Source organism: Carassius auratus, chromosome 42 (genome assembly GCF_003368295.1).
Source record: "Carassius auratus strain Wakin chromosome 42, ASM336829v1, whole genome shotgun sequence".
In the NCBI taxonomy this organism is placed as follows: domain Eukaryota; kingdom Metazoa; phylum Chordata; class Actinopteri; order Cypriniformes; family Cyprinidae; genus Carassius; species Carassius auratus.
Window position 1 is genome coordinate 15,286,082 of NC_039284.1, and position 72,089 is coordinate 15,358,170.

The 72,089-nt window shown below is 33.8% G+C and overlaps 2 protein-coding genes and 1 pseudogene across 3 annotated transcripts; 2 read left to right on the forward strand and 1 right to left on the reverse strand.

Annotated features, from left to right (window-relative positions):
• LOC113060807 (1-phosphatidylinositol 4,5-bisphosphate phosphodiesterase beta-1-like) overlaps positions 1 to 6,972 on the reverse strand; it is a 61,043-nt pseudogene extending 54,071 nt beyond the window's left edge.
• A 4,888-nt stretch (positions 6,973 to 11,860) lies between these two features.
• On the forward strand, positions 11,861 to 19,211 carry LOC113060808 (thioredoxin-related transmembrane protein 1-like). Its single transcript, XM_026230008.1, has 8 exons — positions 11,861 to 12,056; positions 12,512 to 12,627; positions 13,873 to 13,918; positions 14,070 to 14,198; positions 14,313 to 14,358; positions 15,552 to 15,653; positions 16,098 to 16,158; positions 17,338 to 19,211. The coding sequence occupies exons 1-8, from the start codon at positions 11,875 to 11,877 to the stop codon at positions 17,577 to 17,579; spliced, it is 924 nt and encodes a 307-aa protein (XP_026085793.1). The 5' UTR covers positions 11,861 to 11,874; the 3' UTR covers positions 17,580 to 19,211.
• Positions 19,212 to 24,695: 5,484 nt separating this feature from the next.
• On the forward strand, positions 24,696 to 38,971 carry LOC113060809 (hydroxyacid oxidase 1-like). 2 transcript variants are annotated; one of them, XM_026230009.1, is made up of 8 exons: positions 24,697 to 24,874; positions 27,682 to 27,833; positions 29,276 to 29,531; positions 33,290 to 33,465; positions 35,656 to 35,747; positions 38,224 to 38,382; positions 38,446 to 38,515; positions 38,788 to 38,971. In XM_026230009.1, exons 1-8 carry the CDS (start codon positions 24,738 to 24,740, stop codon positions 38,853 to 38,855), a joined length of 1,110 nt encoding a protein of 369 aa, XP_026085794.1. In that variant the 5' UTR covers positions 24,697 to 24,737; the 3' UTR covers positions 38,856 to 38,971. The 2 variants fall into 2 exon arrangements, 1 of the variants encoding a protein (XP_026085794.1); XR_003278297.1 differs by lacking the exon at positions 38,788 to 38,971 and having other exon boundaries at positions 24,696 to 24,874; positions 38,219 to 38,382.
• Positions 38,972 to 72,089: the final 33,118 nt, after the last annotated feature.

A 72,089-nucleotide genomic window follows, 5' to 3' on the forward strand; every position in this document is an offset into this window, starting at 1 on the left:
TAATATTGATCTGATAGTTGCAAGGCAACATTTCTCATAGAAAAGAAACACAACAAAATTATTAAAACATTACCTAAAATAGGAAATGACCCTAACCCTAACCCTAACCCTAACGGAAAATATACAAAATAAAAACAGATTCGAAATATGACAAAAATATTTAACATTATCTCAATGATACTAAATTAACACTGCTCACAACTTCAACTTCAAAATTGTATTTACGTTTAATTCAGTATGTAACTTGCCATACCTTTGCAAATATTTCTGAAATTTACAAGTAATATTTGTTTTTCCTCGCCCAGTTTAGCCCTTGAAAAAAAAAAAAAAAAAAATGTAAACAATATTTAAGACCAGTAACATGCATATAATTATGTCTGAAAATATATAAAAGGCATTTTAGGTTCATCAAAAGAGGTGAATTAATATAAAATGAAATGAACAAGTGCAAAGTATTTTTCAACATTCTTTTACTCCAATTCATTTTCACAGCAAGTGAGCACTTAATTTTCTGGTTTTATCAGCTCAGTGGCCTAAATTTTAAATAATAAGGAACGACTGTGCTTTCTGACACAGAACGGCAGAATGAACTGATGTTATCTTACCAAACGTGCTTGTGATTCTTGTGATTCATGTCATTGTCTGGCATCCTGTTCTGCAATGCTGTATGCTTTTAATACAACGTGACATCCTGTTCTCTTCACCCACACTTAACTCCATCAGATCATTTCAACACAATTACTATTGAGCACCATCTATTAGATGGTGTTTATCAGCTCAGCAGCTCCAGGTACCTCAGTTAAGATCAACACTGAACAGTATGGCTTTATTTTTATGTTAAAATTGTTAATTGAAATGCAAAAAAGTGAAGGACAGACTCTGGAACACTTAAAATGAAAAATCATCTATACTTGGATGAAAATCACTCATTTAAAGGGGGACATTTCTCTGAGCCAGGCTCTGAGGCGATGTGAGCATTTGGCTGTTGGTGCTCCATCTGGACATAAAGACTCAACCTCATTCCCTCCGGACAGACTTTGGAAAGTGACACCACACAAGATAAAACAAACTGTTTCATTCTGAAGAGATGTATATTTATAATGTATTGTTTTAGTGATCAGGATGCTGAAGCTTAAGTGTGACGTGTGTGATATTTAATGTTAAAATAATTTCTATGTCATTGGCAGGTTAGTCTAGCCCTTAAGAAAACCCAAAGACCAGTGTTGTTACCGTTAACAAAAACTAAAACTACGTTAAAAAAAGGTAGGTTAATTGAAATAAATGAAATGTTAAATTAAATAAAATGGAATATTAAAAATGTATTAGAGAAATATTTATTTGCAATTAGTTGCAATAACAAAATTTCTGTTTATTTAGTTTAAATACTAAATAAAGAAATAAAAATAGACAATAAAAACAACAAAAACACAACAAAATAACGAAAACTTTCTAACAAAAATAAAATAAAATAAATATATAAATAAACATTTTATTTAATGTTAATTTATATGACTTAAATCAAATAAAATATATACAATTTTACAGAGACATATGAAAAAACAAGAGCTCAACCGATATATCATTTAGCCGATATATCGGAATCGGCGAATGTGCCGCAGATACGCCGCCGATATGAATTTTCTTTTACAAAACATATAACTTAGTTATATTCTTAGTTTTGCATGACGATATGATGAATGGCTGGCTCATTTTTAACAGTAGATTCAGCGATGTTAGAGACAGCCGTCTGCGGCGCATTAAAGGCTGTGTTACAGCCACCGGAGACGATCGCGGACACTCAGTCAATGCTGGTGTTTAGCTGGTGTAGAGGCCCAGAACTCATGCTTATCACATCGGTCTATTGTATTTTGTCGCACCACACCACACTTAGGTGCAGTAAACTGATGCCTTGTTCTATTTATGACGTGCTGACACGAAGTTTAAATTATTTTCAGTGGTCGATTTGTCGCATCTGTTGTAGCGCAGACACTTTGTCAGCATATTTGGTCTGTGAATAGGCTATTAAACTGCAAAAAATAATAATAATAATAATACGAATGTACTGCATGTTCACTTGATTACCAGAAAATACACAACATAGAGTTTGTGATTTATTTTTAGTTTTATTAATTATTATTGTTTATTAATTTTAGATGTTTACATTTGGAAAAGCTGTGCTTCCTGCATAAACCTGCCCCTGATGCTTGCTTGCCCTACACAGTTACCTTGTTTAATTTCTTAATTCAAGTTATATAAATTTTTATATATTTCTGCTAAGTTATTTATAATAAGTGAAGTAAAGTTTACTGTTAAGTGCACTGATGTCAGACTCATTTTGAATAATAAAGTGTATTGTTAAATTGTTAAATACCCTGCCTCCACTGCATAGGCCTATGTTTGGAACATTATTATAAGTGTTGAACACCACATTTGTGTTATCAATGTTTAAAGATGGTTATATATATATATATATATATATATATATATTCTGTTATGTAAGCTATATACTGTATTCTATATATAGTACCAGTTAAAAGTTTAGACACATGAATGGGAGGTGTCCAAACATTTAACTATACTGTACTATAAAATAGCCTACACATAAAGAATATTGGCCGATATATCGGTAGCAATACATTTTTTTGCTCCCTAATATCGGTATATAAAAATAAAAACTAAACACTAATGAATACTAAGGTGGTATGTTGATAATGCTACAATAACACTACCATGCATGGTTCAGTTTTAGTTGCTTTGCAATGATTTTTATCCTAAAAAGCGCTATACAAATAAACTTGAATTGAAACTTGAATTGAAAGGTTCAGCAAAAATTGCACACAAATCTAAGAAGCACTTGTGAAAAAACAAAAAACAAATAATCACAAGCTTCAATAAAACTGCATTCTGGTTTGAGAATTGTACCTTATTCTGATCCGTCCAGTACAGGAAGTATCCCTGAGGATCGACTCGTAACGTCACTGGAGTCACTGTAGAAGAATCCTGAGCAGAAATAAAATGACATATTTAAGTATAAACACACAGCAGAAATAATATAAAAATGGCTATGGACAACATATTCACAATATGTTTTAAAACTTGTTTTATTTCTACTTGTTGCAAAGGCAATATTTTTTTTTTTAAGTCCGTTTAGTTTAACTTGAAGGTCTAAAGTAAATAAATGGGAAACACTTGCTGTTGTTAGATAACAATTTTGGACAATATCTAAATCCAAGATGTCCTTATTTTTGGTCTGTACCGCCATGAATTTTAAATGCATGTATCTGCATTTATAATTATGTATTATAATTATAATGAAATAAAATAATTAAACAAACAAACAAATAAATAAACAAATTAGTTTTAGGAGAAATAAAATAAAATATAAAAGAAATATATTAAATAAAATATTTATCATTTTCATCAAGTTTTATTTTATTTATTGTATACAGACTACACTCACAACAAAGTTACTTAAAATAACAAAAAAAATAAAACCAATTCAAAATATTAAGCTAATAGTATATACTAAAATAACAGTGGCTTAGAGCAAACAGATGGAATAAAATTAATAAATGAAATTTTTATATCATATACGGCAGAATATAATCCATAAAATTTAATAAAAATAATAATAATTATTATTATTTAGGACAAACTTAATCGCAATATATATATAAGGTTGAAGTACTAAACTGACTAAATAAATAAAACAACTACTAATAAATACAAATTTATATATAAAAAAACAAATTTATACAAATGACAAAAACACAACAAAATAACTAAAAATAAAATTCTAAACATTAACCAAAGCTAATAGTATAAACTAAAATAACAGTGGCTAAAGGTCTGATTTTGATATCATATGGTCTGCACAGTTAACTGCAGCAGTTATTTTAAGCGCTCAGAATAAAAAGCACAGCAGAATCAAAGTCTTCTGTAAGCCCACGTCATGTTTCAGAGGGAGGTAAAGACTAATCTTGCCTCGCACAAGAAAAACACTTGGGATTTCTGTGGCAATCCACTTGAAAACATGTTTCTCGATACGGTCTCGGGACGAACCGAAATTTGAGGTTTGACTCAGACGTTGCATAAGCGTTCTATATCTGTGTGATTCACGCTGGCTGGTAATAATTTCCCACCGGTGGAAGTCACTAAATTTAAGTCACAGAACATTTGAAAAGACTAGGGATCTGCTGAGGTCTGAGATCTGTAATTGATTGTGATATTTCGGCTCTTGCGTGGGTCTGCCCACAGTCTAACTGCACATCCAACTTGTGTCTTCGCTAATGTAAGGCAGACAAGAAAGACGAGGAATTTAAAGCATGAAAGTTGCCATAGCAACAGGCCAACATTTCCCATTTTATTTGCAGAGAAAAGCTTTTAAACGTCAACATTTTCAGCATAAGCTCATGTAAAGCTGCACGGCATTATTGTGCTGATGGCAGGCAGACTCCTCCAGAATACTCACACCTACTGCATTTACTTAGAGATAACAGCTTCTAAAAGAGCACGAACACATTGAAAAGACGGGGTTCTGTCTCCTTTTAAACTTTAAAATGTTAAAACTTAAAACAATATTTCAGATTCTTGGACATATCATTCAATCAGAGGCACAGACACTGGTTTCTTCTTCCTTATAACATCTCAAATCGTTCTGGAGAACATGATCATCAGGTTTTGTTCAACTGCAGTACATTTTCAAATCCATGTTAATTGTGTGAATTGTTCTTAGGATGTTGTTAATTTGTAACGAAAATGTGTTTAAATAATAAAAAAAGGTAGAGCATGCTATAAATGGTATCAAAAAATGTGTGATAAACAATGTTTTAAATGAGGAAATGTGTACTTAAGTGTACTACCTAAAACATGTTTTAATCAGAATTCATAAGAAGTTTCTAAAATTAATGTATTTAGCTTTAAAGCATTACATAAAAGACAAAAGTACTGATATTAATAACATCAACAAATGTTTTATTCTGGATAATGTGCATTAAAATGCTAAAATGCTAGAATTTATTTATTTAATTTTTTTATTTTATTTGTTTTTTAAATGTAAAAAAAAAGGGGTATCAGACTTAGTTACACAAAAATAATGAACCAGCTTTTTCATCATTTTTTATGGAAAAAAAAAAAGTTTCAAATAATTTTTTTTTTTTTTTTTTTTTTTTAAATTATATAAGACTTTAATGTACAGCTTTTTATTATTATTTTTTTATTATTTTATTTTTTTGGACATGAATGTAGCCTGTATGAATAAATCTAAATATAAAAGCCATTCTTTATTATTTTTAGAGCATTACATAACAGACCAATATACTGTTGCTAACAACATCAACAAATGTTTTACTAGAACAGAATCTCAAAATCTCTTATTATTATTATGATTTTTTATTAATGATGTAACCAATTATTCAAGATTTGTGTAAACTAAAAGTATAAAGAACAAGAATTGGACATTATAAAACATTGTTCAACCACTAAATGTATTATTACAGAGAATATGATAAATATTCAATGAAAGCCTCACTTCTTAAAATCTCTGGTAGCTTTTTGGGACAGAATAGCAGCAGTTTCAAAAATTAATGATTAAAAATGACCAAGAATGGCTTTTATACTTCACCTTAGAGCATTGCAAAACAGACAAAAGTACTGATGTTACAAACAACAACAAATGCTTTACTTGGATCATTTACAAAACCGCATTAAAATCCTTCCTATTTAGTTTTGGGAGTCTCCTACAATTGGATTTCATGCATGCAATAATTTTTTTTTATGCATTTAATGTCCAGCAATTCTCAAATGATTCATTCGAAGCAGTTCTAAGATTTAGTATAAACAAAATAAAGCATCTGCAATAGCAGAAACGAATAAAAAAATGTATATGCTTTGAAATACAGAAAATATTAGACATTTATCTTAAAGAATCTTATCTTTACATTGCTCCATCTGTAGCTGCAGTGAGTTTTTCTCGCAGAAAACTCTCTCATCCAACAGGTGAATGTGTGTGAGATCCTCAGCACTCCATCAATGCTCATGCAGCACGCGTGATATAATGCGACACACCACTGCACGCTTGTTTTTAAAGGTTTCGACCCATAGTGTAGTGAGGAATCTCAGGAGAGCTTGTTGCATTAGTGCAGTCAGGTTTCTAGTGACAGGTTGATGAAGTGAGACATTACTGCACACGAAGTAGCCTGATGTCATTCTCTTGAGGCTCTGCAGACTCTGACACTCGCCTGTGATGGACTTGAGAACTCGCCTTCCTCTATCAAACCTTATCTAACCTCAGGAAAGATCAATGGGGAGCTGATTGAGAGGGTCTGCGCCGTTTGCTGGGTTGATGTTGGGCGACAAACAATGCAACAAACCGCATTCACCGCAGAGGCATCATATGCACTCATTCTCTGACTTGAAGACGTCAAACACCCGCACACACACACACACACATAGACTGATGCTGGTGACTTACCTCATCCCATTTCATAAATCTGCTGCCTCGCTTCAGACTCTCGGACACGCGCAGCCGCTTGAGCTGAAGCGCATGAACGCCAGGTTGAGCTCCAGCCATTCAAGCTTCAACATTTACAGCCAAAGCAGCGGAAAAAAAAAAAAAACAAGAGTCTCTCTTTTTCTTCTCCGGGAAGAAGCAAAAGCGGAGCGCGGAACAGTTGTTGTGAATGGAAACGCTTTACGCGCACGGATGGTCATTTAGAAGCGCTTGGCGCGCGGACGCGTTAAACGCATGCTGTCTGATTGGACTGAACGATCTGTGATTGAGAACGAAAGAAGTGATCGAAGACGCGGAGCAAATGAGCTGCAGAGAGAAAGAGCGATCATAAATGATGGAGAGAGAGAGAGAGAGAGAGAGAGAGAGAGAGAGAGTCCTCCGCACATTGACTCATGTGCGCACTGAGATTCAGCGCCTCCTAGTGCGCATCGCATCCCTCCCCTGCAGGAGCAACCGGCACAATTAAACATTTCATAACACCTCTGCAAAGAGAATGCATGCAGGACACTCGTGGGGATTTTTGCCATCTTTAGAAAGCAGCATCATCATTTCATCTTTTACAATAATTACAAGTAAATCAAGATTTAAAAGCTCAATTATGTTGCAGAAGGAAATTAAATGAAAATCGATCATTATTTTTTTTTACGTTTATATATATATATATATATATATATATATATATATATATATATATATATATATATATATATATATATATATATATATATATACAGTCGTAAATAATAATAATAAAAAAATATAATAAATACATATATAAATAAAGAAGGAAAAGCCTATTTTTATTGACATTAAGATTTTTTTTTCATGACATTAAACTGTTTTTCTCTTTTGGTACAATATTGTTAATAATAATAATATATATATATATTACAAATACTTAAAGAAAGCAAAAAAAGACTATTTTATTGTCATTACATTTTTTATTTTTGTGACAATTTTTTATGACAATTAAGTGTCTGTTACCTTTTATTAACTTATTGTTATGTGACTAAAATGTGGGGGAAAACAGCAAAAAACTTTGTTAAATTACAAATAAAATAAATGACAAGTGACATTTTATATGAACAATAACAATATGCTGCAGAAGGAAATTACAAGAAAATATATTTTTTAAATACATTTATAAAGAATGAAAAAAAAACATATTTATTAGCATTCAGGGTTTGTTTTTGTTTTTTTGCTAAATTTTAAAAACTTGAAATAAACTTTTAAAAATAAGTATGTATACATCGGACAATATCATTGCCATTACTGTGATTGAAAGCTAGAGCAATAACATATCTATTTGTTATTGACAACATTTTAATTTTTTAATGTAATCATAATACAGCTCAAATCTAGAATATGTTTCATGCTTTATGCGCAAACAGACATCGAAACATTAAAATACACAGAAGGAAAGCTGAAACTGTGTAACCGGCGCAGAAAGAAGCACACTGAACAAACTGGACAAAATAATCCCTGATAAAATCTGCTTCCAGTATTGACCAATTCAGACAGAAGGTGATCATTAAAACACTAATGCACTAATATTGACTGACAAAGACAGCACTGGCATGTCTCACTTCAGAGTCTTCTTTTTCTCTCCCACATCTGAGAATCTAAATCCTTTACAGTTCAGCCCTGAATGCAAACGTGCATCTCATATATTATCTTCCCCTCATCTTTCATCTCGTACAAACTAATCTATGAGTTTATTTATCTAATGCAAAACGATAGAGCATGCCTAATTAGCTTCTAGAAAATGAAATGTAATTTATGTTTAGTTCATGAATCTTTTAGTTAGGCCTCATCCATATTAATTCAGACCAGTGATGATAATTAGAACTATAAAATGCTAATATTGGGAGATAGCAATAAGATCAATGTTTATATAAGCCACATTCACACATTTAGTTTCAGTTCCACTTCTGGGAAACCCACAAGAAAGAAAAACAGCTATTTTTATTTCCATTATTATTTTTGTTTTAATTTGGCTGTTATATATCGATCTGTAAGTGTCAGAGTGTGATCAAGTGTTATTTAGCAAAATATCAAAATGATCTTCGATTAGGACAAAACCTGATCTGCTCATCCTTGTTTTGTGTTATTTATGAAGCTGGCAGGTTTTTGTGAGTTATACTGTAATGTGTTATGTAAGACTGTTCCTGAACAGAGCACACGTATATGAGAAATAATGGAAATAACCTTCATAAAATCTACAATTAAATTCAAAATGTGTGGGACAGATTAGATAACAAACCCTAAAATAGACGGTTTCTTCCGGAGACTACTGTTTTTTTTTTTTTTAAAGACTTCTATATACACACAGTTGTAATAATATGTAATATCAAAATGTATCTATATCATATATTAAAATATATATATATATATATATATATATATATATATATATATATAATTTTTATTTATAATAAAACAATTAAAATATAATAAAGCTGTATATGTGTTTTATATTCTAAAATGTATTTTATTTTTTATTATTTTTATTGAATTGAATTTATTTTAGTTTTTTTAATTTAAATATACATTTAATTATAAGTTTTTAAATATATCTATTTACACATACAAATTTATTAAATTATATTCTATATACATTTTTTGACAATAATAATAATAATAATAATATATATATATATATATATATATATATATATATATATATATATATATATATATATATATATATATATATATATATATATGTGTGTGTGTGTGTGTGTGTGTGTGTGTATATATATATATATATTAACATATACATATAACATATACATTAACATCAACCAAAATTTGTTGAACCGTTTATTATTGCCAGGGGTGGTTCTAGGGTGAGTGGAGATCCGGGGCTTAGCCCAGAAAAATCCATGTATGTGACTTTTTGTTTTAATAAATCAGAAAGATTTACCTTGTTTAAAATATACAAAAACAATAAAAACAAAAACAAATGTAAAACATTTTATTTAAAGTATTGAGGAAAATACATTTGCTTTTTGCAAACAAAAATTAAGAATTGCAAAACAAATGAAACAGCGCGAAAGCAATGATTTTGCAATACAGATTTTCCATGGTCATATCTATTAATTTATTTGCAACGCTGCTTTTATTTTGCTCGTCAGTCTAGTTTGAGCTTGCGATACCATTTTTCCTTTGCGCTTCACTTTTCTGCACGTCTCTCTTTGTGGCACTGTTTTGACGCGGGGGCGGAGTCAATGGGGGAGCAACAATGCCTCCATGGAAGTGACGTCATCGGCTCGAGACGCAGCTCACTGATCCAGGTCCTGTCATGATGAGCAGAGACTTTCGATTGGATCGTTTATTTTTATTCAGTAGCATTAAAACATTCATGCTTTCATTTTATTTACTTTATTAACAAATGTATGTGTATTAGCAGCTTTTGCTCAAGTTAAAGAAGTTGTTAACATGAACATCTGCTGTTTATTTCTCTCGATGTGCACACTTTTATAGCATTATGTGTATTGGATCGCAAATCATTTGAGTCAGTTCGGGAGTTCGGAGCGGGATCGCGAATCATTTGAGTCAGTTTGGGGATCGCGAATCATTTGAATCAGTTCGGGAGTTCGTAGCGGGATCGCGAATCATTTGAGTCAATTTGGGGATCGCGAATCATTTGAATAAGTTCGGGAGTTCGTAGCGGGATCGCGAATCACTTGAGTCATCTGAATCCAGTTTGGGAGTTGGAGCGGGATCGCGAATCATTTGAGTCAGTTCGGGAGTTTGGAGCGGGATCGCGAATCATTTGAGTCAATTTGGGGATCGCGAATCATTTGAATCAGTTCGGGAGTTCGTAGCGGGATCGCGAATCATTTGAGTCAATTTGGGGATCGCGAATCATTTGAATAAGTTCGGGAGTTCGTAGCGGGATCGCGAATCACTTGAGTCATCTGAATCCAGTTTGGGAGTTGGAGCGGGATCGCGAATCATTTGAGTCAGTTCGGGAGTTTGGAGCGGGATCGCGAATCATTTGAGTCAATTTGGGGATCGCGAATCATTTGAATCAGTTCGGGAGTTCGTAGCGGGATCGCGAATCATTTGAGTCAATTTGGGGATCGCGAATCATTTGAATAAGTTCGGGAGTTCGTAGCGGGATCGCGAATCATTTGAGTCAATTTGGGGATCGCGAATCATTTGAATAAGTTCGGGAGTTCGTAGCGGGATCGCGAATCATTTGAGTCATCTGAATCCAGTTTGGGAGTTGGAGCGGGATCGCGAATCATTTGAGTCAGTTTGGGGTTCGCGAATCATAGCTGTGTATGGATAGGCATTTTTAACTAATTTAGCAGCCAGTTATAATTACGTTTTCCACGCTTGTTTAGGTGTGAAATGTGAACTGGTATTTTTTTGTTTTAATGATGTGCCTTTTAACAGTATCAAGTATATTCAAAAACTAAACAAATCGTAGCCTACCTAAAAAGTGCATGCATCTAGGCTAATGTAAAGTTACATGATGAAGTCATACTAGTGCGCGTGTGCATTTTGAGTGCGTTCTTTCACTGCATTATTCGGTGTATTCAAATGTGAATGATCACAAAATTCAAGATATGAACCCTTTGTGCCAAAGGGGTTCTTTCTTGTCATTATAGAACCTTTTTAGCATGAAAGGTTCTTTGGAGTTGAGTAAAGAACCCTATGGTTCTTTATAGAACCCCAATGAACCCTTTTTTCTAACAGTTTGTTGTCATTATTGCTAAAGTGCTCATTCCGTTGTTGGTGCGGCTCATATATATAAATACACACAAACACACAACCATAATTAATAAAATATAATTAAAATATGATACAACAAATGTATTACTAAAATTCATTTTTGTTCATTACTACTAATACTACAATTACTTATTGTATTTCCTGTATGTATGTATGCATGTGTATGTATATATTATTGTTGTTGTTGTTTCTATACACACAGTAATAGCAATACGTTTTTTTTATATATATATAAAAAAAACATATATATATATATATATATATATATATATATATATATATATATATATATATATATATATATATATAATAAACATCGACATGTATTTTAATATATGTTATAAAATAAAAATAGACACATAGTAATGTTCATTATTCATTATATTGAATTCATTATTTTCATTATAATGTTCATTATTTTGTATATGTTTACAAAATTTATTGACAATGTTTAACACACACAAGCATTTTCTTTTTATGTATTGTGTGTAAAATGAAATTAAGCTACCAGTATAACGTGTGCAGTATTCGGTGTGTGTAACTGCAGAAGTGCTGTATTCACATCTGTCGAGTTCAGCTTTAAGCGCCACCGCTGTATTTCCTGCTTGTGTTGAATCATGTGCTCCTGCAGCAGCAGCAATATGGCGGGACTGAAACACAGCAGAAGCTCCTGCTGGATCTGTGCTGTGTTCCTGATGCTTGCGGCTCGAGTCGTCGCTCAGACGGACGCCAGTAATGTGCAGACGGTGGCCGACGCGAACTGGACGCTCATCCTGCACGGCGAATGGATGATCAAATTGTGAGTACGGTGTGTGTGTGGATGTGTGTGTTAAGATATGATCTGATCTGATCCATACACTGCAGGATTCAAATGTGAATGGTCAGATTAATAGCGCTGGGATTCGATGATGCTTTGATCAGCCGCGCGCTGCGACAATGTAGCAATTTATACTGTAACAGTGTGTCTAAATAAAAACAATAACAAAGAATGTTGTGCAGTGACGGGTGTGCCGAGTTCTCACCGGAAGTGATTGTAAATCTCTTTTTTAGTATATATAAATGCATGCAAATCGTTTCAGATCGTCATGGTATGCAATAATAATCTATATGCTCATATATTGTGTAGGTTATTGTGTAAATAGTGGCCTACAGTGGACATGATCACATCATTAGGGTTACACCCACATTTACATACGATATGCAGCATTTATGCACGCGTGTAAATGAATCGATCTGTTTCATGTGTTTTATCAGTTATGCTCCGTGGTGTCCGGCCTGCCAACATTTACAAACAGACTGGGAGAGCCTTGGAAGACAAAGTGAAAGTCTGGGAATATCAGTGGGCAAGGTTGACGTTACACAACAACCAGGTTTGACCATTGCTTCTTCCTGTATGTGATGCTGTTTTGAAATTAAAATGTGAATCATTTAATGTCTTTAAAGGTATATCTCTCCACCTCTCTCTCTCTCTCTCTCTCTCTCTCTCTCTCTATATATATATATATATATATATATATATATATATATTTGTAGGTGTGTGTTTGTATATGTACAGTATACACACACACACACACACACACATACTTAATAAAATATAATTAAAATATAATACAAAAATGTTATTGTTGTTATTATTACTACTTAAACTACAATTACTTATTGTCTAATATGTGTGTGTGAAAATGTGTATATATGTTCTTAATAAGTATCATCATTAATATTTTTCATGCCACAAAATATTACAATATAGTTATTTTTTTATTGGTTTGTATATTACATTTTAAATAACAATGTTAATACATAGATCTTGTTTTATAAAGTGAATAAAATACTTGGATTGTTTGGAATACAGTTTTATATTTAAATACTTGGAAACTTTTGGATTTTAATTTTTTATTTTATTTGGAACTTGATGGGTACAATTAGTCTGACATCAGTGCGAAAACATCTTGACATTGTGCAACAGTTACATAAAACAGGATGAGCCACATTCAAAGCCGTTAAAAAGAAATCTATGCGTATGATACGATCATCAGTGTGAAGGCCTTGTTTGCGTCTGGCCTGATCTACAGCAGTGCGTCTGGCATTTACATTGAACACTGCTGGATTGTTTGCACACAGAGTCCCTTTACGTTTAGTCATGTGGCTCAAATGAACTACAGTGGGACTTTAAAGGAGCCCACTTTAACAGATCGCTAATTTGAATTCTTACTGCAGTTATTATCAGCGAGTGACATCACAAGCAGATGAAAGCCATTGTATCCAGAGCCGTTTAGATGATTCCCTTTGAACACTAATTGCATTTCAAATGCAAGCAAAGATTGCATTTAAGCGGCTAATGATGCAGTGGAAATGGAGTCTGTTGTTTTGTGCTTCCACCTGCAGCGAGGTTTGAATGACGTCTCTCATGTACGTTTCTGTGGAAGTCTCAGGTGGCGAGAAAACGCCTCTTACTGTCAGAAAGCTGTCATGCTTTACTCTTATTACTGTGCTGCTATAGACCATTCACCGCCTTCCCATGCCGAAGGGATTTCTTTGGCCAGTATAGGATGTGCTCGCTCTTCTATCTGCATTTCTGCATCAATATATCCGTCCTCTCTTCTTTTGTTCTGCAGGTCTGAGTGGGAGGTTTCTGGTTACAACACTGCCGACTATATTTCAGTAAGTCCTCAGATGACTGAATTTATATTCCCTCTGGTGTTATAACAAAAATGGACTAACATTTTTATTTTAGTTTTTTTTTATTTATTAAAAATGCCATACATTTAAATTATAATACCAAAAAAAAAAAAAAAACACATCTCATCCACAGTGCTAAAGATGGCAATTTCCGCAAATATGTTTCATCACGGACTATTGAGGATATCCAGGCGTATGTTGTGCAGAAGAAGTGGGAAATGGTTGAGCCGGTGCCAGGATGGAGGTCTCCATCCTCTCTTCTGTAAATACAACCTTTTCTGTCTGGAAAAAAAAAGTGCTGATGTGTTTGCCTCACATAAAATGAGTTGTTCGAATTGAATACATTTGATAAATAATTGCATTTATTCATTTACAGAATGTCAGGGATGGCTAATCTCTTTCGTCTCTCCGTGTGGATCAGAGTAAGAAATATTTAGCAATTTTTTCTGTAGTATTGTCTTAAAGCTGCAGTAGGTAACTTTTGTAAATATATATTTTTTTACATATTTGTTAAACCTGCCATTATGTCCTGACAGTAGAATATGAGACAGATAATCTGTGTAAAAATCAAGCTCCTCTGGCTCCTCCCAGTGTCCTATTGCCATTTGCAGAAATACATCGCTCCGGTAAGAAACAACCAATCAGAGCTGCGGTCCGTAACTTTGTTTGTGTTCAAAATGTAGAAAAATGTTTATAATAAGCGAGTAAACCATGAATCTATTTTCCAAACTGTGTTTTTAGCTTGTCCTGAATCACTAGGGGCACCTATAATAAGTGTTTATATTCAGACTATTTTAGATTGCTTCGGGGGTACCGCGGCGGAGTAACACAGTACCTTTGTGATTCTTCATAGACATAAACAGAGAGAAGTAGTTCCGGCTACGATGTTCTTCCGCAAGACGCAAACAGTTCTGTTTATTAACCGCTAGAGCGTCAAAAGTTACCGACTGCAGCTTTAAATAAAAAAAGTATAGATGACTCAAAAATGAAAATTTGGAGATTTGGATTTAGAGAAATGTAGCATTGCATCACTTGCTCTGCAGTGAATGGGTGCCGTCAGAATGAGAGTCCAAACAGCTGATAAAAACATCACAATAATCCACAGCACTCCAGTCAATCAGTTAACATCTGGAGAAGACAAAAGCTCAACAAATCCATCGTGAAGATCTTTTTAACTTCAAACCATTGCTTAAGTCCATAATAACGTTTCCTCCAGTGAAAAATCATCTGGTTGAATCGGGAGAGAAATCTGCACTGCGTTTAAACCGCTCCAAACAGATATGTGGCTGGATTTTGATGCGAGAAATTTTCATTTTTGGGTCAACTTTTCTATAATTACCATGTTTAAAGCTATACACTTTATTCATAGAGCAATTTGATAACACTTTAAAATTGCGTTCTGTTTGTCAACATTAGCTAACAACATAAGTTGATAAAGAAAAATACTGCAACAGCATTTATAACTCTTCTATTTTCTAATGTAATGTGTTACTGACGCTCTTTCGTTCTTTTGGGTAATTCATGCATTCGTTCACCAAATGAAGAAACCTGTCAAATCTGAATTTAATCTTGCCATTTGTTTTAAATACTTCTCTGTTCTGTCCATTCAACACAGCAAATCCACACGTACCTGACGAATACTCTCGGTATCCCTTCCTGGGGTTCTTATGTGATTTTTGCCATCATTACGCTCTTTATGGGACTGATGCTCGGCCTGGTGAGTTTAAAAACATCATTTTCAGAGTTTAGATGGGTTTATGTATTATTCATGCTTCAAACCTAAAGTTAAATGCTTTAGTCTTTGCATGAAAGTACCTCATGCATTTATATTCCTGCGGACGGAGCATCCGTGCTACAGATCTAAAAAGACCATTTACCAAAAGGGAAGCAACAAAGTGCACTTGACTTCATCTATGAAGCAGATCGCACATACTGTACTGATACATGATGGCTTGCACCAAAAGGAATTACATAATAAATGTTGAAAAAGAAGTTCCTGCATTATACAACGGTGAGTTGTGTAACACTGGTCGATTCTGCGGCTCTTTTTGAGGATACAGTGGGTGGTTCTCGCATGTAGTGGATCAAACTTTCAAAAGTGAACTTCAGCTGCTGGTTTTGGGATTATTACTCGGTCTAATGGTAAATATATCTCAATTAGATGTTGGTTTTGATCGCTGACTGCATTTGGCCGTCCAGACCCAAGCGCAGAGAAAAAACAGGTGAGCTTCGAATCACACTTATCATTTACCCTGCACTAATTATGTTTAAATGGTTTAATTTGACTTTTTAATATCTCATTGTAGCATAATGCGGTTTAAAAAGTGCATATTGCACACCATTTGTGGTATGAATCTACGATAAGTTCACATCAATTAACATTAGTTAAAACATGTATTTATTGAAAATACTTTTGTTAATTAAAATATAACTGTTCTTCATTAGTTCATGTCAGCTCAGATCAGTTACTGTTAACTTTTGATTTTAATTAAATATAAATGTTGCAATTAATAAGTTTTATAAGTGATTTAAAAAAAAAATGCTGACAATGTTAACAAATTATATCTAATTATAAAATGTTACTATTTGTCCATTTTATATAGTACACAGATTTTCTGTACTTTTACCATTTTCCAGTATAAATAGCTACATTTTTTTTAAATCACGATACTTTTAGTTAGGTATTAGGTAAAATGACATAAGATATGAAGTCTTGTTTTCTGAAAAAACATGAAAATGTAATGAGTTTAAGTTTAAAACAGGAACAAAATATCTGTCAATGGTGTAAGAAAAAAAAAAACTCAAACTCACTTAATTCAAGACTTAGTCCTTTTGATTCTCAAGTTTAATGTTTCTAGATTTAATAATGTTTAGATATTTATATTGGAAACCAAGAAATCATTTTTCAGAGATGCATCATTCAAACACATTTTATTGTTTATAAATAAATTATTTAAAAATATATTGTTGCTTATATTTTAAAACTTAAGTGAAATCATTCCAAATATATTGTGAATATTTAATGCCCAGTTTCAGTGTTATTTTGTATCATTGAGATACTATAATAGTTTATTAATATTTTAAATTATTTTTAATGTTATATTTCCCTTTTCCATTAGATTTTTTTTTTCAAGTTTGTTATTTTGTTTGTCTACATTTGTAAACTTTTTATTTTGAGCTGTTTTAGAACATGACGGTAATTAAATAAAAATTTGAAGTGTTGATTTTTTTTCTATTTTTCATTTTATTTCAGATTCATTTTCAGTTACACTTTTTAATAACAGTTTACTTGAGTAGTTTAATAACTCTACCCAGGTCAACTTTACTTGGTCGATACACCTTTGAGATGTTATTGAACCTTCCCTAATATAATGAATCATTTTAAATCTCTGTCTGCGCAGTTGTGATTGTGAAGGAGGAAGTCTCAGAGGAAGAGGTGGAGGACATCCTGACGGAGGAGAAACACGCATCTGACCTGGACAATGAGAGCGAGCGAGTGTCTGGTGACGAGTCGACCGAAGAGGAAGGAGCGATGAGCGATGGAGCCACCGCTGGCAGTGACCAGCCTCCGCCAGAGGGGGCAGCAGAGAGTTCAGTGAGGAAACGCAAACCACTGGAGAAGAACACTACCGATGGAACATAAAGTCACTGCAGTTGCCACCAAAACAAGAGGAATCTGCCATATCTGTAAGATATGCAAAGCAACGCCAGCTATCAGATGATTTCTGCTGATTTCATACATGCAGAACGTGGTTTGCCCATTCAGTGCTTTCCTCGCGTTTTACCTGCGGTTTAGTTTTTAAGAATAGTTGTTAATTGCTGAAAGATACCAAACATTGACAGTTTCATATTTTCTATAAATGCCAAAAATATGAATGTGCATAAATAGAATAATTTAATGCTGAGGTTGCAAAAATACCATGTTTACAGTGTATTAGGATGAATATCTAAAAAAGGCTCTTATTTAACTTTAAAAACAGAAGAAAAGTGCAACCTGTTAATGTATAATTAATAGTGGTTATTCTTTTTTTTTTACATTTTGACATTGTTGATGCTGATTAAGCACATACAGCATCACATGGTGCATATATTGTACATGTGACACTGAAGACTGGATTAATGATGATGAAAATTCAGCTCTGCATCAGTGGAATACATTACTTTAAAAAGATATTCATATAGAAAAAAAGCGATTTTAAATATTAATAATTTTTCACAATATTACTACTTTTAGTGTATCTTTAATCAAATAAATGCTGGCTTGGTGAGCAGAAGAGTCTTCTTTCAAAAATATTTTTAAAAAATCATAATTATTGCAAACTCTACACAGTGGTGTGATTAATGCATTTAAATATTAAAATATGTATCTTTTTTTCTTCACTTTTTTATTAATTGTGTAATTGTTATTTTTGACTTGACTTTTTTATACTGTAATGCAGTACACAAATATTGTGTTCGAGTAATATAAATAACCGAAAATTGCAGAACTCAAAAAAAAGGTACTGGTGTGTTACAATATTACAATTTTTAAGAAATGTGCTTAATTGTCATGAAAATGTTGCAATGCAAAACCTATTAAAACTTCTTATTATTTTGGTGTGAAATATAAAAGCCATGCTCTTAACGGGTTTAATGAGATGCATGCATTACACGGTTGTTTTACCACAATTCCTTAATTTGCTGTAATGATAAACGCTTCCTCGTTTGTTCATGTTTCACATTCTTGCATCACAACTCAGTCCTGACCGTTTCCAAAAGGAAAGGAGTATTTTTTGCACTATAGCTTTCACACACACCTGATGCATATAGTATTGAATTGCACAAACTGTCCATAATCATAGTTCCAAAAACACAGCGTATTATCAGACAGATGTTTTGCCTACCAGGTCTCAGGATAAATATTTCTCAATGATATGAAGATGTTGTTTTGTACAGTGTAGATTTGTTATGTATTCCCTGTAATTGCAAATTTAATTCATAAATTGCAAGATTAACTTTGACAACGTCTTTGGTATTAAAATCGGTGCAGTCTTTAACAATTGCCTTTCATTTTTATACTCTGGACAGACTGTTTAAATTCTGTGTAGCAAATAAATGTTAGTGATTTACCAGCACGGAAACACACCAGCACATCTGTTCAATGTTTCTGTGTCCTTTATCATATGCTGAACATCTATTGTCATTGTATTGTGTGAGAGATTGTTATATTGTTAAAATTGTGTAAGCTGTTCACAACTGTTGGGTTTGTGTTCATTAAACAGTTTGATATCAAGCATTTTGGATTTTAGTTTGTCGTGTCAGCATTTAAAAGCACAACAACCAAAATTATTTTTTTCATGCACTGGTAATTTTTTAGATTTTTGGCTGTTTTGACATTTTTCAGAATAGTGGAAAGAAAACATCCAAAATATGCTTTTAAGTGTTCGTTTTATTACACTTTAGCTATCTGCCTTTTTAATGATGATACATATTTTTTAAAGTGATGTTTTTTCAAAATAAAATACAAAAAAATCTGCATTTCAGCAATAAATACATAAATATATTTATGTAAATAAATACAACAATAAATAAAGAAAGAAAACGAGTCATAAAGTGTACAATAAAGCACAATCAAATCCTTATAATCACTTTGCACTTGAATCAAGGTATAGGTTTGATCTGCCGATTTCCGTGCAGGTGATTGTATAAATCTGTCTTATGCATTGCTCGAATTGAATCAAGTCTTATGGGGGGTCCAGGCATGTCCAGGAGATTCTCAAAAATCAATTCATTTATCGATAAAGGCTCTCAAGGTGATTTCAGGAACCAGTAGGTGAAGACATAAACCCATGTTGAAAACAGCTATACAAATTGTTTTCAGGATTGAGTAGAAAGTTAAAAAGAACAGCATTTACCTGAAAAAAATAATCTTTTGTAACATTTTACATTTATTCACTTTCCCTTTTGATCAATTTAATACATCCTTTCTGAATAAAAAATATTTATTTCCACCCAAAAAAGAAATACTTACCCCAAACTTTTTTTTACGGTAGTGTATAATGTTACAAATGGTATCTATTTCAGATGAATGTTGTTCTTTTGAACTTGCTATTAATCACAGAATACTGAAAAGAAAAAAAAAAAAGTACACAAGTGTTTTCAACATTGATAATAACCAGAAATGTTTCTTGAGCACCAAATCTGCATATTTGAATGATTTCTGAAGATCTTGTGACACTGAAGACTGATGCTGAAAATTGTTTACGATTGTATTATTATTTTAAATTGTAATAATATTACGGTTTTACTGTATTTTGGATCAAATCAATGCAGGCTTGGTAAACAGAAATTACTTTTGAACAGTAATGCACATCCAACAGAATAACTGTAGCATTGTTTACCAATGCAGTATTTATTGTTTTCCATAAAAACAACTGGATGATTGATACTTTGTGATAATAATGTTTGTTCCAAAAGGCGTGTTTAAATGCAAGAAACTAGTTTATTAGATATTAAAAATATAAACTGTGACAAGACTGGTTGTCAAACTGTGTGTTATTGTTGTGGGGATTTTCAAGGATTTCAGTACAGTGTTGGGCAAATTAATCTGAAAATGAAATCTGATTACTGATTACTCCTTTTTAAAGAAATCACTCAATTCATCGCAATCACACAAATCTCTGACACAATGAATATATCCATAATTAATATTTTACAATGTCTACAATTCATGTGTTATAATGAGAGGAAACGTGAGCATGCAAATTTCAGCACTGCATTGCTCAGCGCTGCAAACACTTGTTATAGCCAATAGAAACTCTGCATACACTTGCGCATCCGAGAAAACATCGGTCCGACAAATAGTGAAAGAGGCAATCTTTTGTTCGTTATCTGGCTCGGCTCGGTGTTCATCTTCAGCTCTCTCTTCACAGCAGTTCAGTCAGTGTACTGTTTGATTGCATGCATTACTCCGGGATATTGGTTTGTTTGAACTCAGAGGGAGTGTCAGCCACATTAAACAAGTTAACAGCTTAAATAATTTGTGGATTAATGCGTATTACAGACGCGAACCGTTTACAACGATTCAGTTCGATTTGGTGAACTGAATGATTCGTTCGCGAACCGGATATCCAGACTGCTTTGATTTGAACTCTCTCTCACACAGACACGGAAGAGAAGACAATGCTGAATAAAGTCGTCACTTTTGCTATTTCTGGACCAAAATGTATTTTCGATGCTTCAAAATATTCTACCTGACCCTCTGATGTCACATGGACTACTTTGATGATGTTTTTCTTACCTTTCTGGACATGGACAGTAGACCGTACACACAGCTTCAATGGAGGGACTGAGAGCTCTCGGACTAAATCTAAAATATCTTAAACTGTGTTCTGAAGATAAAGGAGGTCTTACTGGTTTGGAACGACATGAGGGTGAGTTATTAATGACATAATTATGATTTTTGGGTGAACTATCTAGGGATGCACGATATTGGATTTTGGCCGATATTCAATATGCCGATATTCTCAAAATTTTGCCCGATGCCGATACCGATATATATAAACATTTTCGCCTGATATATTTAAACTTTAATTTTACTGAAGAGAAATCCATGTATCTCTTCTGTACTGATTCTACCATAAATGTATTATTTTACAAATGTAGACAGACATTCACACCTGAAAAACAGGTCAATTATTTCACTTGGAGAATATCGGTTTGGCTCATCGGCAGAAATATTCATATCAGATATTCAAATATTCAGATGTTGTGCCGATATTATCGTGCATCCCTAGAACTATCCCTTTAATAGATTAAGTGGAAAAAGATGATGTTACACCCCAGTCCACTGATCCTATAAGCAAAATGTATCAAAAACTACTGCCTTTTTTTCATTGTTTTTATTTTACTAATCTGCCTTAATCCTTCCTCCAGGGTGTTATGTATTTACACACTCCCATCCTTTCTTTATCTTTGCTTTCTACATAAAAAATGACTACAGCATTGCATGTTGTATTGTATTAATTTTCTTTAAAAAAAAAAAGCCATTTGGATCTTTACATTGAGGAGGAGGTGCAGTGAAAGTGATATGAAGTTTAGTAAGTCGTGAAGTTGAGGTGTAAGCAACTGTTGTGAAGCACTGTAATGCTGTTACGTAAAGCTGCAGAGGAGGCTGAGAGGAGACGCACATCTCAACATCCTACACACGCTGAAGGAGAAAAACTGCCACGATTTACACTCGCAGTAGTAGTGTAAATCTCAAACCTGTCAGAAGTATGGCTGCAACATATACCACTCCTATATATATATATATATAAATCTACAGTCGAATATCCACGGGCTGTTATTATTATGCCATTCTGACTATATGTGAGCGCTCAAAAGTCTGAATTCACATAGAACTTGTGGTTTTCTCCCAATAAGTTAATAGGCAGCCTATTATGATAAAGCCGGGAATAAGAATCTGAAAATAAAGAAGCTTCAAATAAAAAAACTTTAAGTGCGTGAATAAATCCTACCACCCCTATAGATTAATATTTCACTTTCCATAATCCATGACCGACAGAAGAGCATCTTGGCGGCAGGGATTTATACCAAGACTCGAACTGACACGGGCAGAGACTGGATTTTTTTCGAACAGGTAGGGTACAAGTGATTTCAAAACATTTCAGCCGGTGTATATATATTGTGGATATATTATTTATCTGATATGAAATGTGTTTGGTTCAGTCAACGGTGCGGTGCTGTCTCTTCAGCCAACATGATGTCACGGGAATACGTAAATTTTTCACGACTACACTCGTACAAATTCATATGATTTTTGCCAAATCGTATGCATTTTACGAGTTGCACAATTCATATGAATTTGTACGAATGACCTACACCTAACCCTGCCCATAAACCTTACCGTCACTGGGGTTTAGACAAATCGTAGACAAATCGTTGTACAAATTTGTATGAATAAGCCACCTCGTAAAATACGTATCAATTGGTCGTGAGTTAGCGTTGCTTCAGCGCACAGCAAGAGCAAGTCAAACTACAATGCAGAATATTAATAGCTATGACTGGGACTGTTATATACATACTATTATGATGAGAAGACCATTATAATAAAACACTGTGAATTTGTAGTTTAGCTGCCGTGTTTCTGCACATTGTTTCGTGAAGAACGCGTCCACAAAATGAGTTCATTCAGAGCCACGCAGACACATTCATTTGCATTCAGGCTTTTTTTGATAGATATAAGAATGAGATACAGGTTACAATTGACATAAAATGTCAAAATTATTAGATAAATAAAAATATAGTCATGGTGGTGATGTGCTCAGTCATGACTATGAAAATGAGATAAAAATTAGACAAAAGTTGACATTATAACATGAATACATAATTATGACAAAAAAGTTGAAATTGACATACTAATCATAATTATGATATAAAAGTTTATAAGTCATAATTATGATGATTGAAACGAATACAAAACTAATACAAAAGTTGAAACTACTGTATGATGTAAAAAGCCATAACTGTGACAAAAAGTTATGACACTTTAAATGTATATATATATATATATATTTTTTTTTTGCAGATAGCCTATGAGTCTTAATATTAACGTTATGTTGTATAAATAACGAAGCGTATTGTACCTGAAATTACGAGTTTAATCCCATTGATTAAAAACTTGCTATCAAATGTGTCACTCTACTGGTCATCTTCAGCGCGCGCAGCTCAAAACAGAAATGCAGAACATTAATATCTACTGTCATATAGGGTAAATTTATAATGAGAGCACTATTGTAAAAACTATTATTTGTTAGGGTTTCGTTGATGTTTAGAGTTAAGTATCTTTTAAATCAAAACATCAAAACATTATTTACCCTGTTTGTATATACCTAATATATATATATCATCATCCACAACACAGACTCTCAGTACACCCTGGACTACATTTCCCATGCTTCATTCCACCAATCACAATCACCTGATAACAATCACACACAGCTGCCATTAATTACACACACATAGCACAATCATCCAACACAGTTTATAAGCATTGGACGTCCTTTCACACACAGCCGAGGATTGTTCTGCACGTATCCCTCCCCTAGCGATAACTGTGTAATAAAAGCTTGCACATGGATCCACACGTCTCAAGACTCATCAGTCCCATTACATAATCCTAAACCTAATTAATTTAATTAAAAATATATATAGAAATAAATAAAAAATATCTAAAATATGTATTAACAATAATAATAAATTATATAATAATTGGTCAAATTAATTACATCAAGATTTGCATGATGATAGAAATTCCTTTTTTTTTTCTTCTTCTTTCTTTTTTTTACAAACAAACATTTGGATGCATGATTATTACCTTTGTGAATAATTCATACAAACAAAACATACAAACAAATTCAAAAGTAAAACATCCCGATGCATGTCCATAATGAAATTATCAAGAAAATAATGTCATTATAATATTATAAATTAATCATTTGCTTTATGCTAAAAAAATTCTTTTGATTTTTACCCAATGACACATTGTTCCTGTCATATTAAATTGTTCATTTTAATTTAAATCTCTTACTTGACCATTATGTACAGACAGCATTGATTTTTACTCAGTTTTGTGTTGGTTGTTCACATATTAATGACAGAAGCCCCTATAGCTGTGACGGGGCAAAGGGTCCGATGCTGGATAAACATTAGTTGAAAGCATGCAGAAAGTTAACTTGAGAGAGTTAATAATTGATCAGTGTGTCTCTGATCCTGGTGAAATCCAGCTGGCTGAAGAGCTCTGAGTCTCATCAGTGGAAACATGTCAGACTCGTTGGTGTGTGTCAGTGACTATGAACGTCAAGCTCAAAGACTTTTACCAAAGGCAGTGTTTGATTATTATTTCTCAGGAGCAGACGAGCAGCAAACTCTGCGTGATAATGTAGCAGCGTTTGCCAGGTATGTGACCGTTCGTCATCATATAAACGTCTTCTGATTTGAAAACTTTCATTACAGAGAAGACATGAAGAAAGACATATACTGTAAGTGTGAATCTTTACAAAAACCTGTCGGGTTGACCACTGCACATTTAATGCAATGTGTATTTTCAGCTTTATTATTAGTATTTGTGAAATTTACTTGAAAATCCTTTACAAAAGTAAATCCTATAACAAATGTTAGTGTAGCTTACCTCCAAAAAAAAAAAAAAAAGGAAATTGTATTTTGCATTAAAAAATAAAGTACATTTTTAAAACATTAAGATGTTTTGCAAAGAGAGTATTTTCATTATAACTAAGTACAGTTTCCTTCTAGACATTTTTTATTTTATTTTTTACTTCGGATACTACCGAAGATAATTATATTACAGTTCAATTACAAATCATGCATCTGACATTACGTGCTATCAAACTGCTAATTTATGTATAAATCATATGATATATATATATATATATATATATATATATATATATATATATATATATATATATATATATATATATATATATATATATATATATATATATATCAAGAGGTCTATGACGTTTCTAACCATCTAAAATGAGTGGTGTGTCTTAGTGTAGTTAAAAATCTGGCCTTCTAACCCAAGAGTTAAAGGTTCAAAGATGATCTGATTCCGTTGAACACGTAAGCACACGTTTGTCCAGGCGTAAGACAATTTGATTAGAAATGAAAGTGTCTGCTAAATGAAAAACATATTGACAAGACAAAAGTATGAGCAAAAGAGCCAACTATTACCTGATAGCAACAAATATCTCTTACAGGGGCTAATTATCACATTCAAAATCTCACAGGGTTTAATTAAAGGCAAATTTATATTAAAAAAAAAAAAAAAAAAAATCTAAATCATGACATACTAAGAAATACTTATGACAAAAAAAAGAGAGAGAGAAATGAAGACGTGGTTCAAATTATGACATAAAAATTCAAAATTATGGCATACTAAGTCAAATATGAAATAATAGATATAAGAATGTGATAAAGGTTACAATTGACATAAAATGTCAAAATTATTAGATAAATAAAAATATAGTCATGGTTGTGATGTGCTCAGTCATGACTATGAAAATGAGATAAAATTAGACTAAAGTTGACATTATAACATGAATACATAATTATGACAAAAAGTTGAAATTGACATACTAATCATAATTATGATATAACAGTTTATAAGTCATAATTATGATGATTGAAACGAATACAAAACTACTCTATGATGTAAAAAGCCATAACTGTGACAAAAAGTTATGACACTTTAAATATACATATATATTTAAATATATTAAATATATATATATATATATATATATATATATATATATATATATATATATATATATATATATATATATATGTTTCACACATATTGTGACATATCATTATGTTGGCTCTTTGTGTCATACATTTGACTTTTTATTTCATAAATTTATGTTTTTCAATCGAATAATTTAAATTTTTTTGAATTTTTTCAAAGTATGATAAAAAAAATATATATATATTCGGCAGAAATTGGCTTCCATACTGTTACAGTAATGACATACACACACGCACATGCACATGCACACACACACACACACACACACACACACACACACAAAACTGTTAATTGAAAATATGTGATGCGGCATGTTGTCACACAATATGGGGAAATGTACTCACATTGAAAACCTGTTTATTGACATTTCTTTATCAAATTCAGAAAAGGACACTTTTTCCTGAAATATGATCTTCTGATTTATAATTGTCTATAAATCCTATTTAAAAGGTACTATATGTACAGTATATATAAACAAATATGTGAGAGAAATAAAACAACGTTAAAAATGACCAAACAGGTAATAACACAGAACTAAGTCATGAAGTAAATGGCATGAGTCAGTCTGTAATAGTTTGAGTCAGCCTATCACAATGTTGACTAGAATTACACTTCTTCTTAATGTTTCGACCTAATTTTAGACAGTCTCTCTGGGTTGTGTGGGGTCAGTTAAGGCCAGTTATAATTATGTGCGTTTATCTTGGCCTGGAGCGTTCGTGTGGGTGGGCAGACGGACCCTAGAGACCTAAACACGGCCTTACAGCAGTGTCAGCAAAGTCACTGTTCAGATGAGGAATGCCACTGTATTAGTCATACATATATATTAGTCATATATGCATATGTATAAAATGTGCAAACAAGACGTCCTTCCAGGTTACAAACACGCGTTGTGAAAGTTAAGTGAGCTGTGGTCAGACCCGATGAGTCATAGAATGAACACAAATATTAACACAAAATTGAGTGACCGTCAGGGCTGAAGTCATACACAACTCATGCAGGAAAAAAACAAACACTGAATCTATTAATAAACAGGGTTTCCAGAAGAAGTAGCTAGTTGCAATTGTGTTTCTTAATTCTTTTATTGAATATGTTTAGCTGGAAATGCTTTAAATCGTCTTTAATACAAATGCAGAATTATTATAATTTTTTAGTATAGGAACCAAATTTCGCAAATGATTGAGCCAAGACTTTTTTAAGAGATTTAACATTTAACTTTAGACTGTATTTCATGTATCAACATATAATCTATAATGGGACAACATGCCCCGCTGATCTCTTAAGGTCTCTTTAAGTAAAGACTTTAAGATTGTGTCTAAAAAATGACTATAATTAAATTACAAGTAAACTCTCCCATTCCCGGTTGCATCTATATTTAATTATTATATAAGGTTTTTATTTCTGAAATATGAATTTTGACTGCTGTGTCCTGCAGGTGGTGCATTTACCCTCGTGTGCTCAGAGACGTGTCCACAGTGGACATGTCCACCACAGTTTTGGGACAGAGAGTCAGTATGCCCATCTGTGTGGCAGCTACTGCTATGCAGCGAATGGCACATCCTGATGGAGAGACGGCCACTGCAAGAGGTCAGACACCAAGACACCATTAACTTCCTCTGACCACATGGTGGCGCCATTAGTCTTTCCTACATTCTACAGTATCTCCTGCCCCCAATCACACTTAAACAACCCTTACAAAAATGGATCACCGTTACCATAGTATGAGCTAATATACTATAGTTTCAGTGCGGCCGTAATATGGAAGTCCATTTGTGCCATAAAAAAAAAAAAAAAAAAAAAAAAAAAAAAAAAAATATCAAGTTATAATTATAAAATAAAAATCCAAAATATTTCTTGTCATGATTATGACATAAAAAGCTGCAATTATGACACGGTCGATTATGAGATAGAAATGAGAGATTATTACACGTATGACATAATTAAGTCATAATCAAGATGTGCTTTCATAATTATGAAATAAAATGAGATAAAAAGTCAAAATTATACCATAAAATTGTGAGAGAAAAAAAGAAGAAAATAAATGAGATAATGGTTGAAACTATTACTTAAAAAGCCAAAGTTATTAGTCACAAAGAAATAATTATGAGATAAGAAGTTGAAATTATGACACACTAAGTCATAATTATGATATAAAAGAGATAAAACTGATATGTTAATATTAAGATTTAATATATAAATTGAGATATTAAGTTATACTTCGTTATACTCACATGTTAAGTCATTATTATACAAAATAAAGTCAAAATTATTACAGAAGTCATCATTATGAGATAAAAAGTTGAAATTATGAAATTAAGTGATGATTATGAAATAAATGGTTAAAATGATGACATGAATTTTAATAATTATGAGATAAAACATCAAAATTAATGACATGCTGTACAAGTCAATCATGAGATAAAAAGTTTAAATGATCACATGCTAAATCACAATTATGAAATAAAAAGTAAAACTTAGGACATACTAAGTCATTATGAAATGAACAGTCACAATTAGGACATAATACTTAATATTTAATCTCATAATTTAGATTTTCTTAAATCTAATAATTTTTAGATTTTTTTTTATTTTAAAACATTGTATTTTTATTCTCTATATTTAACATTTTTTTATCATATATATATATATATATATATATATATATATATATATATATATATATATATATATATATATATATATATATATATATTTTTTTTTTTTTTTTTTTGCAGCAGAAATGGGCTTCCATACTATTCCTGTCAGTAATAGTGAATACAAAATGACCACAGTTTTATTGAAATTATTTAAATTCTAGTAGAGCTTAAGCAGAAACTTGTTAGCTTGGCACTTTGTGAAGTATCTGTTATCTCTGAGCAGATCCCACACACTTAAGGTCACACAGTTTAAGGATCACCCCTTTTTGAAAGTTGGAACCCATGACCATTCAGTATCTTGTGAGCCACCCCACCCCCCCCCCCTTATGACAATCACCCTGCTGTTCTGACTGGTCCTCTTCCCATCCACAGCCTGTCTGTCCTGTGACACGGGGATGATGCTGAGCTCATGGGCCACCTCCACCATAGAGGAAGTAGCGCAGGCCGCACCTGGAGCCGTGCGCTGGATGCAGCTGTACATTTATAAAGACAGAGCGCTGACTCAGTCTCTGGTCAGGAGGGCCGAGGAGGCCGGGTATAAGGGTATCTTTGTCACAGTGGACACACCTTATCTTGGCAGGCGACGTGATGACGTGCGCAACCGATTTAAGCTGCCCTCTCATTTGAGGTAAACGCTGAGACAACCACACGTCACGTGTGTGCGTGCCAGAAGCAAGCTTTACAGACATCGCTGGTTGTGTTTGTAAACTCACAAACACAGTGTGAATTGTTCATCTGATCTGAAATCAGAATACACAGAGTAACCCGATCTGAATCAACAACTGGTGATTTGAGTGTAACTTTTTCTGCTGCTCCGGAGGTTTTCTTTAGGGCCAAAGATTCACATGGTCAGATCTATAATTATATATTACAATTTTATGCTTTAGTTGCTGCATATCACTGGAAATATCAATGTTGTTGTTGTTTTTTTTACAATCAACGAGTGGTGAGTTCACTGCATCATCATTTTACAGCATCAAATTAAAGCCAAGACACATTGTTACAATTTATCCCAAGGAAACACCCTGACAACTGCTCAAAACTCCCTATATGCAATGTCATACATTTAGAAATGATGCTCTCTGAATTTTAATCACCTTAGCAATTGCATAACAAAGTCCTGGCAATATATATCAATCTATATTAAGAAATCTGCAACTTTACTCATCTTAGACACTGCATACCAATGCCCTGGCAACCACATAATGTGCTAACAGACTCTAGATGCTTTAATACTTACTTTTAACCCCTTAACTGCCACTCACATTTTTTTAACATAGACTTTATAGTGCACGATCCAAACGTACATTTGTATAACTGTAGAGCACTGTAGAGAATCAACGACTGGCAGACGATCTGAACGAGTTTTACTGCAGGTTTGAAAGAACACCCATCACCTGCCCTGAACGCCTCCCCACACAACCATTCACACCCTTCACAACTCCTGCAACCAGCCCTGAATGCCTCTCCAAACTACCGTTCACACCATTAACAGCTCCTGCAACCCATCCTGAACACCTCTCCAATCAAGCACTCTCACCATTCTCACCTCCTGCATCCCCCCTCTCCCCCACACCTGCAATTCAGATCAGCGAGGATGCGGTGCGCCAGGTCTTCCGGAAGCAGAAAAGGAAAAAAGCACCAGGCCCAGATTGTGTTACACCAGCCTGTCTGAAATCCTGTGCTGACCAGCTGGCCCCCATCTTCACACAGATCTTCAACAGATCGCTGGAGCTGTGCGAAGTCCCTTCATGCCTCAAACGTTCCACCATCATCCCCATCCCTAAGAAACCCAAAATTACAGGACTAAATGACTACAGGCCTGTGGCTCTAACGTCTGTAGTCATGAAGTCATTTGAAAAACTGGTGCTGGGCCACCTGAAGGACATCACTGGGCCCTTGCTGGATCCTCTTCAGTTTGCCTACAGAGCAAACAGGTCTGTGGACGATGCAGTAAACATTGGACTGCATTATGTTCTGCAACACCTAGACAGACCGGGGACTTATGTGAGGATCCTGTTTGTGGACTTCAGCTCGGCCTTCAACACGATCATCCCAAACCTCCTCCTGCCCAAACTAAATCAGCTCTCCGTGCCCACCTCCGTCTGTCAGTGGATCAACAGCTTCCTGACAGACAGGCAGCAGCTAGTGAGGCTGGGAAAATACACATCCAGCACCCGTACAATCAGCACCGGAGCTCCCCAGGGCTGTGTTCTCTCCCCACTGCTCTTCTCCCTGTACACTAATGATTGCACGTCTAAGGACCCCTCTGTCAAGCTCCTGAAGTTTGCAGATGACACCACACTCATCGGCCTCATTCAGGACGGTGACGAGTCTGCTTACAGACAGGAGGTAAAAGAGCTGGCTGTCTGGTGCAGTCTCAACAACCTGGAGCTTAACACCCTCAAAACAGTGGAGATGATCGTGGACTTCAGGAGAGACCCCCCTGCACTCCCCCCACTCACCATCATGAACAGCACTGTGACTGCAGTGGAGTCATTCAGGTTCCTGGGCACCTCTATCTCTCAGGACCTGAAGTGGGACATTCACATTGACTCCATTGTGAAAAAGGCCCAGCAGAGGTTGTACTTTCTCCGCCAGCTGAGGAAGTTTAACCTGCCACAGGAGCTGCTGAAACAGTTCTACTCCACCATCATTGAATCCATCCTCTGCACTTCAGTAACTGTCTGGTTCAGCTCAGCTTCTAAATCTGACCTCAGAAGACTACAGAGGGTAGTCCGGACTGCTGAGCGAATCATCGGTTCAACCCTCCCATCTATTCAAGAACTGTACTTATCCAGAGTGAGAAAAAGGGCTGTCAAAATCACTCTGGACCCCTCACATCCAGCACACTCCCTCTTTGAACTGTTGCCATCTGGTCGACGCTACAGAGCACTGAGCACTAGAACGACCAGACACAGGACCAGTTTCTTCCCTCAGGCAATCCATCTTATGAACAGCTTATAATAACGGCGGACACACTACACTTTATATTTATATACACACACACTTTATTTATCTAACACACATACTTAGTATACACTTAAATTTTGCACACAATATATATGTACATACATAACTTCATTTTGTAATATACTTTCCTACAATTGTCATTTGTATATTGTTATTCACTCTCTACTTATTTGTATTTTTTATTCTTTATTATGTGTTTTATGTTCTGTCGCTGTCATTCTGTTGTACTGCGGAGCTTCTGTCACGAAAACAAATTCCTCGTATGTGTACATACCTGGCAATAAAGCTCATTCTGATTCTGATTCTGATTCTGATAATTCATGAATGAAAACATTTTGTAACACGATACAGATGTAGCTTTTAAATGGTAATGCAATGTCTGATTTTAAAATGGGTTTTAAAGGATGAATTTTGAGATTTGAAGTTTTCAGTTGATATATATATAATTTCGGATGATTTCTAAAATATAATGAATGCAATGAAGATGTCTTTTTTTTTCCTGTTATAATGTAGATTTTTGAGGGTGCACATGAATCTATTACTTTTCCTACATCATTTAAAAAAAAAAAAAAAACATTGGTAAAATATATATTTGGGAGTCTTAGACCTTTCCAACAATATATAGTTTGTCAAGATTAGATTAGATTTAATTGTAATATAATGAAGTAAATGAAGGCGTCCCGTATACACCTATAAAGTGTAAATAATTGCAATATCTACAATATAGAAGCATCTTTATTAACACCTTTCTAGTCAAACAAATGCTGCATTGTAAACATTTCAGTTTTATTTAATGCATGTAAAAACTTTTACTTTTACAATTCTTGTGAGGTTTCTTCATAAACAAAACCTCAGTTTTCTCATCCTGTTGGACAGATTATTTTACAGGTTCGTCGTCCCTTGAAAACCAAAGCTTTATGTATTTATGGAAACAGAAATCTCTCTCTTGAACCGGGGAAGCGTACAGTAGATCACACCGCTCGTGGGGATTAATACTCCGTCAACACTCGCTATATTATGTTTCGTATGTGGGGAAACATTCAGATATCAGCGGTTCTACAGATATGCCAACAGCGGCCCACTATAAAAATGCCCTCATGAAAGTAAAGCCTTCCTGCTCCGGAGCCCACGAGGTGAATTACGGCAACTTGAAATCTAAAAAAGCATCACGGCCCCACCACTGTATATTTCAGCACAACTGCCTCCGTTTCCATCAGCGGTGACACAACATGAACTTCATCTCAACCCTCCGGGAGACTTTCTCTCGGCCGCACAAATCAGAGAGCAGCAGGGGCAACAAGGTGCCTTTGAGCGTGAGCTCTGCTGTTTGGATAAAACCCCGACCAAAAACAACACTCACAAGACTAATCCCATTTTGCATTCTCATTTTATTTTAATTTCTTTTTCCCCCAGAATGGCTAATTTCGAGACCCCTGATTTAGCGTTCTCCTCAAAAAAAGGTTACGGGGAGGACAGCGGCCTGGCGGTGTACGTAACTCAGGCCATAGATGCCACGGTGAAGTGGGACGACATCGCGTGGCTGAAGAGAATGACCTCGCTGCCTGTGGTGGTCAAAGGGGTTTTGACAGGTGAGCCATCCTGTTGTGTTTGGTGATTGGAGGAGCTGTCGTGTCATGTGAGCTTGTGAACGAAAGCGCTGACAGAATACTGGATTCAGACAGGCTTCAAATGCAGCAGAGCAACATAAATAACCTAACAAAGTAATAAAATAATAATAAACCTGCACTTACATCATCTGTGACTGTATCTGAAAGCTGTCCAGAAAACTGGATTCAGACAGACTTCTAATGCATCATGACATCATGTGTAATATCTAAAACAAATTAAAGTGAGGTTTAGAGACAGTCAAACAAAGATTTAGTGGCAATGTTTATTTTTACTTAAAATTAAATAAATTAAATTAAACCGCCTTTCCAAAACCCTAGGTCACAAATACATTAAATATGATAAAATATAATATGAATAAAATAAAATACAAATATAAACAAATATATAAAAACATAAAATATTTTAAAATAAAAACAAATATAAATAACATACTATAAATAAGATAAAATAAGTTAAATTAAATTAAGATATGTGTATCAATAAATGTACCCCTTTATTGAATTGAAAAATTTAAATTTATCTTAAAAGGTTTTTAAGATCAGTTTATTCATTTATGGATTCTTTAATGCACCAGTTTTCCAAAGAACTTCAGAATAAAAGTCCTAACTTTTTAGTTCTAACTGGAACTTTTATTTTTAAGCGTGTGAAATGCTCACAGAACAACCTATTTGCATAATCTTATCAGGACGACCCCCGTCTGTCAGCGAGGGGCCACTAATTAAAGATAATGTGTCATTTATCTCCCGTTAGGAAAAAGCAGTCAGTCTGTGAGCGCTGAGGTTATCTCAGAAATGTCTAGAAGCTTTACTTCAGTTATTGTGTCTTCAGATAAACTTTTATCTTCTCTTTGGCTCTGGAAATAGCACATTCTGTAAATATAAGAGAGCGAACACACACACACACACACACACACCAAATCTTTTTATTTCAGAGTAGAGCAAAGGATTTAAATCTGTTCCCTGACAAACTCAGAAATGTATGTTGAGGGGGGAAAAAGTAATTGGGGAACACCATTAGTTATTTTAGCTCATGTGTGGAACATAATTTTCCTTGAAAAGTGCATCCTTTCCTGTTGGCCTCGGCTGAAAGGAAAACGCTATTTAATCATTTTCGGGATTTTTCCGAACAGAACAGACCTTGGGAAATTAAATTACACTATGTAAAGTTAATTTTTCACATTTTCTGTAGCTGCTTTCCTTTGCAAAATAAATTGAGCAAGTCTTTGTAATGAGTAAATGCAATAGTAACAGTAATGCTTGAAATAAAGAAATAGTTCATCCAAAAAATTAAAACCTGCTTACAATGCTATCTGAACTGTAGATGAGTTTGTTTCTTCATCAGATTTGGAGAAATGTAGCATCGCATCACTTGCTCACCAATAAATGCTCTGCAGTGAATGGGTGCCGTCAGAATGGGAGTCCAAACAGCTGATAAAAACATCACAATAATCCACAGCACTCCAGTCCATCAGTGAATGTCTTGAAAAAGCTGAAAGAAATCCATCATTAAGATGTTTTTAACTTAAAACTGTTGCTTCCGGCTCAAATATGAGTTAATAATGCATAATAATGCTTCCTTCAGGGAAAATGTGGTCTGGACTGAATCAGGAGAGAAATCTGCACTGATCAAGCACCATTTACAAGCCAAAACACAAATATGTGGCTGCAAAAAGATGGACTGTTTCAGTGGAGGAAGCATTATTATGGATTATGGACTCAGTTTGAAGAAGAAAAAAAACCTGTTGATGGATTTGTTTCTTACAAACATGGACTGGAGAAGTGTGGATTACTTGTGGATTATTGTGATGTTTTTATCAGCTGTTTGGACTCTCATTCTGACGGCACCCATTCACCGCAGAGCATTTATTGCTGAGCAAGTGATGCAATGCTACCTTCCTCCAAATCTGTTGAAGGAACAAACCTATCTACATCTTGCATGACCCGAGGGTGAGCAGGTTTTTTTAATCCTTGGGTGAACTAGTCCTTTAAATACAGATAAATACAGTACTGCGTACCATAATTGCAATGTACCATAATTTCCCCCATGCAAAAGATTTTGCCTCCAAATTTAAGAATGAGAAAAAAAGCAAAACTGCTTGAGAAGAACCACAGTAATTAATGCTCTGCTCATGGTGAATCTTGCCATTTTAGCCGAAGATGCCAAAGAAGCTCTGAAGTATGGGGTGGATGGAATACTTGTGTCAAACCACGGAGCAAGACAACTTGATGGAGTTCCAGCCACCGTAAGTGTCTGTTGAAGAAATGAGGCATTATTGTTCTCCAGAGACCTCCAACCCACAAGTCCTCTTTGCAAACTATCCTCTGCGGCCTGTGAATTGCATCTTTGATAGTGTGAAATACGGTCCCTGGTTTACCAAACAAAGGTTTGGATACAACTGCAAGTTTTATGAGCACATAGTGGTCTTCAAAACTGAAGAACATCAACTGAGCGTGCAGAGCGTTCTGAATATAGATGCAGAGATGGTGTATCTGCTCCAGGTCATCCAACAATTGGGTTTTATCTTATGATCTATAATTAGTGCTGATGATGATTTATTGAAGCTCTATCCTTCTAGAACTTTCTGTGATAACCAATTATGGAGACACGATATATACTGTAAGACAAGAAACACAAGACAAAGTTTTGATAGTGAACATACTGAAAACGTTTTTTTTAAAAGAAGTCTTTTCTGCTCACCAAGGCTGCATTTATTTGATCAAGAAAACATTAAAACCTGTTAGCCTTTCGTCCTGAAAGCTTCTCAACTCGCACGTGTCAGTGTTTATGAATAGATTAAATGAAACGGGACAAATTTAATCTTGACAATCTATGTCATTATAAAGATCTACGACTCAAGCATCGACAACAGATCGCTGTTTTTCCAATGGAAAGCTTATAAAGACTGTATTTGCTACATTTGTGTAAGCAGTACACATAAAAAAACAAGCAATGAAAACGCTGTACATACCAGATCCGTCGTAATAACGAGTCATAAACACATCCACAGCTGTAAATCCAGGTTAAGTTAGAAAGGTAAGGGTCCACTCAATTACATCTCATGAAGCACGTTTAGTCCAACGAAGCAATAACGTTGTAATATGGATCATAATTCCTTTGTTTACGTTTAATTTCTTCAGCGACATATTTGTTTGTGTCCGTTATGGAATAACTCACGGTTGGAAACTGCGTCTTGGTAGTAAAAACACGGCCTGGTTTTGCAGCGTACAGTGTCACAAACAGAATAATAAGACGATCCACCGGAAAAAAGAATGAATGAAAAATAGGCGGAAGTCAGTTTATTTGAATTTGGCGCTCTATCCTGGGAGCTGGTGACGCGCTCTGACGCACCTGTCAGCTGATGGAGGCGGAGCTTACAGCGATCGCATTTTCCTTTGTTTTTTTATTTTTATTTTTAAACAGTTTTTATATGTGAGAGAGTGTGTTTTATGTTGAATGTGAATGTATCTGCATAATTACCATCTGTTTGAGTGCAAATCAGCACAAATCAGCTCACTATAACTGCATAATTGGCAAAGTTAAATCTTTTTTTATTGTTCTTATTATTCTTATTTTTATTACTCAAATTATTCTTATTGTATTTTTCTAGTGCTCAAATAAATCACTTATATGATGTCTAAGTTTCTGTCTAGTGTTTTATAATTGAAAAAAAAAAACTATGCAGTGGTATGTTTACTGACTAAATAGTTTGTAGAAGCTTTCAATATTATTGGGAAATATATTTTCTTATATTTGCAGGAGTCTCATTTTTCATTATATTTTATTCAGATTTTAAATAGAAACTCATGAGACATGTGGCTTTCAACCCATTATAAAGTAAAGCCCAAAGGGTCTTCTTTCCAAAGACACCAAAATTATGTTTGTAACACACTGAAGTGGGAAACTGTTACAATTATAAGTTTGGTAGAGCACTTTCAGCTGTGAGTCCCATAATGGGGGGTGCTGGCTAACAGGTTAAAAATAGTGAAATATTATTAGAATTTCAAATAATTGTTTTCTATGGGAATATTTTGTAAAATATAATTTATTGTTGTTACGCAAAGCTGAATTTTCAGTATCATTACTCCAGTCTTCAGTGTCAATGGCTTCATGAATCATTATAATATAGTGATGTGCTGCTCAATTAAGAAACATTTCTGATTATTATCAATGTTGAAAATAGTTTTTACTGCTATATATTGTTGTTGAATTGTTATAATTAATTACATTTTTTTAGGATTAATAAAAATCTTTGATTAATAAAAAATTCAAATGAACAGCATTTATTTGAAATAAATAATTTGAAACATCATAAATGTCCTCACTGTAATTTTTGATCAATTGAAAGCGTCCTTCATGTATAAAAGTTTTTTTTTTTTTTTACTTTTAATCTTACCCTACACTACTGAACGGTAATTTTTTACCAAAAAAGCAGCTGTAACTGCTTTCAACATTAATAATGATCAGAAATGTTTACTGAACAGCAAATCAGAATATTAGAATGATTTCTGAAAGATCACGTGACACTAAAGACTGAAGTAATGATGCCGAAAATTCAGCTTTGATCACTGAAATAAATTACATTTTACAATATATTCACATAGAAAACTGTTATTTGAAATTCTAATAATATTTCACTATTTTTAATGCATTTTTGATCAGATAAATGAGCAGAAGAGACTTAGTAACCTCCAGTAATGTGATGGTGTATGTCAGTGCAGATCGACGCTCTGCCTGAGGTCGTGGAGGCTGTTGAAGGAAAGGTGGAGGTCTTCATGGACGGTGGGGTTCGTAAGGGCACAGATGTGCTGAAGGCTCTGGCTTTGGGAGCAAAGGCTGTGTTTGTAGGGAGACCCGTCCTGTGGGCGCTCGCCTGCGAGGTAAAACACAGTAAATATTGAATTACTGGACATGCATTAGTTCTGATGTCTTTCTGTCCATAGGGTGACAAAGGAGTCAGTAATGTTCTCCAAATACTGCGTGAGGAACTTCACCTTGCATTGGCGCTTACAGGTAGATCGGTTTGAGCACTACTACTGTACATGAAAAGTATTATAAAAATAATAAAAAAAAAAAGTAAAAAATATAAAAAAAAAGTTACTAAATATATTAAATAAAATAATTAATTAAATTATTTTAATTGATTTAAAGTAAAAATAATTACAGTAAAATGTATAAACAGAACTACGTACTATATAAAAATATTGAAAAATACTACTTAAAAAAAATAAATAAATTAACAAGTGTATTTGATATTGTTTTTTCTGTTTGTTGTCTTCTGGCAGGATGTCTCTCACTGAAGGAAGTCAAAAGATCCCTTTTGAGAAGATCTGAACTCATTTCAAGGTTTTAATGCGCTGGGGGATTTCATGTATGTCTGTGACTGGACCGACTTGTGTAAATCAAATGAACCCAGAGGATTTGGGCACGACAGATTTAGCATCATGAATAAAACATTTGTGCAAGTCATTCGTGTAAAAGTTGGAATAAATGCATCAAAGGCGTGTGGTTTGTACAGACGTACCCTGCCTGACAGCAGTAATCCTTCCTGTTTACTGGAAGCAGGCAATGTTTAGTAACCCAAACCAGTTTTGTGACTCTTCCAGTTTTCTTCACTGTCCGGACACTGGGAACAAAACGAAAAGGAGATTTTAAGGCATAATTCACCTAAACATGAACCATGCAGGGTTATTACTGTTAACTAAAACTTATTTTATATATATAAAAAAAAATATATAAGCATATTTAAAAAGATATTTTGAAAAAGAAGACTAATAACAATGGCAAAAACACATTGCAAATTACTGAAATATGAACTAAAATAAAAAAAAAATTAAATGTAAAATATGAAAGTTAGAAAAGTTAGAATTATGAAATATGAAGTCTCAATTGCGAGAAAAAGGTCAGAATTGTGAGAGAAAAATTCTCAAAAAATTTTTATTCCATGGTGTAAACAAACAACTAATAAATAAATAAATAAAATAAAATAAATGACAATACTAAAAAAATAATAATATAATTGTTAGCAAAAAAATCGGAATTACGAGACAAAAGTCTGAATTATGAGATAAGTGACCTTTTACCTCACAATTACCTTTTTTATATTTTTATCCTGTGGTGGAAACAGGCTTCCACAAAAAATAAAAATTAATAAAAAATAAAAAAATAAATAATAATAATAATAATAATAAAAATAATAAATAAATAAATAACAATAATAATAATAATAATAATAATTGCTTAATAATTTCTATTAAAAATTATATAACACAAACATTTTGCCATTGTTTACTCATTGTCATTTCGCAGCTATTTTCCACACAAAGATGCATATGGTAAGAAAATTTTATACTTAAGAGCAAACTGTTTAATAAATGCAAGAGCATTTGTCGTACAGTAATACATTTCCTCTAAAAGAAACAACAGTAAATGACTACTTCATAATTGATGTTACTGTTGTTTTTCCTCCATGCATGATTTCCTCGTACAGTACTTGTCATTTGTATTTCTCTTTTTCATTACAGTAATGTGAACGGTTTCCCTGCCGTACAGTTGCTGCAGCAAGCTTCTCATGAATATTAATTTCCCCTCCACGGGGCCCTGAAGGCAAACAGGTTTGTGAGAGGTTCAGAAAGGTCACACACAAGGCACGGGGTTTCTTTACTAGCTCTTTCCATGGCTGAACCACAGGACCTGAATGAAGCCATTATATGCATTTACTCTCCACAGGAAAACAAACTTTGTCAGGGTCTGTTTATTAGCACCTAACACTTTGTTTGAACCACCTACTTGTGTGCAGGGGCCAGAAAGGGGAAGTGAGCTCCTGCTACTCTTTATGAGATTTCAAGAGGTTTCACATTGTTTACCTGCAACCTAAAAACTAAGATGATAAAAACAGTGGCTCCAAATGATTTTGCATTAGATACAAATGTTTAAAATCAATTGCATATGCATACAGATGATCTCTTGCTTTGCTGCTTTGTTATCCAATGCAATTATATTTACAGTGGCTATATGAAAAATAATCACCCTTGTTGATCTCCAGCCGTCATATCACTAGTGAAGACACACCAGGTCACCAGTTATCTCAATATAACCTCGCCTGCAGGCCGCTGAAATAGAGCTGCATTGAAGGATATCATTTAGAAACACTGTGTGGCCATGAAGAATCTGAGCGAAAAGCGCCCGCATCACACAGCTGTTATTCTAATTTGTTTGAGCGTTTGCAAATAGCACAGAGACCGCATCACCCATAAAAGTTAGCAGAGGTTTCGCTTAACAAGACGCTTTTGTCTGACCAGAGGAGGGCACTTGTTCAAACACACAAACCAAAGTGAAGAAAACAAAAGTGGCTCATCGAGAGAGAAGGAACTTCTCCGCTCATGGCACCAGCACTGCATGCAGATACTCAGAATGGCATACTACAAAACTACTATTTTTGCAACAGTATTGTGGGAACAGAAAATATCTAGATTACTTACTAGTAAAAATTGGCTTTATAACCAAAGCATGCTGTGTGTGGTATAATTCATCCCATGATGCAATGCACTCAACGTCTTACATCACCAGTGCAGTGTTGTTAGTACTTTCTGAAAATTCAAAAAAAAAAAAAAAAAAAAAAAAAAATATATATATATATATATATATATATATATATATATATATATATATATATTAAATGAAAAATACATGAAATATGAAAATAATATAAAATATACGAAATTAAAATAATGTTGATTACAATTAAAACAATTGTTTTTAATTACTTATTTATTTAAAAAAATAATTAAATATTAGGTGACATAAAATATTATAAAATATAAAAAGAATAGAAAAATATAAAAATGTAATAATATAAAATTAGAAACATATAAATGTAAAACTATAAAATTGAAATTGAACTGAAAATAGGTTTGTTGAAGTACTAGAATTACTAAATGTAAAACTGTACTAAATAAAACAGAATTAAATAACTAATAAATGTAATAAACAAATATAAATAAATTCCTAAAAACTAGAATTTATTAATACATTGAAAATACAAAAATAAAGGCTCATTTGAATTGTAATTGAATATAATAGTTTATACACACTGTAAAAAACGTTGTTCTATTTTCTTAAACTCTTCTCTGTGTCATATAGTTATTTCAACATGCACTGTTTGTGTTGAAGCAGCAGTTATACTAGTTCATTTGAATCTCAGCTTAGTTGAAGGCCAGTAAAAAGTTAATGTATAAAAAGTTAGTTATGTCTAAAAAAAAAAAAAAAAAAAAATCAGAGTTGGAATGGCAAAATCTTTTTTTTTTTTTTTTTTCAGTGCAGTGGGTATAGAAAAAAACAAATCTTGTTGCATTGAGTAAATACAGCTGGATAAAACAAAAAGTGTTTACTCTTGCTCATACTCAGGGTTAGGGAAATGAACAAACCCATAATTGTAAGAATTCAACTTTACAAACATTTGAGCTTGTGAATGAAGCCCTTGGTGTTGTGTGTATCTCAGCTGTAGTGCGTTTAGATTTGTTCAGCCGTGATCTGGCAGACTAACGCTGCGACGGTCTGCGTGTCTGTTTCTGAAATCCAGTGTCTGGCTGTGGTCCGGAGTGTAAGGCTTCAGCCACTGGGGGAAGTCAGTGTGGGACAGGGTGTGTCCTGCTGTGACACACAGGGTCAGGAGAATCAAGTGTTCAGACGGCAGAGATCTGCACCTGTGTGTCTAGACATAGACTCGTTCTCCTGGACCGGAGCCCAACGCTTCTCTGAGGAGGGAATAAGAGCCTGATTTTTTATTTCTTATGACTTTCACATACGATTCCATTCCTCTTTGCTACAAGTGAACATAAATTGTGTATGAAGTGAATTTGCTGTGTGGTTGCAGCATGCATGCATGCTATGCCCATGGAGTTTCTATTCAAAAAGCAAATTAGATATATTTTTTTATGTCTGTGTATATTTGAGCTCAGTATGGCAATACACTTATTTAAAAAATAAGTATCTCTTTTAGCCTCAGATTCCAACTGAAACATGCATAAAAAAACACTGCACATGCAAGTAATGTGTAAGTAAGGGCTACTTTCACTGAGGTTGTTTAAATGCATTTTGGCATTTGCTTTTCTGTTAAAAATGCTGTGGATAAATTAAGACAATACAGTTATGCAGCAACATGCTTTACTCAAAGCATGCTTTAAATGCCACCTACACAGAGCCTAAAACTCTGCTCCCTTCTGATTGGCTCATCAAACAAGAGTTATATATCCAGGAGAGGGCAATGTTTAGCTGCTCATCTGTGAAAAAACAACAACCTTCGTCTGATTATTGGTTTCCCCCTGTAAATGCAAGCAGGTTATTATTTAAAACAACTGTTCTTCATCGAGACAAACATCTTTTCCTCATTTTTCAGAAAACATCTTTGCAGGATGCTTTTTATGCGCTTTCAATTAATGCTGCGGTGTGGGATTAAACAAATACACATTAAACGCAAGAGGAACAAACCTGACGTGCAGATCATTGAGTTATACCCTCATTAAATGTCAACAAATGCATCTGATTAACTCTTTTATTGCTCTTTCAAGCCCAACTGTTGATGGAAAATCAGTTGAGTTAAAAGATCTGGCATGGGCGATACGGCAAACAGAACAAGGCAGTTCCTTCCTGTGGCACAGAATGTAATGGCCTGGAAAACCATATCAATGTGCAAGTAATTACTCCATCATACTTCCCACAGTAGTCATCTGCCCGGGGATCAGGCACGATTGTGAACCCACCAGAACTGATCTCAAACTAACACTCAGGGTCACTAAAACAACTTTGGACTGACACTAACGCACGGCCGTCAAGATGGTCTCGACACGTCGGGAATCTATGAGGAGAAACGAGCAGAAAAGAAGGGGAGAAGAAAAACAAACCGTGCATGTTGTGATTTCATACATTGCTTCTGAAGCCTTCCCAGTGTTTCACCGCTCGGGATGTGTTATACTTGCTCACTGTATACTGCATACTTATTTTTCAAAAACACTATGAGCAACAGTGTACATTAGGGTATTTCATTAGCTAAAAAAAGCAACGCCAAGGTCATGGGTTCGATTGCATGAACTGATATAAATTGAATGCAATGCAAGTCGCTTCTCATAAAAGCTTCTACAAAATGCATAAATGCAAATGTGATGCAAACAAGGAATGTTCTGGCAATGTTATAAACAAATGCTCTTCCAGTTATTTTAACAGAGCATTTGTTCTGAGTTATCTGGTCTTTACTAATGTTCTCAAAACGTTTGCACATAAACGTTATTTAGACATTGTTCATGAAACGTTTTATTTCTGAAACATTTGTATGTATTTTCATGTATTTTAAACATTTTAAACATTTAGAAAACATTCAGAAATAATGTTTATTAAATGTAAATTAATGAAACATTAGCAAAAAGTTTTTTGTATGTGTTTTTGTTAGCTGGGGAGTTGTATGTTTTTATTAATAATGTTCTCAAAACATTATTATGTATGAAACATTTCATGTATGTAACTTTTAGTTGGATGTTCATCTAATATATATATATGTAAATCTATAGTACATAAAAGTTACTTTCAGAGAACATTCTAAAACAACGTTGCCATAATGTTGCAAAATTCTAAAATGGAATGTTCCCTTAACAACCACACAAATAAAAAACAAACAAAACCTATAATTGATAAAACTGGATATTTTGAATGTGCAGAAAACATTCAAAAGTAATGTTTTCATAACTTAATGGGAACGTTAGCAAAACATTATTAGAAATTATTTTTGTCAGCTGTGATCATGCTACATTATGATCTCGTTATGTTGCATGTTACAATTTATGGTTGACATAAATGGAAGGTATTGCATTAATTGCATACTGGACATTTTAGCAAACCATGCGTGCAGTTCACATACTACCCCTGAAATATTATGAGTAGCATGATATTTCAGACACAGCCCACATTTTTGGTTCATCAGACAGAAACTCTCAAATTCGTTGTTTTTGTTCTCTACGTGTAAGAATGTGCGAGTTTTTCAAATGACCGTTTAAGTCGTACCAGGTGAAGAAATATGATTGCGGGGAAAGCAGTTTTGAAAACACGTCGTGTCTCTTTAACACTCAGTGACAATTGCTCCAAATTATCCATTTATTTTCGCACGGGCCTGATGACAGTACGTGTTTTCAGATATGAGCTCACAGCTGCGTGCAATTAATAACAACTTCATGTGCAACGCCGCAGCAGGCCACGGCCGAGGGAGGGGGTTCGGTTCGAGGAAATTTACTTTCAAGAGGAACGTTCAAACCAGAGAAAGAGAGAGAGAGAGAGGAGGGAAGGAGGAAAAAGCACACATCTGTTGACATCAAAATTGTGGAACCTTGAATTCTTCTTTTTTTTTCAGTCATTGTGGTGTTTTACTACCACGAGTCCGAGTCCAACATCTGGGCCTGTTGTTTCACGAAACATTTCCCACAGATCTTTCTGTTTTGTTTGTCAATTCACGGACGTTTAGCGCATGAATCCATACGACATGAAAGCGAGAGCATTGTATGTGGTCTCTCGCTCTCCGCCTGACGCAGCTGCGTCTGTTCGATATCCATCTAAAATCAATATCTGTTGATGATTACAGCCAGCACTATTTATTCTTCTTGGGCTGGGATGTGGCCTTTGGTCAGCAGATGTTCGGCGGAGATTTGCATTCCTGTTTTCTTCCCATTTACCAGCAGATGTGCAGATGTTCAGAAATATAAAAGTTGTGTTCGTGGGTCTGGCTGCGTTCGGAATAGCACACTTATTTGCATACTTAAGCTACACTTAACCACAGGATGCCATGCCAAACATTTGACAAAAAGATGCTAAAATGCTAAAACAATGGCTTTAGTGTAAAAAAAAAAAAGAAGATGAACAACACGTGGTTCCTCTGTTAGGACACCTGTGTGAACTTGAAGAGAACTGGCTTTATGCATCCACTAAAAATCACCAAAACACCAGCTGATTCAGAGCAGAAATTATAAAGAAAAGTGGATAAACTTCTACATTTGCATTCCAGGATTTTAGCATCTTATTTTGCCTCATTATATAAAACATCAGTTCTGAGATGATGCCAGGACGCCTATCTATGAACATAATTAATTAAGAACGTAGCATGCTATACATGTTGAATAAAGTGTTCTGAGTCACATGCTATTTTTGAATTATACATATTTACAAAACAGTCAATAAATGCATAAATACATATCTGTCGAGACAATTTTAATGCATGTAATGATGTTTTGCTGTATGGGGTAAACTGTGCAGTATTCAGCAAGCAAGCTAATATTGCATTCTGGACGCGGCCGGTCTGTGAGTTTGGCAGATCTGCTCTGTCTGTCGTTTGCTGAGCATCTGCCCACAGTGCAGGTGCAATGGGTTCATGCTGTCCAACGTTCAGAAAAGAACGGATTTATTAAACGAGCATGTTGATACACTGCTTTAATTAGCTGAAATATTTTATAGGGCTTACACATAATGGCAGACATACTCAAAAAAGAGGAGTTTTGAAGAAAGGCATTAAAGTGTCTCATAAAGAAATATCCCTCTGAGAGTCTGGGGCTGGAACAAGCACATTTAAATCATCTGAACTACTCTGCTGAACTCGGCATGATTGATAGAAGAAATATTCTCTGCAACAAAAACGTAAAGTAAAACTTGAAGTCATGAATATTGTTTCGGTTCATGGTCCCGACAATTTAACCAGCCGTCCAATCAACGAACAGAGGACGGGCTGAGAGTCATAGACGCTAAGCACCAAATTTAAGATCATAGTTTAGGTTAGAAAAATTGAAAACAAGTGCGGACAAAAAGCAAAGGAGTTTCAAAGCAGGAGTGCTATATATAGCATCAAGTAAAAATATTTGTGTACCCTTAAGAGCTCTCTAGTCTCTTTATATGCAACTTTGAGATTTATAAAAACAAATCATGAAAACCAATAGCTTAGAAAATTACTAGCACAATTATATGCACCAATCCTAAAACGGAGCAATAGTAATCGTGATGCTTGACTTAGCGAACACTATTAATCAAAATGTGTGGACAAGCACACGCACACAGGTCGTATATCTTTCTGCTTGTTCAAAAGGCTTCTCCCACACTTAATTGATATGACACTAATCCGCCATTTGTTTTGCGGTTTTCCTCTATGAGGAAGTATCTTCACCATATTAACAAGCTATTATCGTGTGATGTGACAGTGGTTTGGACGAGTGTCAACAAGAAGAGATGTGAGGCAGATAAAGCCATACGTAATGGTTTGTTATGACCTATACACTAACTGCCCTCAGGTCACAAGTCCATATGGAAGGTGGACGGGGCCAAAATTCCTTAAATATATATTTTTTTATTTGTTAAACATGCACAGCAGCCAATGCAATTCATACTATATTTGCATTTATGATGCAATGTTATGTTGGTATGTACATATAGAAACATCAGATGTGCTGTTTATTCAGGAAGGATGTCAAGACATGTTCTGTTTAAAGATTTTTGGCCCCGTCAGCATTCCATAGTCTATTACCTGAGACGTGCTGTTGCCCTAAAGGGAAATACACATGCAACATGTATCTAAAACAGCAAACAAATTCGGGTGGGACCATTTGCTTGGAAAAACTGAGACGTGTGTGGACATTGGCTCTCGAGCAATAGTGCTCATAAACAAACCAAGAGGAAGAGAGCATCAGCCATGGTACACAAATAAATGTAAACTACACAGCTGGGCATCTTCACAGCAGAATAAGAGGTACACAGATATTTAGACGGACAGGGCTTGGTTGCAAGAACGAAACGAAAAGTAGCCATGACAATAAAAAGTTAAACACTGGAGTTTTAACTTGGAGTTTTGTTTTCTTCTTGGCACTCTGTTTTATTCTACACCATCTCCATCATGCTATGTTAATAAATTAGAAATTATTTGACAAATTAAACTATGGAGAAAAAAAAAAGTAGGGTGGGATGAGATTTTAGCCATCTGGAACTGACTGGAAGGTGAAGAATTTAGATGACATCAGCTGAAAAAGAAGATTACTAAACAAAACTATTTTTCTCTCTGGAATAAAGTGCACTGATGAATAACTGACATGAAAAATGTGTTAAGAAATTAAACTGAGTCAATTCTAATTTTATTATTTGTCTGCAATGGAAGAAATAATAATAATAATAATAATAATAATAATAATAATAATAATAATAATAATAATAATATTATTAATAATTATTAATAATAATAATAATTATTATTATTAATAATAATTTATTTGTTATTTTAATAATAATATATTAATTATATTTTTGTTCTATTTATATATCCTTTGAATGAAAATTTTAATATTTATGACTTTTTAATATTTCTTTACAAAAACACATGCATGTGTGCACACACATTATAAATATTAAGAATGTAAATACATCTACATTTATGTTGATATATAATCAAACTTTGTCTGCACTGGAAGAAATACTATTAAAATAGTAATATAAAAATTATACAAATACTACACACACACATGCATGTACACACACACACACACACATATATAAAGAGTTCAGAAGATGTTCTGCAGATAAGGTGCAGAATACTTCAGCAAAAAAATCATATTTAATATTTAATATCTCAGCTGTCTAGGAGACAAATTTAAACATTAAAGAGATCTCTGAAGAGAAACTTTTCTTTACTATAATAAACTTAGCAATATTAGAACCATATGCATTATTATGCATCTGTCAGGCTTAATATTTCAATTGAGTCTCATTATCAAACCACATTTCTCAAAATGAAACCATTCAGTCCAAAAAGAGTTGTATGCTGGGTTCACAGCATCAGTGAGTCAGAGCGAGTGTGTGTGTGTGTGTGTGTGTGTGTGTGTGTGTGTGTGTGTGTGTGTGTGTAAACTCAAATGACAGCAGACGTGCACCTGCAGCCCTTCAGAGTGCCACATCCTCACATCAACAGCATGTCTGTCTCTCTCTCACGTAAAGCTGTACATTTACAATGCAGGTGTCGAGCTCCGTCGCATTACACAGACCTGGATCTGCTGCCAAACAAACAAAACCCTCTTCCAGCCCTTCTGAGGAACCACTCAACCTATTACAAAATATTCCCCAACACAGCATCGCTCTAAATCAAGCATGTAGATTTGACTTTGGCATTGGTGAGTAAATAACCGCAGATTACATGCCTTTCATTGTTTGATCAAAATTATTGCTAGGGAAAATTTAGTAGTCGCTGGATATTGGTATAGGAACATGTCATAGTGACTCTATTAAACTCCATGCACTTTCTCTAAATCATCTCTGAAGTTTGTAATGTGACTTGCTTTATGACCCAGTGAATTTCAGCCATCATTCTTCTGATGATGTGAAAAAAACTACAAAAAATAAAAATAAACACAAATACTATAAATACTATATAGATAATACTAAAATAGCACTGTTCCATATGCACAGACACCTCCAACATATATATATATATATATATATATATATATATATATATATATATATATATATATATATATATATATATATATATATATATTTGAACTGCTGAAATACTGTAAAAATATTTTTTATAATAATACAGGGGAAAATCGTTATTTACTCATTTCCCACAGTCCCAATTTTTTTTTTTTTTTTTTTTACATTGTATTATTATTATTTTAATTAAAAACGTATGCAAATGACAAAATCATGCAATAAAGTTACTAAAAATCCAAACTAAAATTGAAATTGAAACATTAAATAAAAAATTTAATATTAATTAATAATACAATATAGTAATATGTGGTTAATTTTTTTATATATATATATATATATATATATATATATATATATATATATATATATATATATATATATAATTGGATTTGTACTGTGTTGAAATACTATAAAAATATTTTAAATAGATATTTCGCAACAAAATAACAAATTCATTATTAACTGATTTTACACGGCCCACAAAAGGAGATTTTTTTTCCATGAAAAGAAAATGAACTGAAAAATGAAGTATTGTTGAGCTGCAAAAAATAAATAAACAAATAAACAGACTTTTCAGTGAATACTGAATTAAATTTGGGTCTGTTCCTCACACGATGCATCATAAGACTTAATTGCATTTCATATCCACTCATTTGCATGGAAAAGAGCAGCGTGTTCATTCTCCATTTGTGCTGCACAGAAGAAAGAAAAACAAACAGGTTCACAACAACACGGCTAAGTAAATACAGAAGCGAAAGCCACATCACACGCATTCGCCCTGGAGTATCGTGACGTGTTACGCCAACAAAGGTCAGGAGAACACACGTGGGAGCCAAAACACACAGAGCGGGTGATGTAAACTAGAGGAACAGCGGTGTACCCCGCTGGATTCGCCTCTTCAAATGCTACCGGTTTCCATTTCCATTTAACAAATTCCTTGATAATGAAACCCACATGCGCTAATAAATGACTTTGAGGATTGCTCACTGGCTCGAGCAGCTGGATCCGCTGGAATGCTCGTGTGGTTTACTAACAGTTCCCCATCTTTGGAGTAATGCACATGTGACATCTATTACTGCAAAGCTCAGACTCTTTTATTGTGTCTTTGGAGTGTATGTTGGCAAAAGCTGGGCAAATGCACGAGGAGCCAAACCTCACCAATTGTGTGCAAGCAAAACTCAATGCACAATAAGCTATGTTTGTGAAGGTGTTTTCTATTGGGTCAATTTGTCTTTCATTGAAAGTATACTGTATAATGAATTATTTTGGCTAAATTGCACTTGAGTTCGGTTGTCTGCATTGGCTATTATTGATTGCAGTGTTCTTCTTATTGGCTGGTTTGTGTTTTAAAGTTGTGTGTCTTTGACTTTCTTATTTGAAAGCAATGTCTGATGAAGGTCAACTGACCCGAAACATTTCATTTAAATATATTTTGCAAGTAAAATAGAGTGTTATAAATGTTCATTATTGAAAATAAAGAGAGAGAGAGAGAAAGGAAAAAGAAAATATAAAAATGCATCGTCACAGTCTGTGCAAACGAACCAGTGAAACAAAACAAAACAAAATAACAAAATATCTTTTATTTCTGTTAACTGCCAAGGCAAAATTTCTCATTTTCATTTACATTTTTTTTTATCTATTTGTTTTTTTAAATAATGCCTTAAAAATGTTGTATTAAATTATAAGAATAAAAAAACAAAAAATATAGTGTAATAAATTTACATTAATCATTTAAAAAACTTTAGATCTTTTTTAATGTATCCCTGCTGAGTAAAAGTATCAATTTCTTTCAAAAACTAAATATTTAGAATGGCAGTGTGGGGTCTATCTACAAACCCGATTCCAAAAAAGTTGGGAATGTGAATAAAAACAGAATGCAATGATGTGGAAGTTTCAAATTTCAATATTTTATTCAGAATACAACATAGATGACATATCAAATATTTAAACTGAGAAAATTTATAATTTTAAGGGAAAATAAGCTGATTTTACATTTCATGGCATCAACACATCTTAAAAAGACCATGTTTACCACTGTGTGGCATTCCCTCTTCTTTTATAACAGTCTGCAAACGTCTGGGGACTGAGGAGACAAGTTGCTCAAGTTTAGGAATAGGAATGTCCCATTCTTGTCTAATACAGGCTTCTAGTTGCTCAACTGTCTTAGGTCTTCTTTGTCACATCTTCCTCTTTATCATGCACCAAATGTTTTCTATGAGTGAAAGATCTGGACTGCAGGCTGGTCATTTCAGGACCCGGATCCTTCTTCTACACAGACATGATGTTGTAATTGATGCAGTATGTGGTCTGGCATTATCATCCAGATGTGTAAGCTGCCCATGCCACACACACTCATGCAACCCCATACCATCAGAGATGCAGGCCTCTGAACTGAGCGCTGATAACAATTTGGGTTGTCCTTGTCCTCTTTAGTCCGGATGACATGGCGTCCCAGTTTTACAAAAAGAACTTCAAAATTTCAGGCATTTCAGAGGATTGTGTTCACCGACAATGTTTCCTGGAAGTATTCCTGAGCCCATGTTGTGATTTCCATTACAGTAGCATTCCTGTATGTGATGCAGTGCCGTCTAAGGGCTGAAGATAAATATGGGCATCCAGTATGGTTTTCCAGCCTTGACCCTTACACACAAAGATTGTTCCAGATTTTCTGAATCTTTGGATGATATTATGCACTGTACATGATGATAACTTCAAACTCTTCGCCATTTTTCTCTGAGAAACTCCTTTCTGATATTGCTCCACTATTTTTCGCTGTAGCATTGGGGGAATCGGTGATCCTCTGCCCATCTTGACTTCTGATAGACACTGCCACTATGAGAGGCTCTTTTTATACCAATCTTGTTGCCAATTGACCTGATAAGTTGCAAATTAGTCCTCCATCTGTTCCTTATATGTACATTTAACTTTTCCGGCCTCTTATTGCTACCTGTCCCAACTTTTTTGGAATGTGTAGCTCTCATGAAATGCAAAATTTGCCAACATTTGACATGACTTTTCAAAATGTCTCACTTCAGATGAAAAGAGAGATTATCGGACTCTAGCATTGCCATTTTACACTCAAAGACAGTCCTTTTGACTAACAGTGGTTTTCCTGATTTAGGAGCTTTGCATGCTTCCAAAGACGCATTTCATTGAACAGTTAACAAGGTCAAAGCATCCCATCAACAAACACAACAGTTGATTCTCAGCTTCCCTATTCAGACGGCACAGAGACTGTTAGCTGGTCATTCACACACATTCACAGAAATCAACACGAGAGCTCACAAACACTTCACTTTCTCATGTCTTTCCTCGCCAGGAAGTACTTCCATGTGTCCAAATACAAAGCAAAAGTCATGTAAGCTGTAAGTGAATCACTCTTTGCTTTCATACTAAAAAAAGTGGAACCATTAGGGAGACAAACAAGAGCTTCTCGAGTGTCTTATGGTTTGTTTGTCTAGAGTTTTAATACTATTGCATGGAAATACTGGTCTGCCTTGAAAAATAAGCAACCCTGTAATTGGTTTCGAGTTTGCCTGAAGAAAAACTCTAAGAAAAATACCACATTCAAATAAGCAGAACAAAATGAAGAAGTAACAGTTTGATAGTCATGCTAGATATTTACATAATCTAAAATAACATGCAAAAATAAAGAAATGATACGGTGAAACATCATGATAGCATTTAAATCATAATAAAGATTTTTCAACGTTGCAAATAAATAAATAAATAAAAGATTGTTGGAGAATGTTTTACAGGAAAATCCTGCACCATTTTTTAAAGTTTTCTGAATTTGATTTATGCCGTTTTTGCTTTATAAAACGTATTCTAATACAAAAATACATTTAATTTAAGTCAAATTTCATTCAAAACTAACCCAGACACATTACAGTCATGAGAATTTGAGAGGAAATGTGTATAATTGTGATACAAAATACAATACAAAAAGTCTTAATAGACTAATCAATCTAAAAACAAGATTGATTTTTTTAAAGCTTGATAAATTACTTGAGAATTAAGTTTTTTAAATAATTTAAAAAGTAATATTTCAACAAAACATCATTGATATTATGTAATAAATATATTATAAAATATTATTAATTATATAATAAATAAACTGTATACATATGTAATAAATGTAATAAATGTATTTTATAAATGTATCTGTGTGTGTGTGTGTGTGTGTCTATATATATATATATGTATATCTGCCTATTATTCAAAAAGTCTTAACAGATCTAAAAAAGGTTTCATTTTCTTAATGCAAAGTATTACTTTTTTATCTTTGGATAAACTTTCATTAAAGTTGTTATGGTTCAGTTCACTATACTTGTGATTATACTCTTTACTTACCAAAACTAGCCTTTTTATTGCCTTGTTATTGCCCCATTTTTCCTTTCTTTTCCTGACCAAATTACAATCACGCTGGAGAACAGAGGAACACAAAGCAGAGAAAAGGACAGGGGGACAGTTTCGGGGACTCTGATGTTGAGAAGGCCCCGCACCTGGACCAGTGACATAAAGAGCCAGATTCATCTCACTGATGCCAACACAAATGTCAGCGACCACAAGAGCTTATCGTTACAATCAGAGCGGCGTCTCATGTACATCATACAGAGCTTCAATCTCTTCAATCATTGCATGATGTTACTGAGTGGATACAGATACCAAAGAGCTGCAATCGATTCAGTCAAAACTGAGGCAGAAGAAAAAAATAGAATGGTTGCAGATGCTACCAGATCCCGAATAACTCTAATTGACACGAGTTAAAATGCCCAACTTTTACAGCAAAAAAAAAAAAAAAAAAAAAAAGTTTACAGCCAGGTTAAAAAAAAATAATTGTGGTCTCTATAGGTTATTTTGCCCTTCATGACAACTGTAAGGGGGTGAATTTTTTTTGTTTAATATAATCTGTTTAAATTATATTAAGCCTTAAAGTTCTGCATAATTGAGGGCGTGGCCAAAGAGTGACAGTTGTATTGCCGTTTCAGTCACCGACGTCGAATTATATGGTATGGTTTCAGCAACCAGCTCCTGCCTTTTTGCCCATTTTCTCATGCTGAGAGATAAGCAGATGTAGCCTTTGTGTGTGAGAAAATATCATATATGGTTTAAAAAAATAAAAGACACAGTGGATGATAAGAGCTCCTATTGCTGCATTAGATAAGGCATGTTTGGAACATTCTCTTGCCTTTTACTGTTGCTGTCAGGAACTATTTTTTAGCATGAGGACAGCATTTAATGAACTTGCTTCAAAAAAGTAACATTTCAATACATCTATATTTTACTTTTTTAAAACTGCAAATAAAATTTACATATTTAACATAAATTTATCTTAATATGATGCATATATGTCAGTCAAACTTAAAATAAACAGGTTGATTTCTGCTCTCTCTCTCTCTCTCTCTCTCTCTCTCTCTCTCTATATATATATATATGTATATGTAAATCATAAAAATAAATAAATAATAAAATTGTATTATTAACTACTGTATTTAATTTGATGTTATTTGATTATATATTTTTTAATGCATTTATTCAAATTGTTTATAATCAGGTTAAATCTGTTCATTATGAAAACAATTACATTTCTTCATTTAAAAAGTATGAACATTGTTGAAATATGTCTATTTCTGGCTATGGCTACTACAAGTTAAAATGTAAGGGATTGAAACCAACTGGATTTACTGATAATAAATATATAAACCTGGTTACTGTGCATTTAAAAGTTTATTAGTACAATTACAGAAATCAGACCTATTATGCACAGTATGTATCATATTTTTAGTTTATGCTGAAACAAAACTAAATGCATGAAATGTTATATGCAATTCTGCAATATGCAAATATGCCATAAATGCATTCATCTTAAATATAGGCCTAAATATTCCTGGAAAACACAGCAGAAGATAATTTACCAAAGTAAAAAACAAAAAACAAAACAACAAAAAAAAATCAGCATTTAATATAAATCTTGCTTGTGTGTTTGTTGACACTAAGTTAGTAAGACATCAAATCCATGTCATGACTCACAACAAGCTTAGTTTAGCTGAACGGTTTACATCTGTGAGTGCTGTGTTTGTTGTCTTAAAGAATTAAAACATCATATGTCACACACATTAGCTGGCCTGCATCTGCCCCTTACGCTGGCGTTAGGTGTCTGTAACATGTCTTGATGTGGGAACGCGGCTGCGGTTTCTTGTCAAATCAAAGTGCCGTTCCCCTCTTTGATGCGAGAGCTCAGTCATTAGCGTGTGTCGCGGGATTAGCCACTTCCGGAGGCCTTTGAGATTTATTACTCATTGAGCCGCTCTCTGCTTTGAGTAGACTTGTTAAATCAATTTCCTCTTAGTCTTCCATTGTGGCCCTGGTCATCAAATCAAATTAGATTGTGTTACAGTTGACAGATCTGTGAATGAAGACTTTAGGAGGGAGGTGTGAATTATCCACATGAGGGGAAGTTTAGGGACTGAATACGGTGTTTCCAATAAAACTGTGTTTTTAAGAGAAGAGGAGTTCCATCCCCCATAAACATTCCTTATCAAAGAAAACTAATATACCAGATATATTCACATTCAATTGAAGCTGCTTGACTTTTTTGGGTGCCAGTCATCAGAGCCAACAATGTCATGTGATTTACCACTCTAGAGACATAAGAAAATTAAGTCTATGATATTATGACACATTTTTGATTTAGAAAATATTATTAAAAAATAAAAATAATTAATTAATGTGTTCATATATATGAACTTATGGTTACAATTTTTAACAAAACCAAATATTAATAATTTATAATAATAATAATAATAATAATAATAATAATAATACATTATTATTATTATTATTATTATTATTATTATTATTATTATTATTATCATTATTATTATTTGTTTTTGTGAAAAATGGTAATTACATATACTACAGAAAACATATATACATATATATATAAATTACTATTTATTTTTCACAACATAACCAAATAAATAACTGTACACAAAATATAATGTTAAATTATATGATCATTAATATTATATTACATTATTTGTATTTTCTAAATAAAAACCCTAACCCTGTATATACATATATAAGTTACCATTAAATAATATAAAAATAAATTTTATAATAGTATTATTAATAATGATGAAAAATAAAATACAGTTGTTGATGTATCTAAAAAATATTAAATCATAATAAAAAAACAACTTGTTTTAAATGGCCAATCAAGTTATTTTTATTTATTTATTTAGTTGGTTAGTTAGTTAGTTACTCAGCAAAATGGTGTAATTACAACTTCTACCAGTAGGGCTTGATGGCCAAAACTAACCAGCCAAATCCTGAACTACTGGATCTACAGGGACAGTAACACTGTTTTTTAAAACATATTTTAGTGTCATCATTTTCCCCAACCAAAGTAACAAAACAAACAGCAACAGAAAATCTGCCAGATTCAGATTATTTTTGTGTCATTTCGTATCACATTAAATTCAGACAACACATTTAATCTGTAAAAAAAAAAAATAATAAAAAAAATACAACGTAATATAATTTATTTTACAATGGAAATTATTTACCTATATTTTCATAAATATAATTAATTTTTATACAAACTTCTTCAGTAGAATGTAAAACAATAGAAACCAGGGGAAACAAAAGGTAGCAGTCAAACACTGACCGCATATTCAGACTTTCCAGATAAACAGGGCTTGTCGGCCTCAATCTCCGCAGTCAGCGTGCAGCTCGCACTGCCAAAGTGCAAATGAGTCCAAACGCGCACCTGCAGCTCCAAACATCCAGCAATTACGGCAACATTTCGCCTAAAAGCAAGAAGGAAAAAACACTCCGCATGGCCTTTAACCTTTAGCAGTGAACATAAACTAATTACATTCCTCATGCGGCGGAAGCCTCGGCACGACCATCAATGGGAATCACCATTGATGACTTAATTAGCGTTTGTCGATTTGGAGCAAGTAATTGCACTGGACTTGTTCTCGTCAATGCCCTCTCATTATCTCAGTTCTCCGGTGAAGCGCCCCGCTGAAAACACCACTTGCTCGAATGGAGGGACATTCATATTTCTGAAAATGTCAGCTGTGAGCCCCTTCCTCCGGTCGACACAATGAGGCCCATTGTCAAACGGCACTTAGCCATCATTTCAGCCCGTCAAAACAGCTTCTGTTTTAGCAGCGATGTGTTAATAGGCCCGCGGCTGGGTGTGAGAGTGTCCTGAGCCACACACATCAGATAGAGGTCAGAGGTTAACACCAACTCTCTGATTCGGGTGGCTGGGATTTGCGCAACCTTTCCAACGAAACGGAAACCAGGGAGGGAAAAGCAACGGGGCTGATAATGTGATATAATTATTCAGACAGTTTCTGGGTCAGAATCATCACCGGCCAACGCTGAGACGGTGAATGGGCACAGATGGGCCACCTGGACCTCAACGGGGTTCATCAGGGCTCTGTAAGAGGACCGCATGAGATGATGCCCTGCCAAGATTTTGGGACACTCAGACATTACATGCATTGCCCAAAATGTCAGATTTTGGGTTGTTTTGCTTCCTCTTCAAACTAGTGGACAGAAAATCCCGAATTCACATTTAAGTGCTGGAGTGATGAAAAGTGATATGCAAAATCTCCTTTGTAGGAGTGTCAACAAAAGGAAAAGGAAATTTTCAACCTATCTTTATTGCATATTTAGCAAATTATTGGTAAGTATTTGAGCATATTATTGCATACTTAACTTAAAATGGATATGCATTTTTGCATTTGTAATAAAAAATAAATGCCTTAGTGTACTGTCATTAATCAACTTGTGAAATTATGGTGACATCAACTAGTTCAAATTTCTATCCTATTCACCTGTCGTGCCCTGCCTTGAATGCACAATATAACCTTGGGATATCTTTTGAGGTTTTGTATCCATTTGTAGGGATACAAACCCTCTGAGAGAAGATTTTGTCAATCACAAAACTCTGCCGTGAAGCATTAAGCAGGTATGAATGTATGTCAGTTATGTGTTAACCCCCATAATTACAGAGCGATTAAACCAGATTTGTGTTCAGACTTGTCTTGCTCTTTGAACGCTAAACCCGCCAGCTTTGATCTAAAAAAAACAGTTTCGGGGAGTGGAGAAATTAATGATATAAATGTCAGCATGGGTTTGGATCTGTAACATGCGAGAATGAAAAATAGATGGCGATTTTACACGCTAAAACGTAATGGCATCGAGGAAATTCCCACCTCCAAATGATTGAAATCCCTTGAGTTTGTGAATGCGTGTGATCGTCTAATCATTTTCAGAAAGCCAAGTCAATGAACTTAAGGCCTACAGCAGTTTACAATCAGTCAAAACAATTTGGACTCCCTGTTAACAAAAGGTTGTTACTCAACCAGCAATGTTGGAAAAGCATTGTAAATAAATAAGAACAAATATTGTTAATCATTTTACCTATTTGTGAGATATACAGAAATCAAACATAAAAACATGCTCGTATGGATATACTGAGAGGTATATTTGGAAACTTGAAGATGCAAGACTCTTTTGACATAGCATGATGGTGGCACATTTAAGCAAATAACACTCACATTTCACTTCAGATCATGTAAAAACATAATGGACTTGAACAGGCTGGAAATTAGTTCATTTAACATTATATTAAGAAAACTGTAAACACAAAACACTTGTGTTGAAACTAAATGAATTAAGTAAACAAAGAAATTTAGTCAAAAGAAAACTTGAAAAAAATGCTTAATGTAGCAGTGCTATTTTAGTAGCTACTATACTGTAGTTTTTATTCATATTTTTAATTAGTTTCAATTTATTTTTCTTTTTTTGTTTTAATTTTAATTTAATTTATTTTTACTTGTATTGTCTGTCACCATTCATTTTAGTTTTAGTTAAAGTTTTTGTAATTTAATTGTGTGTTCTTGTAATTGTAATTTGTGTGTGTGTGTGTGTGTGTGTGTATACACACACACACACACACACATATATATATATATATATATATATATATATATATATATATATATATATACATACATATATATTTTTTTAAAATATATATTTTTCTAATTGAGAAATGTTACTGTTAAAATTAGTTAAAATTAGAAATAGTTATTTATTTATTTTAAGTTATTTATTTTTACCTATTAGATTCCTGAACCATTTAATTCCTTACCTTATATTGAACAGTTCTGATGGGGAAATTATTTTATTTTATTTAAAGATTTGCACACAATGCAATTAATTTGCGAGAAAATGTTGCATTAGCTTATTTTAGTTCAGTAAAATCTTTTTTTGTTTGGTGGACCTGTAGCTTACCTGAAACTGGATCTGGTGTTTATGTCCAAACCTGTTGCTCAGACTGCAGGTCACGACCCTGGATCAATTTGTTTATTCACTTCACATTATTGTTTGAGTTCAATGGACTGCTGTGGAGTGACATTAGAGTTCACTGTAACGAACATTGCATTAATATTTAAATGCCGTTTATTAGTTCGACAGCACCAGGCACAATGCTGGACTGGAAAAAGAAAAAGAAAAAACAATCATGATGGACGCACACACAAAAAAAATCCATAATCCTTTCTAAGACCCACATTCATTGTCTTTTATGATGGTAAATGAGTGAATATGGTGAGAACAATGGTGTCATATCTTCAGACAGTGATGGCAGAGGTCAAGTGGATATGGTTACCGTCTGTCCTCTGGGACAGGAAATGAGATCTGTCATAGACCGGATGACTTTCAAAAACACAGTCCAGATAAAAGACAGTGGACAGCATTAGCTTGAGGAAATTATATGGCCCCTGATATATGAGATATTTATGTTCTGCTGAAACGTTTGAATTTAAAATTAAATATGCTTGTGTTGGAAATGTTTTCACGTGCATATACAGGGTTTCTGCAGGTTTTTATTAAGGTATATTTATGATTTTTCAAAGACCCATTTAAGACCAGGTGAAAAAATGGAAGACAAAACAAAATGTCAATATCGTATCTAAACTGCTATAATGCTAATCTATATATATTAGCAATGTATGCAACATTGAATGCCAATGAGTTCATGAACTGATTTTTTTTTTTTTTTTTTTGCTCCAATTTAAGATCTTTTAGGCCTAAATTTGTAGAACGGTGAATTAAGACTTTTTAAGACCCTCGGGAACCTTGGTGTAGCAGATGCTCAGATATTATTATCTTGATCTTTTGAAATTTTTGATGATCATTAAACTGCTTTAAGTAATTCATTCACAAACCAACTAGCAGCACAAAACAACCCAATCCAATATATAGTCCATTGCTAATACTTACTGGTGTCTGTGCTGTTGATTTGCCTCCAAAAACATGTCACTTCCTGGATGATGATGTCACTGAGGAAATGTCTTTAGTTAAAGGGATATGACAAACCTATACAATGATATTATATACAATGAATTTGCAATTTCTTTTAAAATACATAATTATGCAAATAGTGTCTGATATAACCACACTTATGACGTCCAGAAGTATGCATTTAAAACTTGCGGATACATCTATATGTCACTGAAAGAGGAAGCAGAGGAAGTGTCACATCTGTCATGGTTTGCCTAAACGATTGCAGATGCAAATAATGAACTGCATTGTTTGGCATTTGATGAGCACTGCTGATGTCATAAGCAAAAACAAAATCAACACCGGTGGCTTTCAACTATAGTGGCATTAAAATATCACAACTGGATAAAAAAATGAATAAAAAAAAGATTCTGAGTTTATATCTCACAATTTTGCATTTTTTTTGTCCCTCAGAATTGTGATATAATTATGCAATTATGAGAAGAAAAGAGCCCCAGATTTCAGAGAATAAAAAATTCAGAAAAGTCATAATTACTTTTAAATATTTTAAAAGAAACGTTTGTAATAAAAGTGTTATATTAAAGAGTTTATGCCCTAAATTAATAAATAAATAATAACAAATGTTTGCTACTTTAAGCTATACTGACTGCAAGTATATAGTATAAAACAATGCATTTAATCTCCAGAAAAACTTTAAACAGACCAATCGATAATAGATACATTTCATGAATATGTTTTCATTTAACACCACAATTTGCAATTTGTACAACTTTCTTTGTTTCAAATTCAACAATCTGAGCCCATCCTTTACCAAAATGATTAACCCCCAGAACGCCAACATAACAGAAACTCTTCTAGATATCAATATTTAACAAACAAATGTACTCCTTTTTTCATCTTGCACATTATGAAAAGCACAAAATATACCCTTCATTTCAACTCTGACTATAGATCCAGCCCCATGCAAAGCATGCTGGGAACTCCAAAACTCCTCATTGACAGGTTCTTTGGGGAACCAAAAAGGGTTCTTCTATTACATCAGATCCTTTATTTTTAACACATGAGTGTGATTTAAGTGAATTTTTCAATGCAGCTGTATATAATTTATACTTCAATTGTGTTATTTAGACAGTAGTCTTTCATAAACTAAATGCAAAATATTTTAATTTCACTTACATGTAGAAAAAAAACAAAAAAACAATTGCACGCAGAAAAATATTTCAAATTCTTCCCCCGCAGCATATAAGTCTTAAATAAACAGTTTACATCATGGAAATGATTCTTTAGGGTCATTTTCTGCGGTGGCTCATCAAACAGGAAGGGCTTACGCCCAGCCAGTAATTACCAGCTAAAAGTACTTCCTCGGAAAAGACATCAGCAGCGTTTGATATTTCCTTTTACAGGCAGCCGCGGGTGAAGCTCACAGCTCTGTTCCCGTCTCGTAGGCTGGTGGAGCGAGGCCTACACAAACAGATCTTATCGCCACCGGCGTGCAGGCTTTGATCAGGATGTTGTGGCCTCTATGGAACACATTTATACTGACCAACTAGTTTCGACCATTTTATTGGTCTGGATCTTAGAGTCGTCTCTACGACCTGAGCTGCTCTTCTGAAGGAAGTGTTGTAGAATATTTGTGGTTACACCCACCACATTAAAGACACTCAAGAAATATATGGAATTAGCTATGTGTGAGAAAGATACACTGCTTTTGTCTTCTGTATCAAGGTAAAAAAAAAAAAAAAGCACAACAAATTAATACAAATAGTCAAGTGTTTGATCAAACTGCTGATTATGAACAAAAGTAATATTTAATCTTAACTTTGTCTAAATATAGACCTCACAACAATGAGCCTATGTGTTTATAAATGTTTACTGCACAAACAATAGTGCATGGGTTTGATTCCCATGGAATGCATGACCTGGTTAAAAATGCATGCTTTCAGTTTTTTATTTTGGATAAAAGCATCTGCCAAATGCATTATGTAAATGCATTTAATATTTGCTGTAAGCATTGCAGAGATTGCATTTAATTGCATTAAAAATTTAAAATGTATTTTTTTTTTTTAATGGATTCAGAAAATTAAATACAAGGAGCTCTTAAGGATTGTCAAAATTTTTACAACTCTTTTGCTTAAGACCATCAACCAATGTTAAATCTTCAAATAAAATATTAAGGTTACCAACCATTGCATCTGTCTGAAAAAAAAAAGTGATTGATTTATAGTTATTTTGAGCTCATTATAAAATAACTTCATTATTGTTTATTCAGTTTTAATAAGTACGTTTTTGTTAAAAACGTATATATATATTGTTTACAGTCTCTTCACAGGGGAGATTTGGTGTTGTTTCCAAACATAAGGAAATATATCGGTAATGGCATCAGCTTTCAGCCAAAATAAGTTGAAAAATATCGGCATGTCAGATATCGGCAAAAATCCAATATCGTAAATCCCTAGCCTGAATTTTATTGAACTACACAACAAAATATCAAAACAAATGTACTTTATTTTAAAGAATATATAAGCAATAATAATAATAGTAATAATAATAATGAATCATATGAAAACAAGAATAAATTCTTGGCACTTTAGGTTATTTAGTATAAGTATGTAGCATAAATCAATAAAACAAAAATGTAAAACAAAAGTGCATAAATGCATTTAATATCTCTTGTAGCACCACTCAAAGCAATGCAGAGATTTCTACATCCACCTGCACTGCATTTAACTGCATTAAAAATTGCATTTTAATGTATTTCAGAAAACATCAACATATAAAATCATGACTGCATAGCAAAAAATGCATTTGTGTAATTAACATTTCAAGGCTTACATATAAATCTTTTAAAAGTAGGGAAAAAAACAGCCTGTGTAATTTATTATTTTTTTTACATTACATTTACATATTTTAATAAAGTACAATTACAATCTCTCTCTCTCTCTCTCTCTCTCTCTAAATATATATATATATATATATATATATATATATATATATATATATAAAGGTTGCACTCAAAAAAAATCCAGTGTCTTGCTGATAAATTAATACATTTCCACAACTTTTCTTCTTGCTGTGATTACTGGGTATAGATTTCAAGATTTAATATGATTGAAATCAAAAAGAGATTAAATAAAGCATAACTAAAATTCTAAAATATATATAAATTAAAAAATAATAAATACAATTTGAAACTCTATGCTAAGTACTCACAAAGCCTGAGAAATTAAAATGGTGAAACTGGCCAAAAATATTTTCCATGCCTAAAATATCACTGGTTTTGGTGCAAGAATACTTAACAAACATTATAAGCTGAATTTAAGGGAGAAAAATAAAATGTAATGTAAATTACATTAATGTAAAGAGTTTTAATGTAATGTAAAGTGTAGAATTAGCCTAAATAATAATTGCACATAAAGCTGCACCTTCACTCATCACACAGGCCCAGGCTGAGACCGTTCTCAACGGGAGAGTTTTCCCTCTATGAAACATGGCATCTCATAATCCAGATTCGCTCATGGAGAGCAGTAAATTAAACTGTGGGATCAAGATGGGCGTCCATTCATTCGGCTTGTGTGGTAGACACTCTCTCTCTATAACTTTCTTTTTATTGCCCATCGTGGATGGCCGAGTGTGACTGACAGGTGTGATAAGGTGCATACCAGGGGCATGTGAAACAGAGAATATAGTGGACTAACAGGAAAGCAGCCAGCTGACAGCTTGACAATAGCATCCAGCCCTGGAGGACACCAAACCTGTGCTGAGTCCAGACAATAGGAGCCAAAACCTCTCCATTCAACCGGTGACAAGATACCGTAATGGGAAGGTAATCATCGAAGAAAAGCGCCATCAAATATTCAAAAGCTGCCGTGGCATGGGGTTGATTAAATATCGACTCCTCTGTTCCGCTGTCATGCTCGGCTTTGACTTCTCGCGCAGGTCCTGCCGTCTCGGCCTGTTGTTAAGCTCGAAGGCATGCGAGACTTTCCCACCTCCCGCTTTGGCCCCTAGAAGCTGTACTCGTCGAGAACCCGTTTTTTAATGGACTTATCTTTCATGGTGGCTAGCTGCCTCTGAGAATAAATGTGGGGTTTCTGTTCTTCATGTCTGAACGGCATCATAAATGGAATAAGTTCTATGCAATTCAATAGTAAGTAAGCAAACGTACTATAAGACGATAATGCTAATATTCACTATAGCACACCTTGTGGCAACTCTGGAAATGCAATGTCATTAAAAAAATAGAACAATATTAAAGGGTTAACTCACCCAAAAATAACTCACCCTCATGTCGTTCCAAACCCATGAGACCTCTGTTCATCTTCGAAACACAGTTTAAGATATCTTAGATTTAGTCCGAGAGCTCTCAGTCCCTAACACCTAACAATAGAAATGACAAAAATGCACTTCAGCTATTTTTCTGCACAGTTACACACCTTTCAACACACAATCCTGGTTACTAACTATACAAACCCCATAGTAATATGTTAAACTAAATATTGTCTAAGTGTCCAAAGCTCCGTCAGAGTTGAGAGAGTTTCATACGGTGAGCAGTAACACACAGACGGCCCACAGTACCTTACATCCTTGATTAAACCGAACGTTTTTGGCCGCAAAGAGAAACCACAATGCAGGTGCCAGCCACGCTTTATTAAGCTCAAATAGTTTCCAGACCTGCGGACAATCTGTTATCTGAAAATAGTCCATTCTGTAGTAATATCACAAATGTGTTACAGGTTGAAAAAACATCAAAAAAGGTTCAAACTCCAGTTCATTTAGAATGACGCATTTATGATCAGTTAGGATAAGTTTTTACATGTGTTGCGTGGTATTTTTCTTACCTGCAAACTTCACTCCCACTGAGCCAAAATGAGCTGCAAATTATGAAACTTTTAAGATATCTTCATTCAGGGTTCCCACAATTTTCCCCACAATTTCTTCTTACTTGATATAAAGGTTTTTTGTTTGTTGTTGTTTTGTTTTTTTTAGATTTGGCTCTCTAAAAAGCTATTTTTTGCAGATTACATTTTGACATTGACAATGGGAAAATGGACTAAATAAGAAGACTAATGCTTCTAATGTGGCAACACTAGCAATGTGCATTTTTTTATTCTAGCATTTAAAAATAATGCATAACTATATCTATATCTATATCTATCTATCTATCTATCTATCTATCTATCTATCTATCTATCTATCTATCTATATATATATATATATATATATATATATATATATATATATATATATATATATATATATAGTATAATGGCTATTATCTAAGGCAATACGAATATTGATGATGAGAATAATAATAATAATAATAATAATAATAATAATAATAATAATAATAATAATAATAATAATAACTAATGCTAATAATCACTATCGCAAAACATTGGAAATGCAATGTATTTTTATTAAAATATGTTATTTTGCATCTAAAAAGATCAACATCTAGTCAAATGAACAAAGCATTAATTGATACCTGTAAACATTTATTTAGTTTCTCGGACAAATGGATAGGCTTATTTGTAAACACTCTGAGCATTACATTACATTGCATATTTTACAATGGTCACATTTCTTCAGACAGCTGCCTTTCGGTGACATTCGAACAAACAAAGCTGCAAGATATGTGCATTTTCACTGTCCGGGCTGTGCTATCAGCGCAATCGGTTTGTTAACAGGATGTTTACATATCTTTCATTTGCGAGCAGAAATCCAACCCAGCTCGGAGGTTGACCTAAAAACTAATTGAGCGGCGAACATGGTTGTTCTCACAGCGCAAGACATGTTGGGAAGTCGAGGTCAGCGGGTCACGCTGACACATTGTCCACCCCCAGTGTGAACATAAACATTTTAGAAAGCCTTTTGACCAAATTAACGGCTCTTATGAAAGCAGCGAGTGCAGACAAAGATGTGCCTGTGTGGCTGGGAGGTCTCAGGAGGACTTCGATGGAGTTCAGCTTGTGAGATGTTTGCCTCTGACACGGGATGCTTGTGAAATCAATTTTATGAAAGACTCTTAACAGAAGCTGTTGCAACTGTTCGCTGCGAAGCCTTCTATCATTGTTTCACAGACTGACTTACAGTCACTTATCTTGTGGAAAAGAGTCGGAATCAGCAATAGCGCCTATGTTTAGAGCTTCATGAAATCTAAACTGACCTTCTTTACTTTACAAAAGCACATTCCTGGTCTTGTTGTGAATGATACTTCAGTGCATAGTAGTATAAAGTTTTATTTTTATTTTTATTATATAATAATTTTGGCTCATGCGTCATATTTTTCAACTATTTTATCCACCTGATCACTATAAAACCCAAACAAGATTAATTAATTAATCAGACTTGCAAAAAATTCTAGAAGTAAAATAGGTTGTGAATGCCAATTTTACATTGATTTTAAGAGTAAATGCAAATTATGTTATCATTTTAACACCCTCTTGTTGTTTCAAACCTGCGTGGATGTTACTGGATAATTGCCGAAATAAATGCACAAATTAATGAATAAATAATTACAACCTCCCATACATTTAACTTATTAAAATAAATATTTTCCATACATGAGCAATGCATTTCCACTTTTCTTGTTGCTCTAATAACTAGGAAATTATTTTTATAATTATAATTAATTATTGTTAAATTATATGAAATTTCATTAGATATATAATTAAATAAAACATATAGAAACTATGCATTTCTTTATAGAATTTTTAAATACTTTTTCTTACACACACACACACACACACACACACACACACACACATATAATATTGTACTTAAAAATAAGATTTTATAGCAATTATTCAATAAATACATTATAAATTTTGTATAAATAAAGATTTAACGTAATGAATACTAATGGTTAAATAATGCGTGCCATGCTCTACATTTACAACTACCCACCTTTTTTTACCTTGTTTTTCATTGCTTAAGAACATTGTAAAGTAAAATACTTTAGTTTGGATCCACCCACATGTATGTGTCAGACAGGTGTGACTCAGAGAAAACACGTGAGAGACTGTTACTATAGTAGACACACACTCACCTGTCTGATTCACTGTAATTAACAGTTTCGCCTTATTTCACTGTTTGATTTGTGAACGTGTTTGTGTCGTATCTCATGCTGCAGCTCACCAGAAGGGAAAAGCTGGTTTGGCTGGATGATGTTTGTGAAAAATTGAGTTTTGGAAAAACAAGGTGAATAGGAAATGATGCACACTTCAAACTACAGTAAGACTCAGGAAGTTACATCATAAGTCACTTAAAATGAAGTTGTTGGAGAAAGAAAAAACAATTAACAAACGAGCTTTTGACTGGGGAAAGAGGCATGGTTTGTCTTTTTTACGCAATTTAGGAGAATTAAAAGTTGTGATTTATAAAATTTCAACTAAATAATCTCTCTGTTTTATATGTAAAGTCATTTATTTTATATTAAAAAAAAAAATCTGATTTGCTTCATCATGCCTGATATATGTTCTTCACAATTCAAAAACTTCACGTTTTAAAAAGCCAATTTATAGACCTGAAAATTAACTTATTATTTTTTTTCTCTCTTTTATGAAATTTGATAGATTTGAGAAAAAAACAAATAAAAATAAATATATATTTTTTAAATTTAATTTAATTTAATTTTTTAATTTAATTTAATTTTTATTTTTGGAAAACAAGGCAAAAATACTAAGAATTTTTTTTTTTTTGGAGTGTAGAAGTTCTTTTGACTGAAACCACCTAGCAACCACCCCAAATACCCTACCAACCACATAGTAACATACCATATTCTCCAAATACTGCAGTGTAGAGGCCCTTTTGACATAAATACACCCCAAATACACTAGAAACCACATATCAACATCATTCAGAAAGTTAAGGCATTTAGACATAATGTAATGTTTAATAGATTTCATGTTGTCAATAACAATTCATGTAATATGTTTTCTCTCTTTGTATTTTTATATTAAGACGATCATCCTATTTAAATCAATGTGATAAACCAGTCAAAAGTAATCTAAAAGTAATCCAAAAGTAGTCCGATTACGTCACCTAAAACGTGTAATGTAATGGATTACGTCATAATCTACAATTGTTGTCATATAATTTGTAATCAGTACTGGGTTATAATTTCTAAGTATCTACTCAGCACTATTTGTCTGTATGTTCTCGGTAGCGTTGGATTGCAGCCGTTTGCAGGGTCTTAAAGCGTAACCGCGGTTCAGTCAGCGCAGGCCAAAAACTGAGTATGGTAGGGACATGTGGGGACAGACTTGACTTCCTCGCACACGCTGACTTTATTAAAGGCGTTTCACGGCGGCACGCTGCACTTCCATTATTGTGATGCAGCAGCCAGCCTACATTAGCCGGGCTTTCATGTGGCCGCGCGTGTTTAGCATATGACCGTACGGACCAAACGCTGCACCCACTTGGCACGGCGGCTGATCAGTCACTGCCCTATTTCTGAAACTCAGATTAAAGGTTTCTGTTTGTCTTTGGTTACTTCCAAGTTATTATAGGCCGACTATGACCTTGGTATATTCTAAATTAAAAAGGTTATGTCATGCGCTGACTGTAAAGACATATAATCTTCTCCCTCTTTACTTTTCTCCTCTTTGCTCTTGCTTTTTGTTTTTCTCTCTCCAGTTAATCACATCCATATAATTGACCAGGCTTCAGTCAGAGGAAAAAGTGAATCAAGTTGCACATATCTCATCACTAGCATCTTTAGTAGTAGTTGTAACAGTAGTAAATGCTGTTGGGCATGGACTTCAATGAAACAATCGATTTAAAGGCCTGTTTAAAAGTACTCCATGGCAGATATTGTTTCTTTTTTTTTAAAATTGCCCTAGCAACTAGTCTAGAAAAGTCTAGCAACTAGATTTTTTGCATTTCTGTCCAAAACTCTTGATCACAATGCAAGTGTTTTTCTGGATAGTCAATGCTTAATCATAGTTGTCATGTTGTTGTAATGTTGCTGTAAGTGAAACTGTCAATTCAAAATCAGTGGAAAAATTGCCCAGTGTGACCAAATTCAATGTGATCTGACCTTTAGCTGTGCAAATAGCAATCAAGGTAAAACATAAAATATATAGCAAAATATACTGTCCACATGAGTCATCCAGATGTTTTTTACATTGTAGTATCTGGCCAGACTTTAGTCGCAAAATGACAACAAATGCCTCAAATCAAAGATTAATATACCTTACACTACAGTCCTCACTCTCACTATTGGTATTTTTTTATCTAAATTTATTTAAAATCGTTTTTGGTCAAATAAAATAAAATAAAATAAATAAAATAATATAAAATAAAATAAATGGTCAAATAAAATAAAATAAAATAAAATAAAATATACCTTAATAGTATTTACAAATACTATAATTGTTTATTTAAAAAAAAAATTAAATAACAGCTGTGGATTTTCATGCAACTAAATTCAAAGTAACATACTGCTGTCAGTTTATGAAATGCCACTCAAATTAATTGTACAAACGGAAAAGTAAAACAAAGATACTCAATAAATAGTATTAAGAAAAAAAAAAATGTTTTATTTATATTATTATTTATATTTATATTATTTTCATATTTTCCTTTATTTATTTATTTATTATTATTATTTTTTTTTTTACGAATATATCTAATTTTTTTATTTATTTCAGATTTGGTTTTAGTTACTTTAGCAAAATGAGTTTTTGTGTGTTTTTAGTTGAGTTACTATATAACCCTGATTGTCATCTAATGCAATGACATTCAGACATGTCCATACAATAAAACTCAATGGTGTCCAACTTTCAAAGTATCTCAATAAGTTTGTAACTCAATGAGTGTGAGTAAAGGATGACACAATATACATATTTTGGCAAACCGTCCATTAACTCTCCAAATGCTTGAGGCCACTGTACAATGAAATATTAGCTGTCATCCTGTGAACGGTCTGTATGGCCATACGCTTCCACTTCTTTAGTGAGATCAATGACTTTTCTGTTCCCCCAAGACCTTCGAGCTAATGTAGATCTACACTAATGACCAGCCGCTCCACACAATCTGTGTAGACATTTGGACAAGCAGAATAAATCCATTGTGTGTGTTTAAAGAAACACGTATCAATCCACCACGACGTTCTCAGCGTCTGGAATGAAATGACCCTCATGCCTGTTGATTGGATTTGTTCAGCTGTGATAGAAATCCTTTCAGTTGAATAAATCTGCTTATTTTAAAACCCTAAACCATTCACTTCCTTTCAGGCCTCTTCTGAAAAAACGACCATAACAATAGTTCACTTTTACCACTGCTTTGTAAGAATGATGAAATACTGTTTTGCTTTGCAGCAAGGAAAATTAGTGGACCGAAAAACAGAATATTGCACGAACAGAGCAGCACGCATTTCGTTTCTTTCAGATGCATTCTCGTGCAAGCAAAGCAAATTAAAAATAACAGGATTAACTGTCTCTTCTTTTTTTTTTTTTGCCCGCCGCAAGCACACAGATCTGTTTCTGAGTTCCTGCCGGTCCTTGTCTTCATGCTCAGGGTTGAGGTAAACATTTGTAAACACAGCTAATCAATTTCATGGAGAGGATATGACAATGATCTCCAGCTGTGTCTGCAGGGCGTCCAACTGTGCTGAGACCTCGCCCCCTTAAAGTTCCCGACGTCGCATTATTAAATGCATAATCATTTATTTCACAGAGCGGCCAAAAGTTTGTTCCTCTGTTTCTGCCCCTTAAATTCGCCATCAGAAGTGACAAGCATCAAGGACAAGCTCAGTGTTCAAGCCTGTCATCCATTATCCAATACCGTAGAAGTGACTGTAAGAAACACTAAATACTTAACAGGCCGCTCTAATTGTGCTGCGCGCTGCCTCTTGGGGCAGATGTAATTAAGTGAGCCAAGTTAGAGCTAGTAAAACAGTAGGCCCAGATGGAAGCTCCATAACTCACTCAAGTGTGCCATTAAAACGTCGCAGAAACAAGAAACTTAAAGCATTTAGAATTATTACGACTTCCTTAGGAAAGGAAATGACGATTAACAGACTCTTGAAGAGCTTGAGTCAGAGCTTAAACAACACCACCCTGACATCGGGTGAATACAGTAACGTAAGACAGCTTGTGAAATCTAATATGCATTCTGACACAGGATGCATGTGAGTTTACACACCTAGATGATGCTTTCAAAGTCATTGCAAAGTCAAGTCAAGGCTGAATAAAGACATAATTAACCCGAGTGCGCGAACTCAGACTATTTCACAGTTTTTGCATTTATCTGTCAGGTCAAATCTGATAAAATGTGTATCGAATAGGAATTTGGTCTAAATGATAGACTGTACAAATTTCCACGCGACTCGCGACTCACACTTTTACAAAGACATTCAGACCCCCCCCCCAACAACAAAAACAACAACAACAAAATAACAAATGAGTCAGACCGCACTAAAATAATTCACTGGTCTGGGTAGGGGCATACTTAAGTGAAACAAAATAATTAATAATTCAATTTAGAACTTTCTTTGTCATTTGAGATTCACAATATTGAAGTAATTGATTTTAATTATTTTGTGCTTAATGTAATCGTTTCTTTTAATTTAGACAAATTTAACTAAATAAATAATAACCGGCTCGAAAAGGGAAGCAACTGGTTATTGTTACATAATGGCTTAATGCAGTTTCCCAACCTTTGTTTTTTTTTTTGTTTTTTCACAGCACAGTTTTGATAAATAATAAACAGAATAATAATCCCACGGCACACCACAAAGCACTAAATA

Excerpts from the sequence above, each read along its gene's own strand:
- LOC113060809 (XM_026230009.1), top strand. The coding sequence starts at position 24,738 with ATGTCAGACTCGTTGGTGTGTGTCAGTGACTATGAACGTCAAGCTCAA. Across the intron at positions 27,834-29,275 it reads AGAGACGGCCACTGCAAGAG|CCTGTCTGTCCTGTGACACG; the intron begins GTCAGACACCAA and ends TCCCATCCACAG. Across the intron at positions 29,532-33,289 it reads AAGCTGCCCTCTCATTTGAG|AATGGCTAATTTCGAGACCC; the intron begins GTAAACGCTGAG and ends TTTTTCCCCCAG.
- LOC113060808 (XM_026230008.1), top strand. The coding sequence starts at position 11,875 with ATGTGCTCCTGCAGCAGCAGCAATATGGCGGGACTGAAACACAGCAGA. Across the intron at positions 12,057-12,511 it reads GGCGAATGGATGATCAAATT|TTATGCTCCGTGGTGTCCGG; the intron begins GTGAGTACGGTG and ends GTGTTTTATCAG. Across the intron at positions 15,654-16,097 it reads TGGGACTGATGCTCGGCCTG|ATGTTGGTTTTGATCGCTGA; the intron begins GTGAGTTTAAAA and ends TATCTCAATTAG.